Below are 72,089 nucleotides of genomic sequence, written 5' to 3'. Positions count from 1 at the left end.
ATTGTGATCCACATTGGCTTCTTTCATTCATAATTGGTTTCACAACCCGACCTGCATAAAAGTAACATTAACACACACATATTAATGTAAAAACCTGAGAAAAGCAATGCTCAACATAAGGAAAGAATGCTTCGCATTCATATCACACAAACACTTATCACAAGTGCATAGGTTCGTCAAGTAATAAAATCCCAAGTGAGTGGGTATCGTATCCACAGGGAGTAGAGAATAAAAATACTTAACTTGTTTATTAACCGAGTGAAAATAAATAGTGATTTTGTTGACAAGAAGTAATGTAAACAAGAACAAAAGAGATAAGAAAGAGAAGCACAAGTAAAGGAGAGATAAGGCAATCGATATAAATAAGGTACTCGGATATTGTTCCGCGCAGGACAATCATTTCAAGTGCATAACCCTCTATTATGCTTTCTAACTAATGCATTAATTAGTTGTGGAGATCCTTCAATACATGGCCCCAAATCTAGGGTCAACCATGCCTAACTCTATACGATGTCCCGGAGGAGAAATTGAATAATCTTAACACCTCGCACTTGTATAAAATTGCAATGAGTTCAAGGGATTCCAAGTGATAAATCCTTTTCCTAGATGTAGACCTAACCCTTCGGTCCAGGTGGAAGGTCCATAGTCATAATTAAGCCCTAAGTGCTAAAATCACTTCAACACTTCATTCCATTACCTGTGCAACTAAGCCGCAGCGGAAAGTCATCCCTTAGCCCGTTTACTCTACTATAATCGCTAAGAACTCGAGGAAATAAAGGTAGGATAAATCACACAGGAGGGGAAAGGGGACGCTCCGCTATCTCTCGACTCAAACTCTCAACCCTCTCAAATCTAGCTTTATCTAACTCTCGTGGTGTGTCACTCACTCACAAGAGTTACCAATAAGAACTCTCAACCCTAGTATCACTCTAAGGGAGTATTCATCCAATCAGGTATTCAAGATTGGAACTCAATTAAAACATCAATTAATGAAAGCATAATAAAAGGTTTAATGAAACAAATACATCCAAGGGTTCACAAATCCAAGTACCCACTAGGGTGTTTAGATCTCCATGGAGCTAGTAACAAGCAACAATGAAATCGAATGTAAAAACAAGTAATCCATAGAAAACCCCCTCAGTGTTCTTGTCGATGGTCTTGTGGAGTGGCCTCGTCCTCTCCAAAGGTCTCTTTCTCAAGCCAAGGGCACACCTCGCCGGATCAATGCCGATGAAAGCTTCCCCAATAACTATCTTCCAAAAGAAACACGGTGTCGAAGCCGGAGAACCAGTCCAAAAGCCTTTCCAAAACCTCTCAAAACCCTAGCCGCAGTCCTCTCTCAAAGTGTGGAAAAGATGGAGACAAGAATGCTGAAATCAGGCTGAATCGCGGCTTAAATAGGGCTGGAATTAGGCATCCACACGCCCTGTGGATTCTCCACATGGGTCTGTGGAAATTCCGCACGGGCGTGGATAATTTCCACACGCACGTGTGGATTCTCTGGAATTCACTTTTTTCGGCCGGCTGTGAATAGTACATGCTATAGTAAATTGCTACGTCATTTTGCTACAATACCCTGCTACAGTATTAGCCTGAAACACTTCTGAATCCATGTTTTCATCGAGGTAACATAAATGGGTACACGTTTACGTCATAGATCACTTTGCTCCTTCAATAACGGCTTCATTGGTGAAGATCTTGCCAACAATGCACAAGACGGGATACTCGAATGTGACTACCTTTATGCCTCTCTAAATCATTGTGCTAGCTTGAATACACGGAGGTTGGTACACATTCTCGCATCTTGAACTCGACTTATATCTTTGTGTTTCATCCTTCTCAAGATTTCCTCCAAATAATGTGTTCACGATCTACATTGGCTTCTTTCTTTAACATTCGGCTTCACCACCCTATATGCATGAAAGTAACACAAATGCACAAGTATTAGCACTAAAACTTGATAAAAAGTAATGCTCATCATAAAGAAAGAATACTTCGCATTCTTATCACACAAGCACTTATCAAACTCCCCAACACTTAAGCTTTTTCTTATCCTCAAGCAAACATTAAAACATTGAAGCATAGACAAAGGAAATTTTGTAAGTGTTTGGCCTTAGGTTCACCAAAGTATGCAAAGAGAGCATTCTACGAGGGAAGTTTCAACACTAAATACAAAAAATCAATGTTCTAGCTAAAAACTTGAATAAAAAAAGACAACAAACCCGAAATTGTGTAAGTGTATGTAAACTCACTCAAGTCAACCCAAGTTATACTCCTCAAAGTTCTAAGTAAAAGGGACTTATTTATCTACACAAAGTAACAAAAATTTGAAAGTAGCTTCACACATCCTCTAAGGTAGCCCTTTCCAAAGTGGCCGCTAAGGTGGCTTTCACACTTTCGAGGTGGTAGCTTTCACTCATCCCATGAGATAGCTCTTTCTCTCATTAGGGCATAACTAGTATCCGACTTATGAGAGTAGCTTCATGCTTCATAGGTGGTAGCTCTTTCCACCCAACATGCACAACAAAACAATAAAACTATTTTGTTCTTCCTTTTCCTTTTTCCAATTTTTTCACAATTAACAAAAGAAACAACTATAACTAGTCCCTTTGACATCAAAATTGAGTTTCCAAAAGAGATTAATGAACGAGTAGTGCAACAAGTGTCAATCGGGCAAAAATTCTTAGAAATTCAACCAAGAACTAGAGCATGAGAACATTCAGTGTTAAAAATTCTCCTAAACTAAAAAATACAATCATTGCAACTAAGGTGAACCGCGATTGGCTATGTGAGCATGTATAATAATCAAAATTAATATAAAAGACACGTGCACTATGAAACTTCCCCCACACTTAAGTTGTACATTATCCCCAATGTACACATGCAAGCTCTCTCATAATATATCAAACAAGAATATATATGGGAGAAGCTAATCAAAACAATACTCCCGACTCCCTAGTGTTGCATTTGATGGAGCTAAATCCTTGGGAGTGATGTTCCAACGGGTTAGGAAAGCAAACACGCTAAGCGTCGAAAACACCTTGGCCGTGTACATGACTAGTTCTCAATTCCCATAGTGACAAGACCATCTGCACGCATACATGAGGGGGTTCAGTGAAGCTCAATAAAATAAAAACAACTCGAGTAAATAAAAGACAAAGTAATGAATACAACTCGAGACAACAAAATGAAAATAAACTCAGAAGGAAAGTCCTTTCTCAGTATAGAAGTCCAAAATGAAATGCATAAGTAAAGAGATGAAAAGTGTAATCATGTCGAGATTATCACCGCTATGGCTCGTCATTAGGGTCATCGAATGGTGCAGGTGGATCAGGTGATGGTGATGTTAGAGGAGCCGAAGGAGTCCGCGGTTGCAAAACAAATGATGAGGCAGTGTCTCACTCAAGAATCTGCTGTAGTGTGTCAAAACGTGCCATAAACTCTGTGTACTGCATGGCCTGTGTAGCCCAGACCTCACCAATCTCTGTTTCTAACACCCCTACTGCACTATCGAGCCTCTCAAAGTGATCACAGGCTCGAGATGCTGAAAACATGCATACTGGGGGTGGCTACTCTGCCACCGAAGGTGCGTCATCTCCATTTGTGTCGGGGAGGCTCAAGAATAGGCTAAGATGCCTCAGCAATGTCATCATCTCCATCTGCTACCTCCGGGGCGGGAGTAACCAGAGTGTATACTCCTGACTAGACTCTGCATACCATCCCCATCAGCCTTAATATCTCCATGCCCAGGGGAGCAGGTATAGTTGCCTTCTCGGTCCCTCTGATCGCGTTGAGTAAACCCATACTGACAACTAACCTCGTGATGTAGGGGCCCGGGAAAATCACTCCTAATCTGGCATACTACCCCTGATGTCATATATGCTCTGCCATGACATGCCCCAGATGTATCTGTGTGTGTTGTACCATAGAGGAAAAATATAATAGCTCCTGTCGGCTGAGCACACCAGTACTATTGCCACGACCATTCATTGGCCTGCTCAGAACGGCGTGAATGGATCTATAGCTCGGACGGGAGAGGCAGGTGGCCTTAGAGACCCCGGGTTCATACTGTTCCTGTCCACACAATACACTATATGCACGCTGCCTAGTCAAACTCCCGGAATAATCTTTGGGTAGCTACTCATAATCCTATGTCCTTGTGTAGGTCGTATCATATAACTCCATCCAGGTCACAAACTGAGTCACGTTCAGGCTATGATACTGTCTGAGGGCTCGAATTTGTATAGTACCGACACTATCAAAACTGGAGTATGAGCGATCAAACTCGAACAATGCTAGCACCTCGAGAGTTAGTGTGCGGATGGCAAGATCCCTGATTGACAGTAAACGCCCCCAATTGCTAACTTCAAGCATATTCTCAACCTCATTGCCCATGCCCTCTACTAACTGAATTTCCCTGAGTGTGCTCACGTCAAGTAATCAGGTCTGACCAAATCTGAACCTCGACAGCCGCTCAAACCACTCCTGATGCTCGGGAATGGTGAATGGCACGTGATCCGAATTCGGTGAAGGCTCACGTGGGCGTTGTGATCTTGTTTCTTTGAGCGGGGAGCCATATCTGCAAAATTAAAGCAGAAAATTCATCAAAACCATGAGAAAATTAATTCTGCAGAATTCCACACGGTCGTGCGGAATATCCGCACACCCGTGTGGATCCACGGGGCGTGAAAACCGCATGGCTACATGCTAAAAACTCACAAATACATCGTTTTATGGTTTCTAACTTCGTTCTAAGCATGCATAATCCATCTAATTGTAGAAACGAAGCAACATAAACAAGTTTCATCTATTAAAATCATGAATTGACGAAGAAAAGAAGGAAATAGTGCTTACCGACTAGTTGAACTACCAAACATGGAATTAACCAGAAAAACCAGTCAAAATCCTTCCAAAATGGTGGTATGAGGTCAAGAAAGAGTGCGAATATTCTCTTAGATAAATTAGGAGTGTGAAAATGAAGAGGGATGACAATACTTTAAAAGAAACTCGCACCTCTTGACGTTCTGTATATCCGCACGGGCGTGCGGAAATTACCAACGCCCGTGCGCCTCCACAGGCGTATGCACCCCTATGTACTCAGAAAAACAAATGCTGTCTCTCGAATGCATCCACACTGCCTCCCGAATGCATCCACAATGTCAGGTACCCATGCTCAGGCTCCGCACTCCACAGAGCGCATACAGTGCCCGTGTGGCTTTTCTGTATAACCGAGAATAATCACTAAGGGTTTCGCACGCCGTACGGAAATTCATTATGAGTGTGGACTTTCACAGGCCCAACTCACAGGGGCGAGTCCACGCCCCTGTGTATTCTTTGGATGAAGGAGAGCTCTTTTGTAGAGATCCACACGGGCGTGCGGAAAATACCCACTCCCGTGTGTTTGTCACAGGATCGACCACAGGGGTGAGTCCACGCCCCTGTGTATTCTCTGGAAAAATTTCTAAGTCTCTGTAGGAAAATACACGCCTATGGATTCTCTGGACGAGCTCATGGTGCAAATCCACAGGCGTGTGGAAATTCCACAAGCCCGTGCATTTTCTCTAGATGCCTTAAAACTCTACAAGCTCTACAGAAAATTTCTGAACATGTATACACACTCAGAGCCTGCCCTATTATGCAAAATATACCAGCGAAACATAAACTAGCTCACACGACCAAAAACTTCGCCAAATCCACATGAAAGCACAGGATGACATCAAAAATCCACAAGAAAACACACAGTAATCCATCAAAACATATAGACACCAACACTCAACGCTTTATTCATGCAAACACTAAACTAGTAACTAAGAAAACAGTAATATTCCCTTTGTTGAGGCATTATCCCAAAAGCCTAGGTCTGAGAAGTTCTTGAAAGACTTGTTGACCAACAAAAGGAAATTGGAGGAGGGTGCCTCCGTGATTCTAGATGCCTCTTTCTCGGTGGTCATGCAAAAGAATATGCCGAACAAGAAGAAAGACCTACAAAGCTTCATTATTCCATGCAACATTGGCAACTTGGGTCAAGAGATAGCATTGACAGACTTAGGGGCCAGTATCGACGTCATGCCATATTTTTTCTTTCAGAAGCTAGGCTTGGGAGAGCCTAGGCCCACTCGGATGACATTGCAATTGGCGGACAGAACGGTGAGACATCCGAGGGGCATCATTAAAGACGTGCTTGTAATGGTTGACAAGTACATATTTCCTGTAGACTTCGTAGTGTTGGATGTCGATGAGGATGCGGATGTTCCATTGATACTTGGGAGGCCATTCTTGCCCACTTCCAAGGCATTGATCAACATGGACGGCGGGGAGTTGACACTGAAGATTGGAGATGATAAGCTCATATACCGTCTTGTCGAAGTCATGCGGCATTCTCTTAACTTCGATGATACTCTATATTTTCTTAACACTACTAATGAGATAATTTATGAATATGTCCATGAGATGTTCAACTCGGACCCGTACGAAGGGTTACTAGGCCAAGAGGTGAATAATGAAGAAATAATGATACTTGGTCTAGAAGAAAAAGTATCATCTACATCGGGGATCATGAAGAAGGTACTCTGGAAGATAAAGCGGACAAGGAGATGCCACAAGAAATGCCCCAAGGCTGTTGGGGATGCGCAAGAACCGAGTAAGGTTGATGAACCTTTATAAAGTGGTACCAAGCCCCATAACTCCCCCTCTACCTTCAAGAGACTTTGCTCATCGTGCTTTCAAGTCATGGGTAAGAGGGAAACTTTCATCTATGAGCCCCTGTGAGGTAGGACAAGGTACGTCAAGCTTAGTAACTTTGAACAAGCGCTTCTTAGGAGGTAAACCAAGCATTTACTGTTTTCTTAGATGTTAGGTTAGTGTTTGCATGAACAAGACTTTGAGTGTTGGTGTCTATATGTTTGATGCATTGCTGTGATTTTTCTTGTGGATTTTTGGTGTCATCGTGTGCTTTGATGAGTTTGGCAACATTTTTTGTCATGCGAGGTAGTTTCTCATGTTTTCACTGGGGTATTTTCATGAGTGTATTTGCATGTTCAAGAAGTTTTTGCAGAGCCTGGAGAGTCTTTATGGCATCTAGAGAAAATGCACGACCGTGTGGAATTTCCACATGCTTGTGGGTCTCTACTGTGAGCTTGTCTAGAGAAGACATAGCGGCGTGGACTCGCACCTGTGAACAACCTTGTGAATGACCTTGTGACATCCACACGCCCGTGGGTAATTTCCACACGGGCGTGTGTCTTCCTGCAGAGACTTAGAGATTTTTCCTGAGAGCGCACAGGGGTGTGGACTCGCCCCTGTGGATGATCCTGTAACAAACACACGGGCGTGGGTATTTTCCGCATGCTCATGTGGATCTTTGTAGAAGAGATCTCCTCCTTCCTGAGGAGACACAGGGGTGTGCATTTCGCCCGGTGAGTTGGGCCTGTAAACATCCACGCTCATGTGGAATTTCGGCACGGGCATGTGTCATACTTAGCGAATTTTCTCTGATGGACAAAGAGTCCACAAGGGTGTGCGTTTGCCCCTGTGGATCGGGCACACGGGCGTGGGTATTTTCCGCACGCCCATGTTGTTGCATCCAAAGGGCATTGAGTGTTTTCCCAAGAGCACAGAGGGGCGTGCGTTCGCCCCTGTGAGTCTCTCCTGTGGATTCACATTGGCGTGGGTAATTTCCACACGCCCATGTGGATGCACAGAATTTCAAGAGAAGCAAGTTTTCTTTAAAATCTCTTTGAGGTTTTTCTCCATTGCACATTCAATCACTCGAAGAGCATTTGTGATCAGTTGCCCGACCTCGCATCGCTAGTTTAGAGGGTTTTTGTTAAATTTCCAAGCCGATTTTGAATTTTTCACACTCATTTCATCGGTAAACATTTTTTACCCTCTTTTATTCACCATTTCATGTTTTTATTGAATTAAAAGTGATGGTGCACTGTGATTTTCACTCTAGAATGACTTATGTATATTTAGAAAGATTTAGACGGTGTTTTAAGTTGTACTTTGGGGGTATTGACATGCGACCGTGCGATTTTCACGCCTCGCAAATCTATACGGGCGTTGGTAATTTCCACACGACCATGTGGATTTCTGCAGTTTTGTTTGCTGAGCTTCTTTGATTATTTCTTCATCAATTATTATAGGTATGGCACTGTGTTCCAAGAAGTAAGAGGGTAAGCATCCGAGGGAGACTCCACTTGAGTTAACACACATTGAATTCTCAAATCCCGAGTATCAGATGCAATTTGAGAGGTTATCGGGACTCAGTTTTGGACAGTCTGGCTTTGTGGACTTAAGTTTACTAAGAGATATTCAGATAGATGATTAGTTAGCCGATGAGGTTGATGAGATGTTAGCAGTGGGAAGCTGGAGGAGATTGTTGTCTACCCGAGAGCCAGCTATCTGCGCATTGACACTGGAGATGTTGGCATCCTTTGAGTTTGATCAGCCGTATGGGAGATTCGACACCATTAATGCTATACAGTTCCGAGCATTCGAACATCAGTTTTTTATGAGTGTCAATAATGATTTCTCAGTTTGTGTGGGCTTGTATGACGAGACATACACATATATAAAGGAGCATGGACGCTTGCCGACGGATTTCCCTGCCACCCTGACCCCACAACAAGCATACCGAGCATTATGCGGACAGAGGCAGTACGAACCGGGAGTGTCCAAGGCCTCAAGGTGACACGACCGAATATGTGTGTAAACCGCAAGTGCACGGGTGTCGAAGTAATAATCCCAGATGAGTGGGTATCGTATCCAAAGAGTGTAGGGAATAAAGACACTTGAGTTGTTTCTTAACTAATGTGGAAGATGAATAATGATAAGTGTGACAAAATATGCAATAATGAAAATAAAAACAACAAGATAGAAGGCACAAGTAAAGGAGAAGGTAAGACAATCGATAAAGATGAGGTACCGGATATTGATCCGCCTAGGGTAATCATTTCAAGTGCAAGAACCCTCTATTATACTTCCTAATTGATGCAACAATGAGTCATGGAAATCCTTAATTACATGATCCCAAATCTAAGGTCAACCATGCCTAACTCTATACATGTCCCGGAGGAAAGATTGAATAACCTCTCAACCTTGCACTCGCATAGAATTGCAATGAACTCTAGGGATTCCAAGTGATAAAACCTATTCCTATGTATAGACCTAACCCTTTAGTCCAGGTGAAATATCCATAGCCACAATTAAGCCCTAGATGCTAAAATCACTTCAACACTTCACTCCGTTGCACTTGCAACTAAGCCCTAGCGGAAGGTCATCCCTTAGCCAATTCACTCTACTATGGCCGCAAAGAATTCTTGGAATGTGGAGGTAGGATAGATCACACCGGAGGGGAAAGGGAACGCTCCGCTACCTCTCGACTCACCCTCTCAACCCTTTCCAATCTAGCTTTGTCTAACTCTCATGGTGTGTCACTCACTCACAAGAGTTGCCAAGAAGAACTCTCCACCTAAGTGTCACTCTTGGGGAGCATTCATACAATCAAGTCTCCAAGATTGGAACTCAAAATAAACATCAATTAATTGAAAGTATAATAAAGAGATTCAATGAAATGACTACATCCTAGGGTTCACAAATACCCAAGTACCAAATAGAGGTTTAGCTCTCTATGGAGCTAGATACAATCAATGAAATCGAATGTAAAAACAAAGCATCCATAGAAAACTCCCTCATTAGTCATGGCGATGGTCTTGTGGAGGTCCTCTACTCATCACAAGGGTCCCTTTGTTCGGCCTAGGATACACCTCGCCGGATCGGTGCCCACGAAAGCTCTCGCACTAACCTTCTTCGAAATAGCGCATGATGTCGGACCCGTAGAACCTCTCCAAAGCCTAGCTAATACCTCTCAAACCCCTAGCCATCGCCCTCTCTCAAGTTGGGGAAAAAATGGAGAAAAGAATGCTGAAATCGTGGTTGAAATTGGCTTTTAAAGGGTTAGAATCGGGAATCCACACGCCCATGTGAGCGCCCTAGTGAATTTTTCACACGGGCCTGTGGAATTTCCACACGCCCATGTGGATTCTCTGTTTTCCTGTTTTCTCGGCTGGCTGTGAACAGTGCTTCTACAGTATTCTTGCTAAAGTTTACATCATGGATCACTTTGCTTCTTCAATAACAGACATGTTGGTGGAGATCTTCTTCTATATGCACAAGTCGAAATGCTTAAATGTGACTGCCCTTGTGCCACTCCAAATAGTTGTGCTAACTCGGATACGAGGAGGTTGGCACACATTCCCGCATCTCAAACCCGACCTATGTCTTCGTGTTTGAACCTTAACAAGATTTCTTCCAAATTAGTGCATTACGACCCACATTGGCTTCTTTCTCTCATATTCGGTCTCACAACCCTACCTGCATGAAAGTAACATAAATACACACATATTAGCGTCAAAACCCAAGAAAAGTAATGCTCAACATATGGAAAGAACACTTCGTATTCTTATCGCACAAGCACTTATCACAGGGTTATCCTGGCTGAGCTACAGATATTTACACTCATTCCCCAGTAGATATATGACAGGCTGGGCCGACAACACAACTGTTTTGAGCTGGCAGGACATACTTTATTTATATTCCATGGTCCAGAATATGCCGATTCACTTGGGGCACGTACTGGCAGACTTCTTGAGGCACCAGGGCCAGTTTGCAAGAGTGGGAGTATTATTCACTAGCCCTTACATCACTAGACTCATCCTGGGGATGGACTTTCTGGACGCTATCCGAGGTGCCAAAAAGGCGGTCGTTCCGTCCCCTCTGGGACTTGATACTGTAAGGATGGTGGGATTAGTGCGTAGATTTGGACTTGGAGCATACATTCTGGCTACGACTTTGATAAGTGCTTATGCGATACGAATGCGAAGCGTTCATTCCTTATGTTGATCATTACTTTTCTCGGGTTTTTACACTAATATGTGTGTTTTTATGTTACTTTTATGCGTAGGGTTGTGAGGCCGAGTATGAAGGAAATAGGCCAATGTGGATCATAATGCACCAATTTTTGGAGGAAATCTTGCTAAGATTCAAACGCGAAGACATAGGTCGGTGTGAGATGCTAGAGTGTGTGCCAACCTCCTCGTATTTCGAAAGGCACATCCATTTGAGGGCACAAAGGCAGTCACATTCGAGCATTCCGACTTATGCACATAGAACAAGAGCTCCACCAACGTGTACACCATTGAAGAAGCAAGTGATCCACGACGTGAACGTGTGCCCGTTGCGTTACCCCGATGAAAGTATGGAATTGGGAAGCTATTCAGGTTGATAGAAGAGCACTGTAGCAACATTGTAGCATATATTGTAGCAGCACTGCTCACAGCCGGTCGAGAAACCACAGAAACAGAGAATCCACACGGGCGTGTGGAAATTATCCACGGTCGTGTGGAAATTTCGCATGGGCGTGTGGAAATTATCCACGGCCATCTGGAAATTCCGCACGGGCGCGTGGAGCATCCACGACCGTCTAGTCGCCTGATTCCAGCCCTATTTAAAGCCGATTTAGCCCCGATTTTGGTATTCTTTTCTCCATCTTTTCCCCAACCTGAGAGAGGGCTTCGGCTAGGGTTTCGAGGGGTATTGGGCAAGGTTTTGGATAGGTTCTATGGCTCTGACATCGTCATTCCTTAGGAGGAAGGTTGGTAGTGGAGCTTCCATCGAGGCGTATCTTATACCGGAAGAGGGAATCCTTGGACGACGAGTAGAGGACTTTCGACAAGACCATCGACACGACTATCGAGGGGGTTTATTTATGGATTCATTGCTTTTACATTCTATTTCTTTGATTGTACTTAGCTCCATGGAGAGCTAAACCCCTAGTGGGTACTCGGGTATTGTGAACCCTAGGATGTATTTGTTTCTTTGAACCTCTTTATTATGCTTTCAATAAATTGATGTTTATTGTGAGTTCCAACCTTGAATGCTTGATTGTATGAACATTTCCCCTAGAGTGACACTAGGGTTGAGAGTTCTTGTTGGTAACCTTGTGAGTGAGTGACACACCACGAGCGTTAGACAAAGCTAGGTTGGAGAGGGTTGAGAGGGTGAGTCGAGAGGTACAGGAGCGTCCCCTTTCCCCCCCGGCGTGATAGATTCTACCTCCGTTCCTCGAGTTCTTTGCGGCCATAATAGAGTGAATGGTCTAAGGGATGAACTTCCGTTGGGGCTTAGTTGCGCGTGCGACGGAGTGAAGCGTTGAGGTGATCTTAGTATCTAGGGCTCAATTGTGGTTAGGGACCATCCACCTGGACCAAAGGGTTAGGTCTATAATTAGAAAGAGATTTATCACTTAGAATCCCTAGAGCTCATTGTAACTCTATGCGAGTGCGAGATGTTGAGATTGTTCGATTTCTCCTCCGGGACATGTATAGAGTTAGGCATAGTTGACCTTAGAATTGGGACTATGTAATTAAAGATTTCCACGACTCATCATTGCATTGATTAGGAAGCATAATAGAGGGTTCTTGCACTTGAAACAATTATCCTAGGTGGAGCATTATCCGGGTACCCCATCTTTATCGATTGCTTTACCCCCTTCTTTACTTTTGCTCTCTTACTTGTTGCGTTTACTGTTGAGAATTGAATCATTGTCACACTCATTATCATTGATCTTTTACATAGATAAGAATCGAATTAAGTATTTTTATTCCCTACTCCGTATGTATTCGATACCCGCTCACCCGGGATTATTACTTCGACAAACCCGTGCACTTGCGGGATATACGCAAGGGGACCTTGTCAAATTTTTGGCGCCGTTGCCGGGGAATAGGCATTTAGAGATACTTTGCACTTTGTTTTCTTAGCTATTTCACCACACATTCTATTTCACGTCTTCTTATTCTATCATTATTCTGATTTTCTTTTTCTTTCTTTTTGGTGCAGCTCCAGGTTATGACCCGAGGGAATCCATTAATATTGATTGAAGGAGACCCTGACCTTGAACGTACACTTAGAAGAAAAGGGAAAGAACCTGTGCAAGAACAGCATAATTCAACTGATTTGGAAGGAGTGGAATCTGAAAACATGGCAGAACATAATGAGCAACAGCGAACACTATCCGACTATGCCAGACCTTCAGTGTTGGTGACACAATCTAGTATTGCGCGTCCCCCGATTACAGCTCAGAATTTCGAGCTAAAGCCGGCATTCATCCATATGCTGCAGCAGTCCGCACAATTCAACGGTTTGGCCGATGAGGATCCAAACAGTCACGTAGAGAGCTTTCTCGAGGTGTGCGATATGCTAAAGATAAACGGGGTGATGGATGATGGCATCAAATTGAGAGCCTTCCCATTTTCCTTGAAGGGGAGAGCGAAGCAGTAGCTACACTCATTACCTAGAGCATCAATCACTAAATGGGAGGAGGTGGTAGAAGTTTTTCTAGCCCGTTATTTTCCTCCCGAAAAATCAACAAAGCTTAGGAATGAGATCTCGTCCTTTGTTCAGTTTGAATTAGAGTCTCTATTCGAGACATGGGAAAGGTTCAAGGAACTCCTGAGAAAGTGTCCGCAACACGGATTCCCGAAGTGGATGATTGTTCAAACCTTTTACAATGGTTTGAACCCGAGTACAAGGCAACTCTTGGATGCAGCAGCAGGAGGTATCTTAGGTAACAAAACACCCGATGAGGCTCGTCAATTAATTGAGGAAATGGGGTTAAATAGCTACCAATGGAATGCTAGGGAGAAGAAAAAGGTGGCCGGTCTCCATGAAATTGATGCGGTAACCTCATTGGCGGCGCAAGTAGAGAGTCTTAGTAAGAAGCTAGATCTCATAGCTTCGAATAGAGTTGCGGCCGTTACCAATTGCACCGGTTATGATGGAGGACATGCTCCCTCCGATTGCCCGATCGTTATTGGTGATGTTTCTTCAGTAGAAAACGTTGACTTTGTAGGTAATGGCATGAGACCTCAAGGGAACCCATATAGCAATACTTACAATTCAGGTTGGAAGAATCATCCCAACTTTTCATGGAGTAATCAAGGACCACAAAAGGCCATGGGGCCACCGGGTTTCCAACAACAACAACAAGCCCCTCAAGTGGAAAACAGAATTTCAGGATTGGAAACCCGAATGATGGATTTAGAGAAGCACTTGGCTAGATTTGTTCAATCTACAAATACATGGTTTGAATCAGTCAGGCTACACTTTGCAACCACATTGCCTCTTTGCCCCATGGAAGTTTACCAAGCAATACGGAAACCAACCCTAGAGAACATGTGAAGGCGATCACTTTGAGAAGTGGTCGTGAGGTTGAAGGGAGGCTTCCGAGTGAGAAGCCGAAAGAACATGCACCCGAGGTTGTCGAGGTTGAGGAGGGAGCAAAGAAAGAGAAAGAGGTGGCATCCCTACCTTTCAAGCCAAGAATCCCTTATCCCTCTAGATTGAAGAATGACCAAGGGGATGAACAGTATAAGAAGTTCCTGAGTTTATTCAAGTAACTCCACATCAACATTCCTTTTGTAGAGGCATTAGCTCAAATGCCTAAGTATGCAAAGTTCCTGAAAGACTTGTTGACTAACAAAAGGAAGTTGGAGGAGAGTGCTTCAGTGGTGCTGGATGCTTCATGCTCGGTGGTGCTGGATGCTTCATGCTCGGTGGTGCTGCAAAAGAACATGCTTAACAAGAAGAAAGACCAGGGAAACTTCATCATTCCGTGTAACATCGGGAACATAGGTGAGGAAATGGCACTAGCGGATTCAGGGGCAAGTATCAACGTTATGCCATACACTTTCTTCCAAAAGCTAGGCTTGGGAGAGCCTAGGCCTACTCGGATGACTTTACAATTGGCGGACCGAACGGTGCGACATCCGAGAGGTATCATTGAAGACGTGCTTGTCAAGGTGGACAAGTACATTTTTCCTGTTGACTTTGTAGTGCTAGATGTCAATGAGGATGCGGATGTACCCTTGATACTTGGGAGACCGTTCTTGCGGACTTCCAAAGCATTGATTGACATGGACGGCGGAGAGCTCACATTGAGAGTTGGAGATGAAAAACTCACTTACCGCCTTGCTGAAGCCATGCGGCATTCTCTCAATTTTGATGACACTTTGTTGATGAATACATGCAGGAAATGTTCAACCCGGATCCATATGAAGGTTTGTTCGACCAAGAGGAGAACAATGAAGAAGTAATGATGCTTGGGTCGACTGAAGAAGTAACATCTACCCCGGGGATATTGAAGAAGGTGCTCCGGAAAATGAAGAGGGCTAGGAGACGCCATCGAAAACGCTCTAAGACTGTTGGAGATGTACATGAACCAAGAAAGTTGGATGAACCATTGCTAGGTGATCCAAAGCCCGATAATACACACTCTACCCTCAAGAGACTTTGCACATCATGTTTCCAAGCCATGGGTAAGAGGGCGACTTTCATTCATGAACCCCCGTGAGGTAAGATAAGATACGTCAAGCTAAGTGACGTTAAACAAGCGCTTCTTGGAAGGCAACCCAAGTGTTTACTATTTTCTTATCTTTTAGTTTAGATTGTTTTCATGAATAAATTGTTAAGTGTTGGTGTCGTAATTTTTAGATGCTTTTGCTGCGATTTTGTTGTGGGTTTTTTAAATTCATCGTGTGTTTTATGAGGAATTAGCGAAAGTTTGGTCGTTTGAGCTCTATTTCATATTTTTCACAGGTAAAATTTGCATAATAGGGCAGGCTCTCAGTGTGTAAACATGTTCAGAAATTTTCTGCAGAGCTTGCAGATTTTTCTAAGTCATCCAGAGAAAACACACGGGCGTGTGGAATTTCCACACGCTTGTGGGGGTTGCACTATGAGCTCATCCAGAGAAGGCACAGGGGCGTGCGGCTACCCCTGTGAACGACCATCGACTGCATCACATGCCGTGGGTAATTTCCGCGCAGGCGTGTGAATTCCCTCCGAGTTGGGCGGTTTTTCCGAGGCACACGGGGCGTGGACTCGCCCATGAGAGACTCTGTGAACCCGCGGACGGGCGTGGGTAATTTCCGCACGGCTGTGTGAAACTCTGCAGATGAGTTCTCTCCATCCCGAGAAGACACAGGGGCGTGCGGCTGCCCTTGTGGGTTTGGCATGTGAATGTCCACGCCCGTGGGGAATTTCCGCACGGGCGTATGAAACACTTAGTATTTTTCTCGGATGTCCAGGAAAGCCACATGGGGCGTGCGGCTGCACGTGTGGGTCGGGGCCATGGGCGTGGATATTTTCCGCACGCCCGTGCGAGAGAAGACAGAGTCAAAGGAGCTTTTTCCAGAAAGAGCACAGGGGCGTGTGACAAGGTCCCCTTGCGTATATCCCGCAAGTGCACGGGTTTGTCGAAGTAATAATCCCGGGTGAGCGGGTATCGAATCCACAGGGAGTAGGGAATAAAAATACTTAATTCGATTCTTAGCTATGTAAAAGATCAATGATAATGAGTGTGACAATGATTCAATTCTCAACAGTAAAAGCAACAAGTAAGAGAGCAAAAGTAAAGAAGGGGGTAAGGCAATCGATAAAGATGGGGTACCCGGATAATGCTCCACCTAGGATAATTGTTTCAAGTGCAAGAACCCTCTATTATGCTTCCTAATCAATGCAATGGTGAGTCGTGGAAATCCTTAATTACATAGTCCCAAATCTAAGGTCAACTATGCCTAACTCTATACATGTCCCGGAGAAGAAATCGAACAATCTCAACAGCTCGCACTCATATAGAGTTGCAATGAGCTCTATGGATTCCAAGTGATAAATCTCTTCCTAATTATAGACCTAACCCTTTGGTCCAGGTGGAAGGTCCCTAACCACAATTGAGCCCTAGATACTAAGATCACCTCAACGCTTCACTCCCTTGCACGCGCAACTAAGCCCCAGCGAAAGTTCATCCCTTAGACCATTCACTCTATTATGGCCGTAAAGAACTCGAGCGGAGGTAGAATCTATCACGCCCGGGAGGAGGGGGACGATCTGTACCTCTCGACTCACCCTCTCGACCCTCTCAACCCTAGCTTTGTCTAACGCGGTGGTGTGTCACTTACTCACAAGGTTACCAACAAGAACTCTCAACCCTAGTGTCACTCTAGGGGAAATGTTCATACAATCAAGCATTCAAGGTTGGAACTCACAGTAAACATAAATTTATTGAAAGCATAATAAAAAGGTTCAAAAAAACAAATACATCCCAGGGTTCATAATACCCGAGTACCCACTAGGGGTTTAGCTCTCCATGGAGCTAAGTACAATCAAAGAAATAGAATGTAAAAGCAATGAATCCATAAAGAAACCCCCTCGATAGTCGTGTCGATGGTCTAGTGGAAAGTCTTCAACTCGTCGTCCAAGGATTCCCTCTTCCGGTATAGGATACGCCTCGATGGAAGCAGCACTCCTCACAGCGTGCCGAGAAACCAGAGAAACAGAGAATCCACACGGGCGTGTGGAAATATTTGTTTCTTTGAACCTCTTTATTATGCTTTCAATAAATTGATGTTTATTGTGAGTTCCAACCTTGACTGCTTGATTGTATGAACATTTCTCCTAGAGTGACACTAGGGTTGAGAGTTCTTGTTGGTAACCTTGTGAGTGAGTGACACAACACGAGCTTTAGACAAAGCTAGGTTGGAGAGGGTTAAGAGGGTGAGTCGAGAATTACAGGAGCGTCGCCTTTGTCCTCCGGCGTGATAGATTCTACCTCCGTTCCTCGAGTTCTTTGCGGCCATAATAGAGTGAATGGTCTAAGGGATGAACTTTCGCTGGGGCTTAGTTGCGCGTGCAACGGAGTGAAGCGTTGAGGTGATCTTAGTATCTAGGGCTCAATTGTGGTTAGGGACATTCCACCTGGACCAAAGGGTTAGGTCTATAATTAGAAAGAGATTTATCACTTGGAATCCATAGAGCTCATTGCAACTCTATGTGAGTGCGAGGTGTTGAGATTGTTCGATTTCTCCTCCGGGACATGTATAGAGTTAGGCATAGTTGACCTTAGATTTGGGACTATGTAATTAAGGATTTCCACAACTCATCATTACATTGATTAGGAAGCATAATAGAGGGTTCTTGCACTTGAAACAATTATCCTAGGTGGAGCATTATCCGGGTACCCCATCTTTATCGATTGCCTTACCCCCTTCGTTACTTTTGCTCTCTTACTTGTTGCTTTTACTGTTGAGAATTGAATCATTGTCACACTCATTATCATTGATCTTTTACATGGCTAAGAATCGAATTAAGTATTTATATTCCCTACTCCCTGTGGATTCGATACCCGCTCACCCGGGATTAATACTTCGATAAACCCGTGCACTTGCAGGATATAGACAAGGGTTTTGGAGAGGTTCTACGGCTCCGATATCCCGTGTCGTTTGGAAGAAGGTTATTGGGAGAGCTTTCGTCGGCATCGATCCGGCGAGGTGTATCCTAGGCCGAACAAAGGATCCCTTGTGACGAGTAGAGGACTCTCCACAAGACCATCGACACGACCATCGAGGGGGTTTATTTATGGATTCATTGCTTTTACATTCGATTTCTTTGATTGTACTTAGCTCCATGGAGAGCTAAATCCCTAGTGGGTACTTGGGTGATTGTAAACCCTAGGATGTATTCGTTTCATTGAACTTCTTTATTATGCTTTCAACAAATTGATGTTTATTGTGAGTTCCAACCTTGAATGCTAGATTGTATGAACATTTCCCATAGAGTGACACTAGGGTTGAGAGTTCTTGTTGGTAACCTTGTGAGTGAGTGACACACCACGAGCGTTAGACAAAGCTAGGTTGGAGAGGATTGAGAGGGTGAGTCGAGAGGTACAGGAGTTTCCCTTTTCCCTTCCGACGTGATAGATTCTACCTCCGTTCCTCGAGTTCTTTGCGACCATAATAGAGTGAATGGTCTAAGGGATGAATCTCCGCTAGGGCTTAATTGCGCGTGCAACGGAGTGAAGCGTTGAGGGGATCTTAGTATCTAGGGCTTAATTGTGGTTAGGGACCTTCTGCCTCGACCAAAGGGTTAGCTCTATAATCAGGAAGAGATTTATCACCTGGAAATCAGAGAAACAGAGAATCCACACGGGCGTGTGGAAATTATCCACGCCCGTGTAGTCGCCCGATTCCAGCCCTTTTTAAAGTCGATTTCAGCCCCAATTTCAGTATTCTTTTCTCCATCTTTTCCCCAACTGGTGAGAGGGTTTCGGCTAGGGTTTCGAGGGGTATTGGCCATGGTTTTGGAGAGGTTCTACGGCTCCGACATCGTGATTCCATTAGGAAGAAGGTTGGTAGGGGAGCTTCGATCGAGGGCATATCCCTATACGGACGAAGGAATCCTTGGACGACAGTGCAGAGGACTTTCCACAAGACCATCGACTACGACCATCGAGGGAGTTTCTTTATGGATTCATTGCTTTTACATTCAATTTCTTTGATTGTACTTAGCTCCATGGAGAGCTAAAACCCTAGTGGGTACTTGGTTGATTGTGAACCCTAGGATGTACTCGTTTCATTGAACTTCTTTATTATGCTTTCAATAAATTGATGTTTATTGTGAGTTCCAACCTTGAATGCTTGATTGTATGAACATTTCCCCTAGAGTGACACTAGGGTTGAGTGTTCTTGTTGGTAACCTTATGAGTGAGTGACACACCACGAGCGTTAGACAAAGCTAGGTTGGAGAGGGTTGAGAGGGTGAGTCGAGAGGTACAGGAGCGTCCCCTTTCCCCATCGACGTGATAGATTCTACCTCCGTTCCTTGAGTCCTTTGTGGCCATAATAGAGTGAATGGTCTAAGGGATGAACCTCCGCTGGGGCCTAGTTGCGCGTGCAATAGAGTGAAGCATTGAGGGGATCTTAGTATCTAGGGCTTAATTGTGGCTAGGGACCTTCCGGCTGGACCAAAGTGTTAGGTCTTTAATTAGGAAGCGATTTATCACTTGGAATCCCTAGAGCCCATTGCAACTTTATTCGAGTGCGAGGTTGAGAGGTTATTTAATCTCTCCTCCGGGACATGAGTAGAGTTAAGCATAGTTGACCTTAGATTTGGGACTATGTATGTAAGGATTTCCATGACTCACCATTGCATTGATTAGGAAGCATAATAGAGAGAGTTCTTGCACTTGAAACGATTTTTCTAGGTGAAGCATCATCCGAGTACCCCATCTTTATCGATTGCCTTACCCTCTTCTTTATTCTTGCTCTCTCAATTGTTTCTTTTATTATTGAGAATTGAATCAATTTCACACCAATCACTATTGATCTTCCACATAGATAAGAACCAAATTAAGTATTTTCATTCCCTACTCCCTGTGGATTCGACCCCGCTTACCCGGGATTATTACTTTGACAAACCCGTGCACTTGCGGGATATAAGCAAGGGGTACTTGTCAAGTTTTTGGCGCCGTTACGGGGGAGCTAGGCGTTTAGAGATACTTTGCACTTTGTTTTCTTAGCTATTTCACTACACATTCTATTTCATATCTTCTTATTCTATCATCGTTCTAATTTTCTTTTTCTTTACTTTTGCTGCAGCTCTAGGTTATGACCTGAGGGAATCCATCAATATTGATTGAAGGAGACCCTGAGCTTGAATGTACACTTCAAAGGAAAGGGAAAGAACCTGTACAAGAACAGCCTAATCCAGTTGATTTGGAAGTAGAAGGATCTGATAACATGGCAGAACAAAATGAGCAACAACGGACACTATCCGATTATGCCAGACCTTCAGTATTGGGGACACAATCGAGTATTGTGCGTCCCCCAATCACAGCTTAGAATTTCGAGCTAAAGCCGGCATTCATCCATATGCTGCAGCAGTCCGTACAATTCAATGGTTTGGCCGATGAGGATCCAAACAGTCACATAGAGAGCTTCCTCGATGTGTGTGACATCTCGAAGATAAATGGTGTGACGGATGATGCCATCAAATTGAGAGCCTTCCCATTTTCCTTAAAGGGGAAAGCAAAAGCGTTGGCTACACTCATTAACTAGGGCATCAATCACTACATGGGAGGAGATGGTAGAAGCTTTTTCTAGCCCGTTATTTTCCTCCCGAAAAATCGACAAAAGCTTAGGAATGAGATCTCATCCTTTATGCGGTTGGAATTGGAGTCTCTATTTGAGACATGGGAAAGGTTCAAGGAACTCCTCGCATGAGTGTCCGCAACACGGATTCCCAGAGTGGATGATTGTTCAAACCTTCTACAATGATTTGAACCCGAGTACAAGGCAACTCTTTGATGCGGTGGCAGGAGGTACCTTAGGTAGCAAGACCCCCGACGAGGCTCGTCAATTGATTGAGGAAATGGGGTTAAATAGCTACCGGTGGAACGCTAGGAAAAGAAAAAGGTGGCCGGGTCTCCATGAAATTGATGCAGATAACTTCATTGGCGGCCCAAGTGGAGAGTTTGAGTAAGAAGCTAGATCTTATAGCTTCGAATAGAGTTGCAGCCGTGACAAATTGTACCGGTTGTGGTGGAGGACATGCTCCTTCCGATTGCCCAATCGTCATAGGTGATGTTTCTTCGACTTGAGAATGTTGACTTTGTAGGTAATGGAATGAGACCTCAAGGGAATCCATACGACACATGACTACAATTCAGGTTGGAAGAATCATCCCAACTTTTTCATGGAGTAATTATGACCACTGTAGACCATGGGGCCATCAGCGGTTCCAACAACAACAACAAGCCCCTCAAGTGGAAAAAGCGAATTTTCAGGCTTGGAAACCCGAATGACGGATTTCGAGAAGCACTTGGCTAGATTTGTTCAATCGGCAAATACAAGGTTTGAATCAGTCGAGGCTACACTTCGCAATCACACCACCTCCTTGCATAACCTTGAAAATCAAGTGGGGCAAATTGTGAAATCTCTTTCCGAAAGGCCACATGGAAGTTTACCAAGCAACACGGAAACCAACCCGAGAGAGCATGTGAAGGCGATCGCTTTGAGAAGCAATTGTGAGGTTGAAGGGTGGCTTTCGAGTGAGAAGCCAAAAGAACACGCACCCGAGGTCGTAGAGGTTGACAAGGGAGCAAACAAAGAGAAAGAGATGGCACCCCCATCTTTCAAGGCAAGAATCCCTTATCCCTCTACATTAAAGAATGACCAAGGGGATGACCAGTATAAGAAGTTCATGAGTTTGTTCAAGCAACTCCACATCTACATTCCTTTTGTTGAGGCTTTGGCTCAAATGCCTAAGTATGCGAAGTTCCTGAAAGACCTATTGACCAACAAGAGGAAATTGGAGGAGAGTGCTTCAGTGGTGCTTGATGCTTCATGCTCGTCGGTGTTGCAAAAGAACATGCCGAACAAGAACAAAGACCCGGGAAGCTTCATTATTCCGTGTAACATCGGCAACTTATGTGAGGAAATGGCATTGGCAAATCCAGGGGCAAGTATCAACTTCATGCCATATACTTTCTTCCAAAAGCTAGGCTTGGGTGAGCCTAGGCCTCCTCGGATGACTTTACAATTGGCGGACCGAACGGTAAGACATCCGACAGGCATCATTGAAGACGTGTTTGTCAAGGTGGACAAGTATATTTTTCCGGTTGACTTTGTAGTGCTAGATGTTGATGAGGATGCAGATGTACCCTTGATACTTGGGAGACCATTCTTGCGGTCTTCCAAAGCATTGATTGACATGGATGGCGGAGAGCTCACGTTGAGAGTTGGAGACGATAAGCTCACTTACCGCCTTGCTGAAGCCATGCGGCATTCTATCGATTTTGATGACACTTTTTATTTTCTAGACACTACTGATGAGATTGTTGATGAATATATACAGGAAATGTTCAACCCGGATCCGTATGAAGGTTTGTTCGACCAAGAGGAGAGCAATGAAGAAGTAATGATGCTTGGTTCGACTAGAGAGGAAACATCTACCCCGGGAATCTTGAAGAAGGTGCTCCGGAAAATGAAGAGGGCTCGAAGACGCCACCGAAAACGCCGAAAGACTGTTGGAGATGTACATGAGCCAAGAAAGTTGGACAAACCATTGTTAGGTGGTCCGAAGCCCGATAGTGCACCCTCTACCCTCAAGAGACTTTGCTTATCATGCTTTCAAGTTATGGGTAAGAGGGCAACCTTCATTCATGAACCACCGCGAGGTAAGAAAGATACGTCAAGCTTAGTGACGTTAAACAAGCGCTTCTTTGGAGGCAACCCAAGTGTTTACTGTTTTTTTTGTACTTTTAGTTTAGTTTGTTTGCATGAATAAATTGTTAAGTGTTGGTGTTTCAATTTTTGAGTGCTTGTGCTACGATTTTATTGTGGGTTTTTAAAAGAATTCATTGTATGTTTTGTTGAGAATTGGCGAAGTTTGGTCGTTTGAGTTCTATTTTGTGTTTTTATCTGGTATATCTTGCACAATAGGGCGGGTGCTCGAGTGTGTAAACATGTTCGGACTAGTTCTCGCAGAGCTCCGTAGGGTTTTTTTCTAAGTCATCCGGAGAAAAACACACGAGGCGTGTGGAAATTCTACACGCCCGTGGGTGTAATCTGTGAACTCTTCGAGAGAGGGCACAGGGCGTGTGTCGCCTCGTGAGCGACCATGCGACTGGCGCACGCCCGTGGGTAATTTCCACATGGGCATGTGCCTTCCTGCAAAGTTGGGCAGATTTTCCCGAGAACACACAGGGGCGTGGACTCGTCCCTGTTGGTGACCTTGTGAACCACGGACGGGCGTGGGTAATTTCCAGACGTGACCGTACTGTAAACTCTACAGGTTGCTCCCTCCATCCCGAGAAAACACAGCGTGCGGCCGCCACTGCCGGGTCTGAGGTATGTGAATGCCCACGCCCGTGGGGAATTTCCGCACGGGCGTGTGGGCAACTTGATATTTTTCTCAGATGACCGGGCAGCCACGTGGGCGCGCGCCCCGTCAGAGTCGAAGCGCACGGGCGTGGATAATTTTCGCACGCCCGTGGGAGATCGCTCTAAGTCAGTGAGAGTTTTTCCCAAGAGTGCACAGGGGCGTGCATACGCCCCTGTGGAGCTATTGAAGTGAGGCACACGGGCGTGGGGAATTTCCACACGCCCGTGTGGATGCACAGAACGTTAAAAGTCGCGAGTTCTGTTTAAAAAGGGGATGATTTCTCTCCTTCTTCATGACTCCTTTTCCCTTGAAAACAATCTCACAACATTCTCTGAGTCCATTGCGCCAGTTTGGTGCGATTTTAGCATGTTTTCCGGTCGGCTCTCTATTTTCTCATTTCTCCTCGTCAGTAAATTCATTTTCTTCATCTTCTTCGTCAATTCATGATTTCTATTGATTAATCTAGTTAACAATGCTTCGTCTCTTCAATTGGAACAATGATGTACATTTAGAACGAAGTTAGAGATATTTTTTATGTGTATTTTTGGTTTGTTGATACCGTCGATGCGTTTCTCACGCCCGTGAATCCATTACTAAAGGGCAGTGGAAATTCCACACGACCGTGTGGATTTCTGCAGTATTGTTTTATCAATTTGTTTGACTAATTTCATTTAAATTTGGCAGATCATGGCACCTAGGACAAAGAAGCAAACTGATAAGAGGCCACGTGAGTCATCCTCTGAGCCCGAGGGCATGCGATTTGCGATTCCCGAACATCAGGACCGTTATGAGCGATTATCGAGACTCCGCTTCGGATAGACTCGATTCCTGGACACGACTATATTATGAGATCTTTAGCAGGGAGATGTGTTCACTAATGAGGTTGAGGACCTTGTTTCGGAGGGTGGTTGGCTGCAGTTGTTGACGATTAGAGAGCCAGCTATCCGAGAGTTTGCACTAGAGGTGCTCTCTTCGTTTGAGTTTGATAGAGCGTATGCGATCTTCAACAGTTTGGGCACCATTCAGTTCAGAGTGTTTGGACGCCACCATAGTTTGAGCATTATGCGCTTTTCCATACTACTTGGCTTATACGAGGAGGCATTCACTGATTCCGAGGAGTACGCATAGTTGCCCTCACCGATTATCCTAGAACCTTGACCTCAGCAGAGCTTACAGAGTGCTATGTGGTCGTGGTCGAGACTGAGCCGGGGTCTCCAAGGCCACATGCCTTTCCCGGCCCCGCCTACAGATATTTGCACGCAATCATGAGTAGGTCGGGTGAATGGCCAGTGGTGATAGTACTCGTGTCTTGAGCCGCCGAGGGAGTTGCTGCATTTGTACTCAATGGTAAAGCGCTGCATCGATACACTTAGGGCACATCTTGGGCCGATTACATCGGACATCGTGACAATACACTAGACCGGGAGCGATCTTCTCGTGTCCTTACATTACGAGATTAGTGCCGGGCATGGGTCTCTTGGATTCGATCCTCGGGGTCGAGAAGACGAGTGTACCCGCTCCCTCGGGTCTAGAGACGATCACGGTTGATGGGCATGGTCCGTAGGGTTCGGACACTGGTTTTTGTGTTAGTTCTACCAGCCCCAGAGATAGCTGAGGATGAGGGTGATGACGCCGGAGCATCTCAGCCAATGATTGCTTTGAGAGGCTCAAGAATACTATAGGAGTGGTCCGAGCCGAGGTTGCTGAGATTAGGGCTACGCGAGCCACTCATGACCACAGAGTTCATGGCGCGCTTTCGACATATTACGCGAGATCCTAAAGCGAGACGTCGCCTCATCATTCGTCCCCGGCAGCCGAGGACTCTTGTGCACCCGACAAGCACCTCCAAAGCACCTCCATCCTCGACCCCAGCACCAGAGGACCCACTATATGCTTCCACTTCAGTAGCAGCAGCAGCGGAGCCCGAGAGCGACTTTGACACTTGACCTTTCTTTTACTTTCATGCATTTTACTTTATCTTATTTTCTTGTTTTTAGACTTGTTCACTCAGAAAGGATTTTCCTTCTGAGTTTATGTTATTTTGCATTATCGAGTTGTATTCATTGCTTCATCTTTTATACACTCGAGTTATTTTTTTATTTTTTTCTTGAGCTTCACTCGTATGCGTCAGCGAGCATGGTCTTGTCTTCTTGGGAACCGAGACTTAGTCATGGGCACGGCCAAGGTTCTTTGGCACTTGGTCGCGTGAAGCTTCACAACTCCCGTTGGAACACAACTCCCTAATGAATTAGCTTCATCAAACGCAACATTAGGGAGTCGGGAGTATTGTTTTTGATTGCTTCTCCCACATCTATTTTTTTGAATGATATATTTTTGAGTGAGCTTGCATGTGTACATTGAGGGACAATGTACAACTTAAGTGTGGGGGGGAGTTTCATAATGCGCACATCTTTTCTATTGTTCTTGATTGATATATGCTCAAATAGCCAATGGCGGTTCACCTTAGTTGCAATGTTTGTATTCTTAAGTCTAGGAGAATTGTTAACATTGAATGTTTTTCATGCTCTAGTTCTTGCTTGAATTTTTTAGGAATTTTTGCCCGATTTACACTTAGTGCACTACTCATTCTTTGAACTCTATTGGAAACTCATGTTTGTGGTTAAAGGGACTAGTAAGGTTTACTTCATTTTAAAAAAATAAAAAAAATGGAAAAATGAAAAGAAGGAACAAAATAGTTTTTTTGTTTATTTGTATTTGTTGGGTGGAAAGAGCTACCACCTATGAAGTATGAAGCTACTCTCACAAGTCGGATACTAGTTATGCCCTAATGAGAGAAAGAGCTATCTCATAGGATGAGTGAAAGCTACCACCCGGGTAGAAAGAGCTACCACCTCGAAAGTGTGAAAGCCACCTTAGCGGCCGCTTTGGAAAGGGCTACCTTAGAGGATGTGTGAAGCTACTACCATCTTTTAAAATTTTTATCACTTGTGTAGATAAATAAGTCCATTACACTTAGAACTTTGAGGAGTATAACTTGGGGTGTTTTGAGTGAGTTCACACACTTACACGAATTTGGGGTTTGTTATCCTTTTTGATTCAAGTTTTTAGCTAGAGCATTGATTTTTCGTATTTAGTGTTGAAATTTTCCTTACTTGTAGAATGCTATCTTTGTATACTTTGGTGAACCTAAGGCCAAGCACTTTCAACATTTTCTTCATTGATGCACAGAATGTTTTAATGTTTGCTTGAGGACAAGAAAAAGCTTAAGTGTGGGGGAGTTTGATAAGTGCTTGTGCGATATGAATGCGAAGCGTTCATTCCTTATGTTGAGCATTACTTTTCTCAGGTTTTTACATTAATATGTGTGTTTTTATGTTACTTTTATGCAGGTAGGGTTGTGAGGCCGAGTATGAAGGAAATAGGCCAATGTGGATCATAATGCACCTATTTTGGAGGAGATCTTGCTAAGGTTCAAACGCGAAGACATAGGTCAGGTGTGAGATGCTAGAGTGTGTGCCAACCTCCTCGTATTCGAGTGAGCACATTCATTTGGAGGGGCACAAAGGCAGTCACACTCGAGCATTCCGACTTATGCATATAAGAACAAGAGATCCACCAACATGTACATCATTGAAGAAGCAAGTGATTCACGACGTAAACGTGTGCCCGTTTGCGTTACCCCAATGAAAGTATGGAATTCGGGAGTATTTCCGGCTGAGTACTGTTGTAGGTACTGTAGTAAAACACTGTAGCGAGTATTGTAGCAGCACTATTCACAGCCAGCCGAGAAATCAGAGAAACAGAGAATCCACACGGACGTGTGGAAATTCCACAGGGGCGTGTGACATTATACACGCCCGTGTAGTCGCCCGATTCCAGCCCTATTTAAAGCCGATTTCAGCCCCGATTTCAGTATTCTTTTCTCCATCTTTTCCTCAACTGGTGAGAAGGTTTCGGCTAGGGTTTCGAAGGGTATTAGTCAAGGTTTTGGAGAGGTTCTACGGCTCCGACATCGTGATTCCATTAGGAAGAAGGTTGGTAGGGGAGCTTCGATCGAGGCGTATCTTATACCGGATGAAGGAATCCTTGGACGATGAGTAGAGGACTTTCCACAAGACCATCAACACGACCATCGAGGGAGTTTCTTTATAGATTCATTGCTTTTATATTCAATTTTTTTATTGTACTTAGCTCCATGGAGAGCTAAACCCCTAGTGGGTACTCGGGTATTGTGAACCCTAGGATGTATTTGTTTCTTTGAACCTCTTTATTATGCTTTCAATAAATTGATGTTTATTGTGAGTTCCAACCTTGAATGCTTGATTGTATGAACATTTCCCCTAGAGTGACACTAGGGTTGAGAGTTCTTGTTGGTAACCTTGTGAGTGAGTGACACACCACGAGCGTTAGACAAAGCTAGGTTGGAGAGGGTTAAGAGGGTGAGTTGAGAGGTACAGGAGCGTCCCTGATAAACGCCTAAATATACATATTTCATACGTATTGATCTTGTATTATTTGTGTATATCTTGATGAATTGATGCCTGTTTGAGTATAAATTTGTTCTTTTGGTGTTGCAGATCATAAATGTGCCGAATGTAGCTCAAAAATGCAAATTGGATGAATTCGACATCGAAAACGGCATTTTTGGGGTCCAGCACTGTAGCGTACTGTAGCTGATCACTATTCATGCTGCGGGCATTTGGCTGTGAGCTTCACGGGCTCCATGCGCCCGCATGGGTGCCCGTGAGGTTTGCTGGAATTTCACAACCCTCGGTGCTGTAGCATAAACACTGTAGCTGAGTACTGTAGCACCGGCATGTTTTCTGGGCATTTGGCTGTGAGCTTCACGGGCTCCATGCGCCCGCATGGACTGATGGGATATAAATAAAACCGATTTTTCTAGGGCAAGGGGAGGAGTTTTTGGGAGAGTTCTTGGAGCCGATTTTCACCAGTCTTTAGGAGGCAAGATGACACGTTTTGGAGAAGGAAAATCAAAGGGAGAAGCTCGGGTTTGGCTAGATCTTCATCGATCTCTTCTTTGGGAGTTTGTAGACGACGAGGGAAGTCGCCCCCATCGCGGCGTCCGTGGAAGCATTTCCACCTAGCTTGGCTTGTCTTCCTACTTCTATTATTTGAGGGAGTTTTCTTATGCCATTTGTAGTTGTTTTCATGGACTTGTTGCTTGTATTTGTTTGCATGGACTTGTAGACCCCAAGGTCACTGGGATGCCTGGGTGAACCTTAGGGGTGAACTTGTGTATTTGGATGATTTAATTTTGTCTATTGCAATTGTTGTGTTTTTTTGTGATTCATTCTTGGTGCATTTGATGTGTTGCTTACATGAGAACTCTGTAAAACCAACTGCTAGGTTGTACTTGGTAGCGTGACCATCGCCCTTGTACTAGACACACCAAGTTTGGAAGGGATTCATGTACGAATCACGCCGTGACCATCGGGTATTCTGCACCCTCTCACCATTAGGGCTAGACCAAGTTGTGTTCCGGGACTAATTAGGGATTTCCCCACTTGTTAATGCAATCGTATGAGGATTTGATCAGAAGAAATTCTGTGTCAATACTTATACCGGATTAGGGGTTAATTGCCGTGACCATCGGGTTGATCTAATTTAGGAAATCTCTAGGTCCAAACCTTCAATTGCATGACATTCTTAGCATCCTTTGCACTTTAGTAGCCCCTAGGGAATCCGCATCCGTGACCATTTCTTTCCCCTGATTTTATACCCCTACCTTATCATAGACTCCATTTGTAGTTCTTTTATTTCAAGTAATAGATTAGAGAAACCCTTTGAATCATTCGGCTAGACAATACGCAAAGAGGAAGTAAGAGTAGATTCTTGGGCCCAGGGAATACGACCCTCTCGTGCTCGCACGAGGGGTATTACTTGACGACTCCGTGCACTTGCGGATCGCTCATCAAGTTTTTGGCACCGTTGCCGGGGACCCACAAGGAATACTCGGAAAACTTAGAGTTTATTGATTTAGCCATTGTTTCTTTTATTTTGTTCATCTGCTTCTTTTTGTACATATATTTCCATTTCACTTGTTCTTATTTTATTTTATTATCTCATACTTATATCCTGATTATTGGCTTTTAATTTTGTGCATGGTACCATCTTATGACACATGCAAATCAAACAAATCTAGTAGAACCTGTCGACGAAATTGAGAGAACCTTGCATCAAAGATTGAGAGAGGTGGCTGAGAGTTCAGAACATCAAGGAACACAGGTTGAGATTAGTGAACCTTCAGTCATGGCAGAACCAAGGCGTACCTTGTCTGATTATGAAAGGCCTCAGTTTACTGGTGAGGAATTCAGTGTGCATGCTCCAACCGTGCCGGCTAATAACTTTGAAATCAAAGCAAGCACAATTGGGATGGTCCAAAATTCCGTACAATTTGACGGGCTAGCCGATGAAGACCCGCATGCGCATTTGTCTCGCTTCCTCCAAATTTGTTCCACCTTCAAGATTAACTCAGTGTCCGATGATGCGATAAGATTGAGATTATTCCCTTTCAGTCTAAGGGGAGCAGCATATAGATGGCTCACGTCATTGGCACCGGGGTCGATCACCACTTGGAAGGAAATGGTGGACAAATTTCTTGCGAGGTATTTCCCACCAAGAAAAGCCGCTAGATTGAGACAAGAGATTTCTGCATTCTGACAAGGGGACTCCAAGACACTCTTTGAGGCACATGAGAGATTCAAGAATCTCCTACGCAAGTGTCCCCATCATGGCTTTTCCTCGTGGATGAGGATCCAGATGCTTTGCAATGGCCTGAATTATGCAACCAGACAGCTCATCGATGCTGCAGCAGGGGGGTCATTGAGTAGTAAAACCACTGAGGATGCTGAAATCTTGATTGAAAACATGGCAAGTAATGAGTGTCATTGGTCTACTAGGCAATAACCCCCTAAGGCAGCTGGAATTTATGAGATAAATGACAACACTGCACTAGCCGCCAAGGTTGAGGCCCTAACAAAGAGATTCGATCAGTTTGTGTTGGTTACGAGCTCAAATTCAGGTGCAGTTTTGTCTTGTGAGACTTGTGGGGCCGGGCATGCTACTGTTCAGTGCCCAATTTCAATAGCCTCAGATGTCCCAGTTGAGACAGTTGATTTTGTTGGGGGAGCTCCCAGAGGCCCGGGGAATCCTTATGGAAACACATATAATCCGGGGTGGAGGAATCACCCAAATTTTTTTCTTGGGGTCAACAACGACAACTATCGGCCCCCCTGCACCACAATGACTTCCACTTCAATCTCTTCAGCAGCCCGAGAAGAAGTTCACTACTGAAGATGTGTTAGCGAGATTTATGATCAGATCGAGGGCAAAAATTTGTGAACATCAACAATCAATTCATCTGAAGTGAACACTTGCTTTTGAGGAATGTTCGAGCCTCCATTCAATCATTGTAAAACCAGGGTTGGGCAACTTGCTAGGGGCAAAATTTGGAGCGCCCACCGGGTAGCTTACCTAGTAACACTGAAAATAATCCGAGGGAGCATTTGAAAGCCGTCACTCTCGGGGAGCGGGAAAGCAGGTGGGAAGCATGAGCCGAGGAGGGCTCAAGCACTAAAGAGAATGGGGTAGCCATCACGGGGAGGACCCTAAGCCATCCGAGAGTGAAGTTGAAGGAAGAAAGGAAAAAGCAGATGAGGAAACCCTTCAACTACCAACACCAAGGGTGCTGAGTACAAAGCCGGTCATTCCCTATCCGGCTAGGTTGAAGCAAGATAAAGAAGAGGCTTAATTCAAGAAATTCCTTAATGTATTCAAGCAGTTGCACATAAACATCCCTCTTGTTGAAGCGTTAACTCAAATGCCCAAAGTACGCAAAGTTTATGAAAGACCCAGCGACTAACAAGAGAAAAATTGGAGGAATTAGAAACAGTTGCATTACCACGGAACCTGCCTCGAGGTGATTCGGAGGAAGCTCCCTAAGAAATTAACTGATCCCGGGAGTTTCATTATTCCATGTGTGATTGGGGAAGGCATGCAAGAAAAGGCCTTGGCAGATTCTGGGGCCAGCATCAATGTAATGCCCTACAAGTTGTTTTTGAAACTAGGATTGGAAGACATGAGGCCGACAAGGATGACAATACAACTTGCAGACCGGTCCATAAAGAAGCCCCGTGGTGTCGTTGAGGATGTGCTAGTTAGAGTTGACAAGCTTATTATCCCGGTGGATTTTGTTATTCTTGATGTGGATGATGATGTTGAAGTCCCATTGATCCTCGGGTGACCATTTCTTAACACCGCCGGTACCCTCATTGATGTAAAGGAGGGAAGAATGACATTGAGAGTGGCGGATGAGGAAGTCATTCTTACACTCCCCGCTACTATGAAACACACCTTGGACCATGATGATCCCCTCTATTTTACTGACGAAACTGATATGATTATTACTGATTGTGTGCAGGTCTTGGCGATTAACCCCTTGGATGAATTCTTGGAAGGAATGGATGGCAATGAGTGCAAGGGGAACAATCCATCTCCCACACAAGTAAAGCAGGTAGGCTATGTGGGGGCATTTCCATGGCCGAATAATAAGAAGAAATCAACCACTAGAAAAATTTGGTGCAAGAGGGACAAGAAACAGAAATTGGGGATGAATTGCACACTATCACCACCACGGGAGATCGATCGACTATTCTTCGAGGGGAAGGGTAAATTCCGTGTCTTTTCATGCCTCTCGATGAGTTTCCCATCTTGGAGCACTTCTCTTGGACTTGGAGGTAAGTCCCCACCATTTGATCCACCTTGAGGTAAGAAAAAGGTACGTCGAGCTAATGACGTAAAACAAGCGCTTCTTGGGAGGCAACCCAAGTTTCAAATTATTCATGTTTCATTTTTCGTATTTTACATGTTTGTTGAGTTTATTCATATAGTTTGTGTTTGTGCTGTGTTTGTATTTTTGTTTGTTTAAATGATCCATGCTTGTCTTATATTTGTGAATCTTATCTAGTGCTTTGTCGTTGTTTGATTGTGTTTCAATGCATATTTTGGTGTTATAGATGTTGTAAACTAGTTTTGTTCTAAGTTACATGGGAGCCATGCCAAAATTTTATTTTTCCAGGTCCATACGGGCTGTATACGGCCCGTATGGACCATTTTTCCGCTCCCCAGGGGCCTCACGGGTGCCATGCGCCCGTGAGGCAGCCCGTGAGGCTTACAGCCTCATTGGCTACAGAAGGACAGAAATCCTCACGGGCTCCATGCGCCCGCATGGAGCCCGTATGGCTTGCGGGCTGAAATTTCCAGCCTTAAGTAGCCACCTTTCTCTCCCTTGTTCTCACTCGTTTTTCATCCGTTTTCTTTCATTCTTTCACCATTTTTCTTCCTTTTTCTTCCTCTTCACTCCTCTCCTACCCCTTCCAACTTAGATCTTGTGGATTAATTGAAGTTTTACCATCTATTTCACCGATCTTCATCGATTCAAGCTTTGAAGCCCTAGTTTTTGTTGTGGAGCAACCTTGCCTCTTCTTCTTGATTGTGCATGCATATCTTACTTTAAACCATGAGGAATGTTGTATGGTTGTGTGATCCTTAATTTATTTAAATTTTTATCCATGGTTTGTAAATTTTTGGGCTTCAAAATCTGGGGAAATTCTTGCCAATTTTCAGTCTGTGCTACAGTAACTTTTGAATGTTGCTTACCTTGAATTTGTTTGACACTTGTAGCATCCTTGAAACCCCCAGAAACACTTGCACTAGAGAGATTTAAGCATCATGACATTGATTGAACAAATGACTTGCATGGACTTTGTTTTCATAGTTTTTTTAGAGTTTTTTTGTTTGTGTGTTCTCCCTACATATTCATTGGTGAGATGAACTATACTTTTTGACATTTGCGGGGATTATCGGGACATGAGCTTCATTCTCACCATCCCCTTAAGAATTGAATTGAACCTACCCCTTTGTTCATGCATGTATTGAACAATCTTCATCAACAAAAATGGGGCGTCTCTTTACCCTTCCCTTTCATGCTTGATTTAATTATTATGAATTCTACACCATGTTCTGCTTATTAGTGTACATTGAGGGCAATGTACAATTCTAGGTGTGGGGATGGGCTATTTGCATGCTTACTTCACCGGTGATAGCTATGATTTATTGTTAAGAACCTCCTGGCTTGAATGAATGATAGTAATGAGTTGTAGTGTTATTTGTGCTATAAGGAAGTCATGTTTTCTTTCTAGTGTTTTCTTCACAGCTTTGACACAGTACTTCTACCTTGTTTGCCCCAGCAAACCCACTACTTTGATTTAAAGTGTTAGAGTGGTAAATTCATCCCTCAATGGTCTTTTAAGAGCTTTTGGTCCTTTTGTTCATTTTACTTTATCCCTAAGTGAAGTTTTGCATGAAAGTGCTCCGGAGACATGTAAAAAAAATGAGAAAAAAAAATGAGTCTATGTCAGTATTCCTCTGCTAATTTAGCATGAATGCGTCTATGTAGACTGTAATCAAGTAGGTTGGGTGGCTCTTGTGCCTAATCAGCATGTGCATCCTTCTGAAAGATTATAAGTTATTTTGTGCAGTCTACGTTAGCCGGACTAGGAAAGAAAAAGAAAAAAAAAAAAGAGAGTCTGTGTTCTCTTGAACTCTTTCATGCATTCACTTAGAAATTGAAGTGTTGACTGTGGACCGAAGGACTCTTAACTCATTATTGAGGGCGTCTTTAACATTTTTAACACCGGTAGTCATTGAATGTGGCGTGAAGAGGGAGAGCGAGGGGTGAAGTATTTACACACACTCACGAGGAAAGCACTCTAGAGGACTCATGACTATCTCTATTGAGTTGGTTATTGTGCAACTCATTTTCTTGATTTCATTTCATCTGTGCCCGTGGGGTTCTTCACTACTTGAGCTTGAGGTTGTATATTTAGCCGTTTATCTTCTTGCCCCTATTCTTTCATGTGTGTTTGCTTGGGGACAAGCAAACGCTTAGGTGTGGGGATGTTTGATAAACGCCTAAATGTACATATTTTATATGTATTGATCTTGTATAATTTGTGTATATCTTGATGAATTGATGCCCGTTTGAGTATAAATTTGTTCTTTTGGTGTTGCAGATCATAAATGTGCCGAATCTAGCTCAAAAAAATGCAAATTGGATGAATTCGACATCGAAAAACGGCATTTTTAGGGGTCCCAGCATCGTAGCGCATCGTAGTCGATCACTATTTATCGCTGCGGACATTTGGTCGTGAGCTTCACGGGCTCCATCGCGCCCGCATGGGTGCCCGTGAGGTTTGCTCGGAATTTCACAACCCTCGATCTGTAGCCAAAACACCGTAGCTGAGTCATCGTAGCACCGGCATGTTTTTTCGGGCATTTGGCTGTGAGCTTCACGGGCTCCATGCGCCCGCATGGATGCCCGCATGGACTGACGGGATATAAGTAAAACCGATTTTTCTAGGGCAAAGGGAGGAGTTTTTGGGAGAGTTCTTGGAGCCGATTTTCACCAGTCTTTAGGAGGCAAGATCACACGTTTTGGAGAAGGAAAATCAAAGGGAGAAGCTCGGTTTTGGCTAGATCTTCATTGATCTCTTCTTTGGGAGTTTGTAGATGACGAGGGAAGCCGCCCCCATCGCGGCGTCCGTGGAAGCATTTCCACCTAGCTTGGCTTGTCTTCCTACTTCCATTGTTTGAGGGAGTTTTCCTATGCCATTTGTAGTTGTTTTCATGGACTTGTTGCTTGTATTTGTTTGCATGGACGAGTAGACCCCAAGGTCACCGGATGACGGTGAACCTTGGGGTGAACTTGTGTATTTGGATGATTTAATTTTGTCTATTGCAATTGTTGTGTTTTTGTGATTCATTCTTGGTGCATTTGATGTGTTGCTTACATGAGAACTCTGTAAACCAACTACTAGGTTGTACTTGGTAGCGTGACCATCGCCCTTGTACTAGACACACCAAGTTTGGAAGGGATTCATGTACGAATACGCCGTGACCATCGGGTATTCATGCACCCTCCACCATTAGGGCTAGACCAAGTTGTGTTCCGGCCCCTAATTAGGGATTTCCCCACTTGTTAATGCAATCGTATGAGGATTTGATCGAAGGAATTCCGTGTTAATACTTATACCGGATTAGGGGTTAATTGCCGTGACCATCGGGTTGATCTAATTTAGGAAATCTCTAGGTCCAAACCTTCAATTGCATGACATTCTTAGCATCCTTTGCGCTTTAGTAGCCCCTAGGGAATCCGCATCCGTGACCATTTCTTTCCCCTGATTTTATACCCCTACATTTTCATAGACTCCATTTGTAGTTCTTTTATTTCAAGTAATAGATTAGAGAAACCCTTCGAATCATTTGGCTAGACAATACGCAAAGAGGAAGTAAGAGTAGATTCTTGGGCCCAGGGAATACGACCTTCTCGTGCTCACACGAGGGGTATTACTTGACGACTCCGTGCACTTGCGGATCGTTCATCATGTGGCAATGATTCAATTCTCAAAAGTAAAAACAACAAGTAAGAGAGCACGAGTAAAGAAGGAGGTAAGGCAATCGATAAAGATGGGATACTCGGATGATGCTTCACCTAGGATAATCGTTTCAACTGCAAGAACTCTCTATTATACTTCCTAATCAATGCCATGGTGAGTCGTGGAAATCCTTACATACATAGTACCAAATCTAAGGTCAACTATGCCTAACTCTATACATGTCCAGGAGGAGAAATCGAATAATCTCAACACCTCGCACTCGCATAGAGTTGCTATGAGCTCTAGGGATTCCAAGTGATAAATCTCTTCCTAATTATAGACCTAACCCTTTGGTCCAGGTGGAAGGTCCCTAACCATGATTAAGCCCTAGATACTAAGATCACCTCAATGCTTCACTCCGTTGCACTCGCAACTAAGCCCCAGCGGAGGGTCATCCCTTAGACCATTCACTCTATTTTGGCCGCAAAGAACTCAAGGAACGGAGGTAGAATCTATCACGTCGAAGGGGAAAGGGGACGCTCCTGTACCTCTCGACTCACCCTCTCAACCCTCTCCAACCTAGCTTTGTCTAACGCTCGTGGTGTGTCACTCACTCACAAGGTTACCAACAAGAACTCTCAACCCTAGTGTCACTCTAGGGGAAATGTTCATACAGTCAAGTATTCAAGGTTGGAACTCACAATAAACATCAATCAATTGAAAGCATAATAAAGAGATTCAATGAAACGAATACATCCTAGGGTTCACAAATACCCAAGTACCCACTAGGGGTTTAGCTCTCCATGGAGCTAAATACAATCAAAGAAATAGAATGTAAAAGCAATGAATCCATAGAAAACCCCCTCGATGGTCGTTTCGTTGGTCTTGTGGAGAGTCATCTACTCATCGCAAGGGATCCTTTGTCCGGCCTATGATAAACCTTGCCGGATCGGTGCCGACGAAAGCTCTCCCAATAACCTTCTTCCAAACGACGCACGATGTCGGAGCCGTAGAACCTCTCCAAAACCCTAGCCAATACCCCTCAAAACCCTAGCCAAAAGCCCTTTCTCAAGTTGGGGAAAAAGATGAAGAAAAAGAATACTAAAAATTAGGGGCTGAATCGGCTTTAAATAGGGGTCGAATCGAGGCGACCACACGGGCCTGTGGATTTTTCACACGCCCATGTGGAATTTCCACACGGGCGTGGATAATTTCCACACGCCCGTGTGGATTCTCTGAATTCCTGTTTTTGGCCGGCTATGAACAGTAACTGCTACAGTGCTTATCTACAGTGATTTGCTATAGTACTCTGCCAAAAATACTCCCGAATCCATACTTTCATCGGGGTAACGCAAACGGGCACACGTTCACGTCGTGTATCACTTGCTTCTTCAATGATAGACAAGTTGGTGGAGCTCTTGTTCTATGTGCATAAGTCGGAATGCTCGACTGTGACTGCCTTTTTGCCCCTCCAAATGAATGTGCCAACTCGAATACGAGGAGGTTGGCACACACTCTAGCTTCTCATACCCGACCTATGTCTTCGTGTTTGAACCTTAGCAAGATTTCCTCCAAAATCGGTGCATTGTGATCCACATTGGCTTCTTTCCTTCATAATCGGCCTCACAACCCCACCTGCACGAAAGTAACATAGAAACAGACATATTAGTGTAAAACCCCGAGAAAAGTAATGGTCAACATAAGGAATGAACGCTTCGCTTCATATCGTACAAGCACTTATCAAACTCCCCCACACTTAAGCTTTTGCTTATCCTCAAGCAAAAAGTAAAATGTTATGCGCATGGATGAAGGAAATATTGGAAGTGCTTGGCCTTAGGTTCACCAAAGCATACAAAGAGAGCATTCTACAAGCAAGGGAAATTTCAACACTAAATACTAAAAATCAATGCTCTAGATAAAAACTTGAATCAAAAAGGACAACCAACCCAAAATCATGTACGTGTGTGAACTCACTCAAAACAACCCAAGATATACTCCTCAAAGTTCTAAGTACAAGGAACTTATTTATCTACAAAAGTGACAACAATTTCAAAGATGGTAGTAGCTTCACACATCCTCTAAGGTAGCCCTTTCCAAAGCAGCCGCTAAGGTGGCTTTCACACTTTCGAGGTGGTAGCTCTCTCTACCGGAGTGGTAGCTTTCACTCATCCTATTAGATAGCTCTTTCTCTCATTAGGGCATAGCTAGTATCCGACTTATGAGAGTAGCATCATACTTTATAGGTGGTAGCTCTTTCCACCCAACATGCAAAATAAACAAAAAAACTATTTTGTTCCTTCTTTTCATTTTTTTTTTTTTAGAATTTAACACAAGAAACAACTATAACTAGTCCCTTTAACATCAAACTTGAGTTTCCAAAAGAGTTTAATAAGTGAGTAGTGTAACAAGTATAAATCGGGCAAAAATTCCTAGACATTCAAGCAAAACTAGAGCATGAAAATAGTCAATGTTAAAAATTCTCCTAAACTCAAGAATACAATCATTACAACTAAGGTGAACCGCCATTAGCTATGTGAGCATATATCAATCAAGAACAATAGAAAAGATGTGTGCACTATGAAACTCTCCCCCACATGCAAGCTCACTCCATGGGATAAGCAATCAAAACAATACTCCCCTGACTCCTAGTGTTGCGTTTGATGAAGCTAATTCCATGGGAGTAGTGTTCTGACGGGTTGTGAAGCTCAAACGGCCAAGTGCCTAAGCACCTTGGCCATGCCCATGACTAAGTCTCAATTCCCAAGATGACAAGACCATCTACACGCATACACGAGGGGGTTCAGTGAAGCTCAATAAAAATAAAATATCTCGAGTATATATATAAGATAGATAATGAATACAACTCGAGATGGAAAATGAAAATAACCTCAAAAGGAAAATCCTTTCTGAGTGAACAAGTCTAAAATAAAAATGCAAAACAAAGAAAATGCAGAAAAATAAAGTCAAATGTCAGTGTCGCGCTAGGGCTCCGGTGCTGCTGCTGGTGAAGATGCACATGGTGGGTCCACCGGTGTCAGGGTAGGGGATGGAGATGCTGGAGGAACTGAGGGAGCCTGAGGAGTCCTCGGCCGCAGGACAAATGATGAGGCAACATCTCGCTCTAAGATCTGCTGTAATACGTCAAAACGTGCCATGAACTCTGTGTATTGAGTGGCCTGCGTAGCCCTAATCTCTACAATCTCGGCTCGAGCCTCAGCTACCTCAGTACGTATCACCGCCAAAGCGCTCTCGTGCCTCTCAAAGTGATCATAAGCTCGAGATGGTGAAAACATACGCACGGGGGGTGGTTCCTCTGCTACTAGAGGTGCCCCGGTCTCCATCGGTGCTGGCTGAGGCTCGGGCGCAGGCTGAGATGCCCCGGCTTCATCACCCTTATCCTCGGCTATCTCTGGAGCTGGTAGCACTAAAGCAAAAACCCCTGTCTGAACCCTGCGGAAAATGCCCATCAACCTCATCGTCTCTAGACTCAGGGGAGCAGGTATACTCGTCTTCTCGGCCCCGTGAATCGAATCCAAGAGACCCATGCCCAGCACTAATCTCGTAATGTAGGGGCCCGAGAATATCGCTCCCAGTCTAGCATAGTGCCCCTGATGTCTGATGTACTCTGCCATGATGTGCCCTAAGTGAATCGGTATGCGCTGCACCATCGAATACAAGTACAGTAGTTCCTGTCGGCTCAAAATACCAGCGCTATCACCACAGCCATTCACCGACCTACTCATGATGGTATGTAAATATCTGTATGTAGGTCGGGAAAGGCACGTGGCCTTGGATACCCCCGGCTCGTACTGACCCTGACCACATAGCACTCTGTAAGCTCTCTGCGGGGTCAAGGTTCCAGGATAATCAGTCGGTAACTGAGCGTACTCCTCAGTATCTGTGAATGCCTCCTCATACAAGCCAAGTAGAATTGAAAACTGAGTAACTCTCAAGCTATGGTGGTGTTCAAATACTCTGAACTGAATGGTGTCCACATTGTCGAAGCTTGCGTACGATCTATCAAACTCGAATGATGATAGCACCTCCAGTGCAAACTCTCGGATGGCTGGCTCTCTAATCATCAATAACTGCCGCCAACCACCTACTGAAACGAGATCCTCGACCTCATCAGCAAACTCATCTCCCTGCTGTAGATCTCTCAGTATACTCATGTCCAGGAATCGAGTCTATCCGAATCGGAGCCTCGACAAGCGCTCATAGCGAACCTGATGCTCTGGAATCTTGAAACTCATGCCCTCAGGTTCAGGGGATGACTCACGCGGCCTCTTATCATCTTGCTTCTTCGACCGAGGTGCCATAATCTGCAAAATTTGAAACGAAATTGATCAAACAAGTTGATAAAATAACGCTGCAAAAATCCACACGGTCGTGTAGAATTTCCGCACGCCCGTGTGGATCTACGGGGCATGAACACCACACGGCCGCGCTTCAAAAATCCAAAAATACAACTTAAAAATACTTCTAATTTTGTTCTAAACATAAATCATCTTTCTAATTGAAGAAACGAAGCATTATTAACCAAATTAATCGATGGAAACCATGAATTGGCAAAGAAAATGATAAATATGGCTTACCGACGAGATGGGATGAGAAAATGAAAAACCGGCTAGAAAACCTCGCAAAAATCCTACCAAATTGGCGCTATGAAATCGGAGAATGATGTGCGAGTGTTTTCAGACGAATAGAGGTCGTGAAGAAGGAGAGAAACTATTCTTCTTTAAAAAGAACTCCCGACCCTTGGCGTTCTGTGCATCCACACGGGTGTGCGGTAATTACCCACGCCCGTGCTCCCCAAAGGAGAGCTTCACAGCGGCAGGTGCACGCGCCTGGGCGCTCTCGGGAAAAATTCTCACTGACTCTTAACGATCTCACACGGGCGTGCGGAAAATACCCACGCCCGTGCGCCCGACCCACAGGGGCAGCCGCACGCCCCTGTGGCTTCTCTGGATGGGGAGAACTCCTCTTCATAGTTTCGCACGGGCGTGTGGAAATTACCCACGCCCGTGTGTGGTTCACAAGGTCTCCCACAGGGGCGAGTCCACGCCCCTGTGTGCTCTCGGGCTAATCCGCCCAACTCTGCAGGAATTCACACGCCCATGCAGAAATTACCCACGGGCGTGTGACAGTCGCATGGTCGTTCACAAGGGCAGCCGCACGCCCCTGTGCCTTCTCAGGATGAGCTCGCAGTGCAAATCCACGGGCGTGCGGAAATTCCACACGCCCGTGTGTTTTCTCTGGATGCCTTAGAAAAATCTATAGGCTCTGCAGAAAATCTCTGAACATGTTTATACACTCAGAGCCTTCCCTATTATGCAAATTTTACCAGTGAAAAACATGAAATAGAGCTCAAACGACCAAACTTCGCCAATTCCACATGAAAACACACGATGAATACTCAAAGCCCACAAGAAAATCTCAGCACAAGCATCTAAAAATCAAGACACCAACACTTAACAGATTATTCATGCAAACAAACTAACTAGAAGATAAGAAAATAGTAAACACTTGGGTTGCCTCCCAAGAAGCGCTTGTTTAACGTCACTAAGCTTGACGTACCTTGTCTTACCTTATGGGGGTTCATAGATGAAGTTTGCCCTCTTACCCATGACTTGAAAGCATGATGAGCACAATCTCTTGAAAGTAGAGTGTGTATTATCGGGCTCGGGACCACCTAGCAATGGTTCGTCCAACTCCTTCTGTTCACGGACGTCTCTAACAGCCTTGGAGTGTTTCCGGTGGCGTCTCCTAGCCCTCTTCATTTTCCGGAGCACCTTCTTCAAGATCCCCGGGGTAGATGGTACTTCTTCCGTCAATCCAAGCATCATTACTTCTTCATTGCCCTCCTCTTGGTCGAACAAACCTTCATACGGATCCGGATTGAACATTTCCTGCATGTATTCATCAACAATCTCATCAGTAGTGTCTAGAAAGTATAAAGTATCATCGAAATCAAGAGAATGCCGCATGGCTTCAGCAAGGCGGTATGTGAGCTTGTAATCTCCAACTCTCAATGTGAGCTCTCCGCCGTCCATTTCAATCAGTGCTTTGGAAGTCTGCAAGAATGGTCTCCCAAGTATCAAAGGTACATCCGCATCCTCATCGATATCTAGCACTACAAAGTCAACCAGAAAAATGTACTTGTCCACCTTGCAAGCACGTCTTCAATGATGCCTCTCGAATGTCACACTCTTCGGTCCGCTAGTTGCAAAGTCATCCGAGTGGGCCTAGGCTCGCCCAAACCTAGCTTTTGAAAGAAAGTGTATGGCATGACATTGATACTGGCCCCTGAGTGCGCCAATGCCATTTCCTCACCTAGATTGCCAATATTACATGGAATGATGAAGCTTCCTGGGTCTTTCTTCTTGTTCGGCATGTTCTTTTGCAACACCGCCGAACATGAAGCATCTAAAATCACTGAAACACTTTCCTCTAACTTCCTCTTGTTAGTCAACAAGTCTTTCAAGAACTTCGCATACTTAGGCATTTAGGCCAATGCCTCAACAAAAGGAATATTGATGTGGAGTTGCTTGAACAAACTCATGAACTTCTTGTACTGTTCATCCCCTTGGTCATTTTTCAATCTAGAGGGATAAGGGATTCTTGGCTTGAAAGGTGGGGGTGCCACCTCTTTCTCTTTGCTTGTTCCTTCTTCTACCTCTATAACCTCGGGTGCGTGTTCTTTTGGCTTCTCACTCAGAAGCCTACCTTCAACCTCACGACCACTTCTCAAAGTGATCGCTTTCACGTGCTCTCTAGGGTTGGTCTCTGTATTGCTCGGCAAGCTTCCATGTGGCCTTTCAGAGAGAGATTTCACAATTTTCCCCACCTGATTTTCAAGGTTATGCAAATAGGCGGTGTGGTTGCGAAGTGTAGCCTCGACTGATTCAAACCTTGTATTTGCAGCTTGTACAAATCTAGTCAAGTGCTTCTCTAAGTCACTCATTCGGGTTTCCAAACCTGAGACTCTGTTTTCCACCATAGGGGCTTGTTGTTGTTGTTGGAAACCCGGTGGCCCCATGGCCTTTTGTGGATCCTGATTACTCCATGAGAAATTAGGATGATTCTTCCAACCCAAATTCTAGGTATTGCTATATGGGTTTCCTTGAGGTCTCATGCCATTACCTACAAAATCAAAGTTCTCCACTGAAGAACCATCACCGATAGAGATCGGGCAATCAGAGGGAGCATGTCCTCCACCACACCCGTTACAATTAGTCACGGCCGCCATTCTATTTGAAGTTAGAAGATCTAACTTCTTACTCAAATTCTCCACTTAAGCTGCCAATGAAGTTACCGCATCTATTTCATGGAGACCGGCCACTTTCTTCTTCTCCCTAGCATTCCATTGGTAGTTGTTTAACCCCATTTCTTCAATCAACTGACGGGCCTCATCGGGGGTCTTGCTACCTAAGGTACCTCCTGCTGCCGCATCCAAGAGTTGCCTTATACTCGGGTTCAAACCATTATAAAAGGTCTGAACAATCATCCACTCCGGGAATCCATGTTGTGGGCATTTTCTCATGAGCTCCTTGAACCTTTCCCATGTCTCGAATAGAGACTCCAATTCCAACTGAACAAAGGATGAGATCTCATTCCTAAGCTTTGTTGAATTTTCAGGAGGGAAATAACGGGCCAGAAAAGCTTCTACCATCTCCTCCCACGTGGTAATTGACGCTCTAGGTAACGAGTGTAGCCACTACTTCGCTCTCCCCTTTAAGGAAAATGGCAAGGCTCGCAACTTGATTGCATCATCCGTCACCACGTTTATCTTCAGCATATCACACACCTCAAGAAAGCTCTCTATATGACTGTTTGGATCTTCATCGGCCAAACCATTGAATTGTGCAGATTACTGCAACATGTGGATGAATGCAGGCTTTAATTTGAAGTTCTGAGCTGTAATCGGGGGACGCACGATAATCGATTGTGTCCCCAACACTGAAGGTCTGGCATAATCGGATAATGTTCGCTGTTGCTCATTCTATTCTGCCATGTTTTCAGATTCTTCCACTTCCAAATCAGCTAAATTGGACTGTTCTTGTACAGGCTCTTTCCCTTTTCTTCTAAGTGTACGTTCAAGCTATCGATCCCCTTCAATCAATATTGAGGGATTCCCTCAGGTCATTACCTGGAGCTGCACCCAAAAAGAAAGAAAACGAAATCAGAATGATGATAGGATAAGAAGTTATGAAATAGAATGTATGGTGAAATAGCTAAGAAAACAAAGTGCAAAGTATCTCTAAACGCCTACTCCCCGACAACGGCGCCAAAACTTGACAAGATCCCCTTGCGTATATCCCGCAAATGCACGGGTTTGTCGAAGTAATAATCCCGGATGAGCGGGTATCGAATCCACAGGGAGTACGAAATAAAAACACTTAATTCGCTTCTTAGCTATGTGAAAGACCAATAGTGATAAGTGTGGCAATGATTCAATTCTCAAAAGTAAAAACAACAAGTAAGAGAACACGAGTAAAGAAGGAGGTAAGGCAATCGATAAAGATGGGGTACCCGGATAATGGTCCGCCTATAACAATCGTTTCAAGTGCAAGAACCATCTATTATGCTTCCTAATTAATGCAATAATGAGTCGTGGCAATCCTCCATTACATAGTCCCAAATCTAAGGTCAACCATACCTAACTCTATACATGTCCAGGAGGAGAAATCTAACAATCTCAACACCTCGCACTCGCATAGAGTTGCTATGAGCTCTAGGGATTCCAACTGATAAATCTTTTCCTAATTATAACCTAACCCTTTGGTCCAGGTGGAAGGTCCCTAACCATAATTAAGCCCTAGATACTAAGATCACCTCAACGCTTCACTCCGTTGCACTCGCAACTAAGCCCCAGCGGAGGGTCATCCCTTAGACCATTCACTCTATTTTGGACGCAAATAACTCAAGGAACGGAGGTAGAATCTATAACGTCAGAGGAGAAAGGGGATGCTCTTATACCTCTCAACTCACCCTCTCAACCCTCTCCAACCTAGCTTTGTCTAACGCTCGTGGTGTGTCACTCACTCACAAGGTTACCAACAAGAACTCTCAACCCTAGTGTCACTCTAGGGGAAATGTTCATACAATCAAGTATTCAAGGTTGGAACTCACAATAAACATCAATCAATTGAAAGCATAATAAAGAGATTCAATGAAATGAATACATCCTAGAGTTCACAAATACCCAAGTACCCACTAGGGGTTTAGCTCTCCATGGAGCTAAATACAATCAAAGAAATAGAATGTAAAGGCAATGAATCCATAGAAACCCCCCTCGATTGTCGTGTCGATGGTCTTGTGGAGAGTCCTCTACTCGTCGCAAGGGATCCATTGTCCGGCCTAGGATACACCTCATCGGATCGGTGCCGATGAAAGCTCTCCCAATAACCTTCTTCCAAACGACGCACGATGTCGGAGCCGTAGAACCTCTCCAAAACCCTAGCCAATACCCCTCAAAACCCTAGCCAAAGCCCTTTCTCAAGTTGGGGAAAAGATGAAGAAAAGAATACTAAAATTAGGGCTGAATCGGCTTTAAATAGGGCTGGAATCGGGCGACCACACGGGCCTGTGGATTTTTCACACGCCCATGTGGAATTTCCACATGGGCGTGGATAATTTCCACACGCCCCTGTGGATTCTCTGAATTCCCATTTTCGGCCGGCTGTGAACAGTAACTGCTACAGTGCTTGACTACATTGATTTGTTACAGTACTCTGCCAAAAATACTCCTGAATCCATACTTTCATCGGGGTAACACAAACGGGCACATGTTCACGTCGTGTATCACTTGCTTCTTCAATGATAGACAAGTTGGTGGAGCTCTTGTTCTATGTGCATAAGTCGGAATGCTCGACTGTGACTGCCTTTGTGCCCCTCCAAATGGATGTGCCAACTCGAATACGAGGAGGTTGGCACACACTCTAGCATCTCATACCCGACCTATGTCTTCGCGTTTGAACCTTAGCAAGATTTCCTCCAAAATTGGTGCATTGTGATCCACATTGGCTTCTTTCCTTCATAATCGGCCTCACAACCCCACCTGCACGAAAGTAACATAGAAACAGACATATTAGTGTAAAACCCCGAGAAAAGTAATGCTCAACATAAGGAATGAACGCTTCGCTTCATATCGCACAAGCAGTTATCAGACACCTAACCTCGCTTGTGGTTCAACACATAAAAAATTGTTGGAAAGTTGGATTCCTTGTTGGGAATGCCCTATCAATAATGTTGTAAAGTTCTCTTATTTAAAAAGATGGTGGGAAGCGCTATCACCTTAGTTGAGTGAAAGCCGCTCTTGAGTAGTCAAATTTTGGGCATCACAAATGTACATTTGATGACCTACCGTGGAAAAAGGCTACCTCTAGGGTGTATGAAGATACCACCCTTGCATGTAATGTTTTTTTAAATATGGATGGCGGTGGGGAACACAAGTTGGGGTCTATATACACATGCACTAGGTTTTGGGAATGGGAGTATTATCGTTCTCATTCATTCTTGTCTTTACTAGCACATATGTCACCCCTTCTGCTTGAAATCTATCACCTCTATCCTGATATCAGAAACATTGCACCCATTGCCCTTGTAACTGAATGTGTGATGCTTGCTTGAGGACGAGAAATAACTCAAGTGTGGGGGTGTTTGATGAGTGCACTTTGCATACATGTTTTCATACCCAAATCTCATTATTTTGCTTGTATCAAGTGTATTTTCATTCATGAGCAGTGCTATTATTAGTATTTCTTGTCACATGTGCAGAATTAGGGGCTCAATGCGACTTGGAACAAATTCGGCAAAGGAGTCAAGTGTTTAAGCTTGACACGGGGGGGACACACTCGTGTTATAAACCCCTCCCCCCCCCCCAAAGTTCTCAGCCGTTGGTGATTCAGTGAGATTTTAGTGTTGAAGGATATTTGCAAGATTGACACGATTAAGACACAGTCATGCCAATGCCTCTGAAATACTCAGGCCATCGGTGAAAGTATGGGAAAACTATTAACACGTGCTAGGTGCCCATGACATGACTGTGCCACAGTATTGCATAGTCACCACATGATCGTGTCCTTGGCCCCGAACTTATCAGGCGGAGACACTCCTTGTCACTCATCTCGCCCATGACACGATATCTTGAGACACGATCATGCGATGACCGTGTCAGGCCTAAAATGTAACTTTTTTACTCCATTTTTTAAGGGTTCCTTTTGATCTTTGTTCAGGGATTTTCTTCTCCACTAGGAAGACTTAGATGAGGATAAAGATAAAGCTGATCCACACCTTCTAGGGCGTAAGGGAGCAAGTTGGAGGCATATGAGAAGTGGTGTTAGTATAAGGAGCTCGACATAAGAGGTAATCTATGAGTGAAGGGAGTCATGTCTTCTTTCTCTAGATCAAGTCTTTTCTCCTCCATCTTGTACCCATCCATGAGGCGCTAACCAGCCATGGTGCCCTGGGGTGGGAACCTTGTACTTGGAATATTTAAAAACCACTTTTACTCTTTTGATCTACGGAGTTCTTTGGGCTCTTTTGTTTAATCTTGTGTTGGCATAACTTGATGCATTTGATTTGCACAGTTGCTTGGGTAAAACTTGATGTGTACTGTCGTAGTTGTAGTTGCCTTGTGTAATTGCAAAACTCGACGTACATGAAGCCATAGTCACCTTGGCAAAACTTGATGTATAGGATAACCATAGATGCCACATTGCTTGTGAGCACATACTAGAACCCTAGAATATACCTAATAGAGCTTGAGAGTGAGTTTACATTCTTTAGTGTAGGGGGAAGACCTCAGGGAATTTCTCTCCTTGCTGACACTTAATCCTATCACATTTATCTCCATCTTTTCTCTTCTTTATTTATCTTTTGATTGTTCTTTCATTTATTTCAAATTAATCATCAAATTATTTGTCACTAGAGATCAGTGTTAAGTTAGTATTTTGAGTCTAGTGCTTGAGGTTCAACAACCCTATCCCTTACAGGGTACCACTATATTACTTGTGTGCGACCCGTATACTTGCAGAGAACACATCACATTCTTTTGATCTTTTTTTTTCCAATCTATTGGTAGAATAATTGCATGAGAGATTTAGTTTAGGTTGAACTTATATCTTAAGTTTCCACCAAGAAAATGTGTAAATTGAATAACACGGTTGAAGAGGGAGATATACGAATGTGTTTTGGCTCTTATACCTCCTCATCTAGAAAGGAAGTTTTACACGGCTGTAGATAGAGGTACATGGGCATGTTCTCACTCATGTTTATCTCTATATGGAGGATTTGTGGACTAGATTTAGGTTTCATGACCCTAGTTGGAGATATATGGGTATGTTTTCGCTCATGTATATCCCTGGCCTGGGGTTTTAGAAAAGAGGTTTTAGGTATACGAGCATGTTCTTACCCATGTAACTCCCAGGTTGAAGGCCTTTGATAAGTGCTTGTGTGATAAGAATACGAAGTGTTCTTTCCTTATGTTGAGTATTATTTTATCAGGTTTTAACGCTAATATGTGTGCATTTATGTTACTTTCATGCATATAGGGTTGTGAAGCCGAAAGTGAAAGAAAAAAGCCAATGTAGATTGTGAGCTTACTATTTGGAGGAAATCTTGAGAAGGATCAAACGTGAAGACATAAGTCGGGTTCAAGATGCGAGAATGTATGCTAACCTCCTTGTATTAAAGTTAGCACGATGATTTGGAGGGGCACAAAGGCATTCACATTCAAGTATTCCAGTTTGTGCATTGATAGCAAGATCTTCACCAATGAGTCCGTTTATTGAAGAAGCAAAGCGATCTACGACGTAAACGTGTGCCCATTTACATTACCTTGATGAAAACATGGATTGGGAGTGTTTCGGGCGATACTGTAGCATGTTACTGTAGCAAAACATTGTAGCAACTACTTTCGTTCGCGGTGGTCGAAAAATCGAAATCCAGAGAATCCACATGGGCGTGTGAAAATTCCCCACGCCTGTGTGTAAATTCTACAAGCCCGTGTGGAAAATCCACAGTGGTGTGTGGATTCCCGATTCCTGGCCTATTTAAAGTCGATTTCAACCCCGATTTCCGCATTCTTTTTCTTCATCTTTTCCCCAACTTGAAAAAGGGCTGCACTAGGGTTTTGAGAGGTATTGGCTTGGGATTCAGAGAGCTTCTATGGCTGTGACATCGTGCTCCATTTTTAAGAAGGTTAGTGGGAGGGCTTTGGTAGACACCGATCCGGCGAAGTGTATCCTAGGCCGGACAAAAGGACCTTTGGACGAGTAAAGGCTTCTCGACAAGACCATCATCACGACTATTGAGGGAGTTTTCTATGGATTACTTGTTTTTGCATTCAATTTTATTGTTGATTGTAACTAGCTCCATGGAGAGCTAAACCCCCTAGTGTGTACTTGGATTTGTGAACCCTAGGATTTATTTGTTTCTTTAAACCTTGTTATTACACTTTCATTAATTGATGTTTTAATTGAGTTCCAATCTTGTGTGCTTGATTAAATGAGCAGGTACTGTTCACAGCCAGCCGAAGAAGAGATTATGATAACCGTTTAAAACTAATGAGGCTGGTTGAGGATGAGGTTCAGATCATGGAAGAGCGTGTAACCAGTAGTAGCTCATCAGAAAGGGAAGATAGTAACGCTAAATAGTTTAATCTGGGGAATTATGGGAGACAGATAAGTGTGTAAATGTACGTATTTTAGTATATGTAATTTATATGGTTAGCATGTATTTTTACAAGGATTGATGCCAGTTTTGTGCTTAATCGTGTATTATTTGCTTCTTAGGGCACAGAAACGCCATGGAGGACACAAAGATACAATTTGGGCGAAAAAGAGAAGAAAACCAGGTCGCGGTACTGTAACAAAATCACTGTAGCTGCCATTGTAGCATCTAGAGTGTTTTTGAGTCAGGAATTGATCCAAGGCATATGGCCTCAATGCTGCCCTGGATTTACCCTGGGATGAATAATGTAGCCAAAGAAGAGAGTAGTTTTCTTGAAGGCATACTGGCTCAATGAGGTGCTCATTAAGCCAATATGGATACTATTATGAGTGCAAGAGTGTACTTTTGCCTAACCCAAATGGCCTCAATGAGGTCCTCATTGAGCCAGTATACCACCTCAATGAGGTCCTCATTAAGCTGGTATACCACCTGTATGGAGGCCATTTTGGGGGGTATAAATGCTCATTTCTTGGGCAAATGAGAAAAACTTCTTCTTGGCTTCTTGGGCCGCCGCCACCACACATTCTTGAGGCCTTCCGGCCATCTTCCGGAGATGGTCCTTGTGGGAAACGACCACACATCATCACCAAGAGGGAGAGTAGTATAGGAGAAGGAGTTGGAGTGAAGATCTAAACCACCATTGCATCACCATTCAAAGCTTCATATATTAAAGGAGATCATGACCTAGTGGGGGTTTTCATTACTTCTTTTATGTTTTTGTCTTCCTTGTATATTGTATAACTGTCCCTTACCATGAGGGATTAACTTATTGTTGTGTTTGGATTTGGATGAACCCTAGTGTTAATCTTGTGTATGAACTTGGGATGTTGTTCTTCATTTAATTTGATGGTTGTTTGAGATTCAATCTTTCATGCTTTGATGCTTAGAATTACATGTATGGAGAAATCCGTATTTCTATTATGAGTTGTATGCATAGATATGACCTACTCATATGTACTAGATCTAGGAGAGGTTGAAAGGGGATACTTGTGCCTATACGCCTAGAGATCTGGTATTGGTAGCCCTCCATTGCTAAGTTTAAGCCGAAGGATAGTAGGTTTACTCCTATTAGAGAACTCCTAGAATTTAATGCGATCATAGGTGTGTTGATCCGGAAGAGATTCCGATTGACATTCGTATAGGATCAGGGGTTAGTCACCGAGAGATTGGGGCTAATCTACTCACGAGGTCTCTAGGTCTCAATCATCATCAATGCATCTTTAACTCATCCCAGTGCAAGACTTAATGACAACCCTAGGTGGATTCCTTGTCCAAACACTCCCTTCTCATACTTGATACTCCCTTGTTTGTTTACATCCATGTGCTAGTTACCCGGCCATAGATTAGTTAGTTTATTTTATTTTATTTCATTTGTTCTTCATACTAATAATTGTAGGCTAGATAATAGATGAAGAGTGAGTAATAATACTTCCTTGGCCCCATGGAATACTACGACCCCTGTGTCACTCACAAGGTATTACTTGGCAATCGCGTACACATGCGGGCAAGCAATTAATAACCCAGAATTAGAGTTGAAACCTCTCCTTGAACATCTAGAATATGCCTTCTTGGAAGAGGGATCCAAACTCCTAGTCATTGTTGCATCAAACTTGATAACTGAGGAGAGGGAATGGCTCTTAAGTGTACTGAAGAAACGTAAAAGGGCAATTGCATGGAAAATTTTTGACAATAAAGGTATTAGCCCGTCTTTCTGCACACATAATATTCTCATGGATGATAATCACAGATGCAAGGTGATTCCCCAATGAATACTTAACCCCAACATGAAGAATGTATTAAAGAATGAGGTTATCAAGCTACTTGATGCAAGTATTATTTACCCCATTTCTGACAGTGCATGGGTGAGCCCAGTGCAAGTAGTACCCAAGAAGGGAGGAATGATAGTTATCACCAATGAGAAGAATGAGCTTGTTCCCACCCGAACAGTCACAGCTTGGAAGGTGTGCATAGATTATAGGAAGATCAATGATGCTACAAGGAAGGACCACTTTTGTTTACCATTTATCGACTAGATGCTTGAATCTTTAGCAGGGCATTCATACTATTGCTTCCTGGATGATCTCTTCGGTTACATCCAAATTTCTAATGCCCAAGAAGATCAAGATAAAACCACTTTCACTTGTCCGTATGGCACACGCTTACCGCCGGATGCCTTTCATTTCAGAGGTTCATGTTGGAAATTTTTGAAGATATGGTGGAAGACATCATGGAAGTATTTATGGATAACTTCTCAGTGTTTGGTGATTCATTTAAGATGTGCATCAGAAATCTGTACAGGTGCGAGGAGACAAATTTAGTACTCAGTTAGTAAAAATGGGACTTCATGGTCAGGGAAAGCATAGTGCTTAGGCATAAAATTTCACAGAAAGGAATTAAAGTGGATAGCGAGAAGGTCGCTACCATCGAGAAACTCTCCCCTCCTACATCAGTGAAAACAATCAGAAGCTTCTTGGGACATGCTGGGTTTTATAGGAGATTTGTGAAGGACTTATTAATAAGTGCTTGTGAGTTAAGAATGTGAAGTATTCTTTCCTTGCGATGAGCATTACCTTTATCAGGTTTAAGCGCTAATACATGTGTATTTGTGTTCTTTTACGCATGTAGGGTTGTGAAGCTAAGTATTGAGAAAAGAAGCCAAAAATAGATCGTGAACGTACTATTTGGTAGAATCTTGGAAGGAACAAATGCGAAGACACAAGTGGAATCTTAAGATGCATGAATGTGTGTGAAACTCCATGTATTCAAGCCATTGTAATGAATTGGAGGGGCACGAAGGCAGTCACATTCATGTACCCCGATTTGTGCATTGATAGCAAGATATTCACCAATGAGACTTTTGATTGATGAAGCATTGCGATCTACGGCATAACGTGTGCCCGTTTATGTTGTGTCAATTAAAAGTGTGGAATTGGGAGCGTTTCGGCGAAGTATTGTAGCAGGTACTATAGCAAATCATTGTAGCAAAGTATTGTAGCAGTCCCTGTTCACAACCGGCCGAAAAAGAGATTTCCAGAGAATCCACACCTGCGTGTGGAAATTCCCCACGCCCGTGTGGGATTTCCACAGGCCCGTGGGAAAAATTCACAGGGGCTTGTGGATTCCCGATTCGAGCCCTATTTAAGCCGTGATTCAGCCCGATTTTTGGAATTTTTTCCCCTCTTCTCTTCCACTTTTCTCCATCATTTGGGAGGCCATCAGCTAGTGTTTGGAGAGGCTTTTGGAAAGTCTTTGGAGTGATTCTAAGGATTTGAAACCGCGATTCGCTTGGAAGAAGGTTATTGGGTGAGCTTTCGTCGGCATAGATCCGGTGAGTTGTGCCCTAGGCGGGACAAGGGAACCTTTGGTGAAGACAAGACTACTCCATAAGACCATTGACACGACCACCGAGGGGGTTTTTCTATGGATTAATTATTTTTACATCCAATTTCATTGTTGATTTTAACTAGCTCCATGGAGATCTAAATGCCCTAGTGGGTACTTGGATTTGTGAACCCTAGGATGTATTTGTTTCATTAATCTTCTATTATGTTTTCTTAATTGATATTTTTAATTGAGTTCCAATATTGAATGTTTGTTGAATGATTTCTCCCTTAGAGTGACACTAGGGTTGAGAATCTACATTGGTAACCTTTGTGAGTGAGTGACACACCACGAGGGTCAGACATTGTAAGATTGGAGAGTGTCGAAAGGGTGAGTCAAGAGGTAGCGGAGCATCCCCTTTCCCCTCCGATGTGATTTATCCCACCTGCACATTCCAAAAGTTTTTTGCGGTTATAGTAGAGTGAATGGGCTAAGGGATGACCTTCAGCTAGGTCTTAATTGTAAAGGCAATAGTGTGAAGCATTGAAGTGATTTTAACACCTATGGCTTAATTGTGACTAGGGTTCTTTCGCCTAGACCAAAGGGTTAGATCTATACATTGGAATAGGTTTTTATCACTTGAAATCCCTAGAGTGCCTTGTAACTTTACATAGTCTTGTTTGTTGAGATTGATTGATTTCTCCATCGGGACATAGTGTAGAGATAGTCATGGTTGACCTTAGACCCGTGTGTTTAAGGATTTCCAAAACTCATTAAGCATCAATTAGGAGACTTAATATTTGGTTTTGCACTTGAAGAAATTGTCCTTGGTGGAACAATATCCGAATACCCCATTTCTATCGATTGCCTTACCTATCATTTTAGTTGCACATCTCTCTTTCTTATTTATTTTATTATTGCTTTCCTTACAATTTTATCAACACAATCATTATTCCGTCTTCGCTTAGTTAAATAGCAATCTTAGTATTTTTACTTCCTACTCTCTGTAGGTATGATACCCACTCATTTGGGATTTATTACTTTGACAAACCCGTGCAATTCGGGTCTGCGCAAGAGGGCATTGTCATGTTTTTGGCACCATTGCCGAGGAGTAGGCGTTTATAGAAACTTTGCACTTTGCTACTTTAGCTATTCATCATTCATTCTATTTCACATTTCCTTATTCTTCCATAGTTCTAACTTTTCTTTTCTTTTTGGTTGTAGCACTAGGTTTTGACCGGGAGGGAATCCTTCTAAGTGTTGAAGGAGATCCACGAGCTTGAGTGAACACTTAGAAGAAGAGGAAAAGAACATGAACAAGAACTGTCAATCCGAGCTAAAGTAGAAGGTCAAGGGTCGGACAATATATCGAGTAGAATGAGCAGCGAGAGAACACTTTTCGACTATGCGGACCTTGGGTCTTGGGCGCAAAAATCGATTATTGTGCAACCCCGATCATAGCTCAAATTTTTGAGTCGATCACAGGCATTTATTCAAATGATTCAGCTATCGACTGGTTCAATAGTTTGGCCGATGAGGACCCAAACAATCATATTGAGAACTTCTTGGTAGTTTGTGACATGTTGAAGATTAATGGAGTGTCAGATGATGCTATTAGATTGAGGGTTTTCCCATTCTCTCTCAAAGGAAATGTCAAGCAGTTGCTTCATTCATTACCAACGGCTTCTATCACGACCTAGAATGAAATGGTCGAAGCCTTTTTGCGAGATATTTACCTCTGGGAAAGTCAGTGAGGCTTCGTAATGTGATATCCTCATTCTTATAGATGGAGCTCGAATCATTGTTTGAGACATGGGAGAGTTTCAAGGACCTATTATGGAAGTGTTCGCAACAGGGATTCCCCGAATGGATGATCATTCAAACTTTTTACAACGGGTTGAATCCAAGTACACCACAGCTTCTAGATGTTGCCGCAGGAGGTATAATGGGGAACAAGACCCCTGATGAAGCCTGTCAGTTGGTAGAGAAAATGGCCATGAACAACTACCAATGGAACACGCGGGAAAGGAAAAAAGTCATCGGACTTCACGAAATAAATGCAGTCACTTTATTGATGGCCCAAGTGGAATCATTGAGCAAGAAGTTAGACCATCTAACCTCTAATAGATTGGCAGCCATCACTACTTGCACAGATTGTGGAGGAGGACATCCTCTAACCAATTGCTCTATTTCCATTGGTGATGCATCTTCAATCAAGCAAGTTGATTTTGTAGGTAATTCCATGAGGAACCAAGGTAACCCATATAGCAACACCTACAATCCGGGTTACAAGAACCACCCCAACTTTTCATGGGGTAACCACCAAGGGCAGCAAAAGGCCATAACACCACCGGATTTCCAACAACAATAAGCCCCAAATATAGAGAATCATATTTCAGGTTTGGAGACCCTGATGAATGATTTAGAGAAAGCTTTGACCAGATTTATGAAAACATTGGACAATCAGTTTCAGTCAATCAAAGCTACACTTCGCAACCACATTGCTTCATTGCACAATCTAGAGAACCAAGTGGGGAAAATTACGAAGTCTCTATTGGAGAGACCTCAAGGAAGTCTACCTAGCAACATCGAAACTAATCCAAGGGAAAAAGTGAAAGCGATCACTTTGAGAAGTGATTGTAAAGTTGAAGGTAGACCTCCTAGCGAGAAGACTAATGTTGAAGCACCTGAGGTCGTGGAGGTTGAGGAGAGAGCAAACAAAGAGAAAGAGGTGGCACCACACCTTACAAGCCGAGAATTCCTTATCCTTCAAGATTGAAGAACGCCCAAAATGATGAACAATACAAGAAGTTCGTGTGTCTATTTAAGCAATTGCACATCAACATTCCTTTTGTGGAGGCATTGTCTCAAATGCCTCGGTATGCTAAGTTCTTGAAAGATTTATTGGCCAACAAGAGGAAGTTGGAGGAAAGTGCATCAGTGATCTTAGATGCCTCTTGTTCGGCAGTGCTATAAAAGAATATGCCAAACAAGAAGAAAGACCCCGGAAGCTTCATCATACCATGCAACATTGATAATATGGGTGAAGAAATGGCATTGGAGGACTCTAGGGCTAACATAAACATCATGCCATATACTTTCTTCAAGAAGCTAGGCTTGGGAGTGCCTAGGCCCACTCGGATGACATTGCAATTGGTAGACCGAACGGTGAGACATCCAAGGTCAACAAGTATATATTTCCTATAGACTTCGTGGTGTTGGACGTCAACGAGGATGTAGATGTTGCTTTGATACTTGGAAGGCCATTCTTGCGCACTTCCAAGGCACAAATCGACATGGACGGCTGGGAGTTGATACTGAAGGTTGGAGATGATAAGCTCACATATCGTTTCGCCGAAGCCATGTGACATTCTCTTGACTTTGATGATAGTGTATATTTTCTCAACACTACTGATGAGATAATTGATGAATATGTGTAGGAAATGTCAAATCCGGACGCGTACGAAGGGTTGCTAGACCAAGAGGTAAATAATAAGGAAGTTATGATGCTTGGTCTAGAGAAGAAAGTACCATCTACTCTAGGGATCATTAAGAAAGTGCTTCAAAAGATGGAAAGCGAGCAAGGAGGCATACGGGAAATGCCCCAAGGGTGCATTGGGGATGCGTAAGAATTTAACAAGGTGGGCGAACCCTTGTTAAGTGGTACCAAGCTCGACAACTCTCCCTCTACCTCCAAAAAGATTGTGTTCATCGTGCTTTCAAGTAGCAGGGTAGAGAGAAACCTTCATCTATGAACCCCCATGAGATAAGACAAGGCACATCAAGCTAAGTAACATTAAACTAGCGGTTCTTGGGAGGCAACCCAAGTCTTTACTGTTTTCCTAGTTTCTAGTTAAGTGTTTGCATTAATAAAATCATGAGTGTTGGTGTCTTGATTTTTAGATGTTTTTCCTATGATTTTCTTGTGGATTGGTTGGTGTTATCATGTGCTTTATTGTTGTGGCAGACAATTTTGGTTGTTTGAGCATATTTTTTTGTTTTCTCTGGTTAAAGTTGCCTTGTAAGGTATTCTCTGAGTGCATAGTATGTTCAAAAATTTTCTAAGTGTCCAGAGAAAACACACGCCGGTGTGGAATTTTTGCACGGGCATGCGTTTTTGTTCAAAGCTCATCCAGAGAGGGCACAGGGGCGTGGACTCACCCTTGTGAACGACCTTGTGATGGTCCATGCCTATGACGAATTTACACACAGGCGTGTATTTCCCTGTAGAGACTCAGAAATTTTTCCCTAGAAGACACAGGGGCGTGGACTGCGCCCTTGTGGATGACTCTTTCCTAAGCGCATGGGCGTGGGTAATTTCCGCATGCCCGTGTGGATCTCTGTAGAGAGGTTCTCCTCCATCCTTAGAAGACATAGGGGCATGCATCTACCCCTGTAAATTTCCCAATAAGGATCCACGCCCAGGTGGAATTTCTGCACGGGCGTGTGGAACACAAAGAGAAATTTTCTCTATTGGACAGAGAAACTACAGGGGCGTGCGTTTGCCCCTGTGGGTCAGGTGCACGGGCATGGGTATTTTTTGTAAGCCCGTGTGGATGCATTCAGAGCAATTGAGTGTTATCCCGAGAGCACACAAGGGCATGCATCTGCCCCTGTGGAAGATCTCCTGTAGAGTCACATGGGCATGGGTAATTTCTGCACGCCCGTGTGGATGTACAGAACAACAAGAGGCGCAAGTTCCTTTAAAGTCTCGTCATATCTCTTCATTCTCACGCTCCTAATCAATCAGAGAGCGCATTCTCACTCTCTCCCGACCTCATACCGTCATTTTAGAAGGATTTTTACTAGTTTTTCCGACCGATTCCAAGTCTTACACTCTAACTCGTCGGTAAACCTTTTTTCCTTTCCTTCTTTTCTTTGCCATTCTTGATTTTCATCAATTTAAATGATGAATGTTGCTTCGTTTCTATGTTTATATGGTTTATGCATGCTTAGAATGAAGTTAGAAATAATAAAAAGGTGTATTTTTTTGGTTTTTGTGAGGCGAGGCCGTGCGGTTTTCACACCCCGTGGATCCACACGAGCATGTTGAAATTCCATACAACCATGTGGATTTCTGTAGTACTACTTTGTGAGCTTGTTTGATCAATTTTCTTTCAAATTTTGCAGTTATGGTGCCTCGGTCGAAGATGCAAGGCGATAAAGCGGCATCGTGAGTCATCCCCGAGGCGAGAAAAATATGACATTTGCTACTCCACGAGCATCAAGTGTGTTTTTGAGTGGTTGTCAAGGTTGAGATTTGGACAATCTCACTTCCTAGAACACTAGTATCTTTGTGGGACTTACAGTGAGGGAGATTAGTAGCGGATGAGGTTGAGGATCTCATTTGATTAGGTGGTTGAAAGGCGATTACTATCGAGTTAAGGAGCAAGCAATTCGTGCACTTTCTCTTGAGGTTCTGTCATCATTTGAGTTTGAAAAATCTTATGAAAGATTCAAAAAGCCTTGGCCTTGATTCGAGTTTCTGACATTTAGGCATCACCATAGCATGAGCAGCTCTCAGTTTTCGATTATACTTGGTTTGTACGATAAGGCTTTTATAGACAGCTGAGATATGCGGCTCGATTACCTGATTATCCTAGAGCATTATGTGGTCGGGGGCGATGTATGAGCTAGTGGTTTCCAAGGCCATGTGCCTTTTTCGACCTGCATATCAATACTTGTATGCCATTATGAGGGAGGGTCGGTGAGCAGTCAGTGGTGACGATGCCGGCGTCTTGAGCCGGCGAGGGTTGCTATATCTCTACTCGATGGTTTAGGGCACATCTATCCACCTTGGACACATCCTGGCAGAGTATATACAACACCAGTGGCAGTATATCAGATTAGGAGTGATATTCTCGGGCCCCTACATTACGAGACTAGTTATGAGTATGGGTCTTCTGGACAAATTCGAGGGGCTGAGAAGGTGAGTATACCTGCTTTCCTCGGCATAGAGACGATGAGGCTGGTGGGGATGGTTCAGTGGGGTTCGATCGGGGTGTATGCTCCGCTACACCGCCCGAGGCAGTAGAGGGTGAGGGGTGATGATGCCGGGTTCTCAACTTGCCCACGAGCCCGGCCTATACCGAGTGGAGATCGAGGCCGCCACTACGGCACGAGGGCCAACCCCGATGCGTATATTTTTCACCTTCTTGAGCTTATGATCATTTTGAGAGGCTTGAGAGTGCTATGAGGGTGCTGCGGATAGAGACCGTCAAGGTTTGAGAGACACAGGCCACACAGTATACAGAGTTCATGGCACGTTTTGACATTTTATAGTAGATTTTAGAGCGAGACGTCGCCTTATCATTTGTTTTGAGGTTGAGGACCCCTCCGCGATCTTCGGTACCACCATCATGTATTCGAACACCAGTTGATCCACCTTAATGCATATTTTATCTCTTTCTTGTTATTTTATTTTGTATTGTTGTTAAACTTGCACTACTCAGAAAGGATTTTCTTTCTGAGTATCTTTTATTTTCATTTTGTCGTCTCAAGTTGTATTCATTACTCTATCTTTTATATACTCGAGTTTATTTTGTGTTTATTGAGCTTTACTGAACCCCCTTGTGTATGCGTGCAGATGGTCTTGTCAGTATGGGAACTGAGAACTAGTTATGGACACGGCCAATGTGGGCCGTGCGTGCTTCACAACACGTTGGAACTTTACTCCCAGGACTTAGCTTCATCAAATGGAACACTAGGAGTCAGGCGAGTATTGTTTCAATTACCCACTCCCTTATATTTGCTTGATTGCTATACTTTCTATTGTGGTTGCATGTATGCGATTGAGGGGTAATGTACATCGATGCGTGTGGGAGAATTCACTTTTGCACATGTCTTTTTACATAAGTTTTTGATTGACATACATGCTCACGCAGCCAATGGCGGTTCACCTTAGTTACAATAATTGTATTCATGAGTTTAGGGAGAAATTTGAACATTGAATGTTCTCATGCTCTAGTTTGTACTTGAATGTTTAGGATTTTTTGCCCGAATCACATCTATTGCACTACTCGCTCATTAAACTCCTTTGGAATCTCATGTTCGATGTTTAAGGGACTAATTAGTTTTGTTTTCTTATTCTATTTTGCTAAAAATGGAAAAGAAAAAATAAATTATATTTTTTTGTTTAGTTATGCATTGGGGGGTGGAAAGAGCTACCACCTATGAGTATGAAGCTATTCTCACATGTCGGATACTAATTATGCCCTAATGAGAGAAAAAGCTATCTCATGGGATGAGTGAAAGCTACCACCCCGGTAGAAAGAGCTACCCCCTCGAAAGTGTGAAAGCCATCTTAGCTGCCACTTCAGAAAGGGCTACCTTAGAGGATGTGTGAAGCTACTACCATCTTTTTGCTTCGTTATACTTGTAGATAAATATGTCCCTTATACTTAAAACTTTTGAGGAGTATACTTTGGGTTTACTTGAGTGAGTTTACACACACTAACACAAGTTCTAGTTTGTTGTTCATTTTGATTCAAGTTTTTCGCTAGAGCAATGATTTTTCGTATTTAGTGTTGAAATTTCCCTTACTCATAGAATGTTTTCTTGTATGCTTTGGTGAACCTAAGGCCGAGCACTTTCAATCTTTCCTTTCTCTGTGCTTCAATGTTTATTTCTTTGCTTGAGGACAAACAAAAGCTTAAGTGTGGGAGACTTTGATAAGTGCTTGTGTGTTAAGAATACGAAGTATTCTTTCCTTGCGATGAGCATTAATTTTAGTAGGTCTAAGCGCTAATACATGTGTATTTGCGTTCTTTTGTGCATGTAGGGTTGTGAAGCTAAGAATTGAGAAAATAAGCTAAAAGTAGATCGTGAATGCACTATTTGGTGAAATCTTGGAAGGAACAAACGCAAAGACACAAGTGGAGTCTTAAGATGCTTGAATGTGTGCCAACCTCCATGTATTCAAGCCATTATAATGAATTGGATGGGCACGAAGATAGTCACCAATGAGACTTTTGATTGACGAAGCGTTGCAATCTACAGCATAAATGTGTGCCCATTTATGTTTCCTCGATGAAAAATGTGGAATTGGGAGTGTTTCGGCGAAGTATTGTAGTAGGGTACTATAGCAAATTAATGTAGCAATGTACTGTAGCAGTTCCTATTCACAACAGGCCAAAAAAATGAAATTTCAGGAGAATCCACAAGCCCTGTGGAAAAAAATCCACGAGGCGTGTGGTTTCCCAATCGACACTATTTAAACAGTGATTCAGCCCTATTTTTGGAAACTTTTTCCCTCTTCTCTTCCACTTTTCTCCATTATTTGGGAGGCCGTCGGCTAGGGTTTGGAAAGACTTTTGGCAAGTCTTTGGTGTGGTTCTAAGGATTTGACACCGCGATTCGCTTCGAAGAAGGTTATTGGTTGAGCTTTCGTCAGCATAGATCTGGCGAGGTATGCCCTAGGCCGGACAAGGGAACCTTTGGAGAAGACAAGAGTACTCCACAAGACCATCAACACAAGCACCGAGGGGGTTTTTCTATGGATTACTGGTTTTAACATTCGATTTCATTGTTGATTGTAACTAGCTCCATGGAGAGCTCAAACCCCAAGTAGGTACTTGAATTTGTGAACCCTAGGATGTATTTGTTTCATTAATCTTCTGTTATATTTTCCTTAATTGATGTCTTTTATTAAGTTCCAAACTTAAATAATTGTTGAATGATTTCTCTCTTAGAGTGACACAAAGGTTGAGAGTCTACATTGGTAATCTTTGTGAATGAGTGACACACCATAACGGTCAGACATTGCAAGACTGGAGAGTGTCAAGAGGATAAGTCGAGAGGTAGCGGAGTGTCCCTTTTCCCCTCCGATGTGATTTATCCTACCTCCACATTCCAAGAGTTCTTTACGGTCATAGTAGAGTGAATGGGCTAAGAGATGACCTTCCGCTGGGGCTTAGTTGTAAAGACAACAGAGTAAAGCGTTGAAGTGATTTTAATACCTAGGGCTTAATAGTGACTAAGGGTCTTTCTCCTGGACCAAAGGGTTAGATCTATACATTGGAATAGGTTTAATCACTTGGAATCCCTAGAGCATCTTGCAACTCTACACAGTGTGAGGTATTGAGATTGATCAATTTCTCCACCGGGACATAGTGTAGAGTTAGTCATGGTTGACCTTAGATTTGGGACTGTGTGGTTAAGGATTTCCACGACTCATTAAGCATCAATTAGGAGACTTAATAGTTGGTTTTGAACTTGAAGCAATTGTCCTAGGTGGAACAATATCCGAGTAGCCCATTTCTATCGATTGCCTTACCTCTCATTTTTGTTGAACCTCTCTCTTTCTTATTTCTTTTATTAGTACTTTCCTTGCCATTTTATCAACACAATCATTATTCCGTCTTCACTTAGTTAATTATCAATCTTAGTATTTTTACTCCCTACTCTTTGTGGATACGATACCCACTCATCTGGGATTTATTACTTTGACAAACCCGTACACTTGTGGGTCACATGCAAAGAATGTTGTCACTTTTCTTCAATTACCCGACCACTGACAAAACTACTTGTAAAGGATGTCCCTTTTGAGTTCATTGAAGATTGCATGAATGCTTTTCTCACCCTAAAGAAGAAACTTATGGAAGCACCAATCATGGTTTCCTTGGATTGAAATTTTCCATTAGAATTAATGTGTCATGCGAGTGACTTTACAGTGGGAGCTATCCTTAGGTAGTGACGAGACAACCACTTCCACCATATCTATTACACAAGCAAAACACTGAATAACGCTTGAGAGAATTTGATAAACACCTAAATGTATGTATTTTATAGATATTAATCTTGTATTATTTGTGTATATCTTAATGAATTGATGCCTGTTTTAGTCTAAATTGGTTATTTCGGTGTTGCAGATCTTAAATGGACCGAACAAAGCTCAAAAATGCAAATTCGATGAATTCGACACCAAAAACGGCATTTTTGGGGTATTGGCACTATAGCTGGCATTCGGCTGTGAGTTTCACGGGGTCCATGCGCCCTCATGGGTGCCCGTGAGGTTTGCTAGAATTTCACAACTCTCAGTACTGTAGCAGAATCACTGTAACTAAGTACTGTAGCACTGACGCCTTTTCTAGGCAAAATGGCAATGAGCTTCACGGGCTCCATGCGCCCGCATGGAGCCCGTATGGACCTGACGGGGTATATATTGGACTGAATTTCTAGGGCAAAGGGGGGACGTTTTTGGAGAAAGCTTTTTGGGGAGTTCTTGGAGCCAACTTCCACCAGTTCAGAGGAGGCAAGATCACACATTTTGGAGAAGGGGAATCAAAGGCAGAAGATTGGTTTGGCTAGATCTTCATCAATCTCTTCTTTAGGAGCTTGTAGATGACGAGGGAAGCTGCCCCGATCGCAGCGTCCGTGGAAGCTTTCCACGTAACTTGGCTTGTCATCTCACTTCTATTGTTTGAGGGAGTTTTCTTATGCCATTTGTAGTTGTTTTCATGGACCTATTGTTTGTATTTGTTTGCATGGACGAGTAGACCCCAAGGTCACACGATGCCGGTGAACCTTGGGGTGAACTTATGTATTTGGGTGATCTAATTTTGTCTATTGCAATTATTGTGTGTTTGTGATTCATTCTTGGTGCATTTAATGTGTTTCTTACATGATAACTCTGTAAACCAACTCCTAGGTTGTACTTGGTAGTGTGACCGTCGCCCTTGTACTAGACACATCAAGTCTAGAAGGGATTCATGTACAAATACGCCGTGACCATCGGGTATTTTGTGCCCCTCCAACATTAGTGCTTGACCAAGTTGTGTTCCGGCTCTAATTAGAGAATTCCCCCTTTGTTAATGCAATCGTATGAGGATTTGATCAGAAGAAATTCCATATCAATACTTATACCGGATTAGGGGTCAATTGCCATGACCATCGGGTTAATCTAATTTAGGAAATCTCTAGGTCCAAACCTTCAATTGCATGACATTCTTAGCATCTTTTGCACTTTAGTAGCCCCTAGGAAATCCGCATCCGTGACCATTTCATTCCCCTAATTTTCTACCCTTGCCTTGTTTTAGACTCCACTTGTAGTTCTTTTATTTTAATTAACATATTAGAGAAACCCTTCGAATCTTTCGACTAGACAATACGTGAAGAGGAAGTAAGGGTAGATCGTTGGGCCCATGGAATATGACCCTCTCGTGCTCGCACGAGAGGTATTACTTGACGAATCCGTGTGCTTGTGGATGAGTTCACATCAAGTTTTTGGCACCGTTGCCGGTGACACAAGGAATACTAGGGAAACCTGTAGTCTATTACTCTAGTCATTTATCTTTGTTGTTGTAAATATCCATCTTTGTATGTGTCTTTTACCATGTTGTGCATATTTATTTATTTTGTTTCTTTCATCTTTTCTTTGATACCTTACTATTGTTAGTTTTATTCTTTTTATTACACAAGGCCATGGATTTCGAAGAAAAATTGTTGGCCGCTAAAATGTTTGCGCTTGAAAAAGAGATGGAAGAATTAAGTGCCATGAGAGCACACCAAAGCGATCTGGCCATGGATTTTCAAGAAAGATTATTGGCCGCTAGAATGTATGCACTAGAGAAGCAAATGGAAGAATTTGATGCCAAGAGAGCATGCCAAAGTAATCAGTACACTAATGTTTATAATCCATATTGGGGAGGACACAGGCACTCTTCGGCACATCATCATACTCAACAAAGGGAGTACCCTCACCAGGGATTGCTACAAGAACCCTCCTTTCAAGAACCATCGCATTAACATCCTCCAGTCATTCATACTAAGCAACTTAATGAATGGGGATTCAATACGCAAGATGTGTTCACAAGATTCATGATGCAAACTGATGCTGAATTTAAAGCCATGAATACTAAAATTTTTAATGCCCGATCATCTTTTCAAGGTATTGAGAACAAGATAGGAGAGTCTTCCAAAGAATCGGTTAAATTGCCAGCATCTATAGAAGCATTATCTAAGAATGGCACAAGGAATGAAGAGGATAATAGTGAAATTGAGGTGGAAGCCAATATTGAGTTATTGGAGGTTGAAGAAGCAAATGATGTACAATCAATACCTCTTGAGCAAATGGTAGAAGTTTCACCTCATGATATAATTGAAGAAGAAAGAGGGGAGGATGGCATCATGGCTATGGAAGCATGTGAGGAAGTAGAAGAAACTCCATCGACCACATTTGAAGATGCTACTTGCCTCAACATAGATTTTTCAATCCATCCATCAATTTTAGTCAAGTGCAAAAACAAAATTCCAGGAATTGTATTCGAAGATGTGGGTAGGAAGCGAAGATCATCATTGAACCCACCTATGCCGGGCTTGGACAATTCCCAACCAAAGATTTTTCTTGGAGGCCAAAGCAAACTTTGTGGGCCATTGAAGTTCATCACAACATGGTTGAGAGAAAAATTATGGATAGGATGTTGAAGCCTCCAATTAATCCACCTATGCACAGCTTGACAAGTTCTCAACCAAACTTGTTCCCTTGTAGGCCCAAACAACACTTATGGGTAGTTCAAGGCAATTTGACGTTGGTCGAGGAAGAAAATTTGGGTAGAAGGTTGAAACCCTCCAAGGACCCACCCATGCTAACCTTGTATAATTTTTAACAGAACCTTTTTCCTTGGAGGTCTAAGCAACTTGGTGGCGTACTCAAAGGAATTTTAGCTGGGACCAAAGATGAAGCGGGGAGGATGCTCTACCCATCTAAGGATCCGCCCAAGTTTAAATTGCACAACTCCCAGCCCAAGCTTTTTCCTTGGAGGCCAAAAGGTAACTTATGCTTGGCCTTCAATTTGACACCATCCCGGCAGGTATGTTCCGTATTTCTTGGTAGTTCTTATGCCACATCTAGCCGAGATGAACAAACCATCTTCAAGCCTCCATGAGGTAAGAAAAAGGTACATCGAGCTAATGACGTTAAACAAGCGCTTCTTGGGAGGCAACCCAAATTTCAAATCCTTTGTTTTCCATTTTTCGTATTCTAGTTGCTTGTTGAGTTTAATTTGTTGGGTTTATTGTTGTGTTATGTTCGTATGTGTGTTTGTTTGAATGGTCCATGCTTATCTTATATTTGTGAATCTTATCTAGTGGATTGGCGTTGTTTGATTGTGTTTCAATGCATATTTCGGTGTTATAGATGTTGTAAATTAGTTTTGTTCTAAGTTACATGGGAGCCCATGCCAAAATTTTGTTTTTCCAGGTCTTCACGGGCTGCATAAGGCCGGTAAGGACCATTTTTGTGCTCCCCAGGGGCCTCAGGGGTGCTATGCGCCCGTGAGGTATCTTGTGAGGCTTATAGCCTCAGGGGCTAGAGAAGGACAGAAACTCTCACGGGCTTCATGCGCCTGCATGGACCCCGTCAGGCTTGCGGGCTGGACTTTCCAGCCTTAAGTAGCCACCTTTCTCTCCCTTGTTCTCACTCGTTTTTCACCCGTTTTCTTTCATTCTTTCACCATTTTTCTTCATTTTTCTTCCTCTTCACTCCTATCCTACCTCTTCCAACTTTGACTTGTGGTTTAATTGAGGTTTTACCATCTATTTCACCAATCTTCGTCGATTTAAGCTTTGAAGCCCTAGTTTTTGTTTTGGAGCAACCTTGCCTCTTCTTCTTGATTGTGCATTCTTATCTTACTTTAAACCATGAGGAATGTTGTATGGTTGTTTGATCTTTGATTTATTTAAATTTCAATCCATGGTTTGTAAATTTTTGCACTTTAAAAACAAGGGGAAATTCTTGCAAAATTTCAGTCCGAGCTACAGTAACTTTTGAATGTTGCTTATCTTGAATTTGTTTGACACTTGTAGTATCTTTGAAAACCCCTAGTAACACTTGCACTAGAGAGATTTTAAACATCATGATATTGATTGAGCAAAGCAATTGCATGGACTTTTGTTTTCATAATTTTTTTTAGAGTTCTTGTTTGTGTGTTCTCACTACATATTTATTGGTGAGATGAACTATGCTTTTTTTTTGACATTTGCAGGACTATCAGGAAATGAGCTTCATTCTCACCATCTCTTAAGAATTGAACCAACCCCCTGTTCATGCATGTATTGAACAATCTTCATTAACAAAATGGGGCAGTTTCTTTACCCTTCCCTTTCATACTTCATTTAATTATTCCGATTTTTACACCATGTTCTGCTGATTAGTGTCCATTGAGGGCAATGTACGACTCTAGGTGTGGGGATGGGTTATTTGCATGCTTAAGTCACCCATGATAGCTATGATTTATTGTTAAGAACCTCCTGGCTTGAATGAATGATAGTAATGAGTTATATTGTTATTTGTGCTATCAGGAAGTCATGTTTTCTCTCTAGTGCCTTCTTCACAACTTTAACATAGAACTTCTAGCTTGTTTTCCCTAGCTAACCCAGTGCTTTGATTTCAGTGTTAAAATTGTTAAATTCATCCCTCAATAGTTTTTTAAGAGCTTCTGGTTCTTTTGTTCATTTTGCTTTAGCCCTAAGTGAATTATTGCATGAAGGAGCTCAGGAGACATGTATATATTTGTTATCTTAGTAAAAAATGAAAAAACATTAATAAAAAAATTGAAAAATGAAAAATGAAAAATGAGTCTATGTCAGTAGTCCTTTGCTAATTTATCATGAATGCGTCTATGTAGACTGTAATCAAGTAGGTTGGGTGGCTCTTGTGCCTAATCAGCATGTGCATCCTTCTGAAAGATTATAAGATATTTTGTGGAGTCTACGTTAGGCGGACTCAAAAAAAAATGAAACGAAAAAAAAGGAAAAAAAAAAGAGAAAAAAAAGTGCTTATTCTCCTGGACTCTATCATGCATTCACTTAGAAGCTAAAGTATTGACTGTGAACCAAAGGACTCTTGGCTTGCCATTGAGGGCATCTTTAACATTTCTAACACCGGTAGTCATTAAATGTGGCATGAATAGGGAGAGTGAGGGGTGAAGTATACACACACTCACCAGGAAAGCACTCTAGAGGAATAATAACTATATCTACTGAGTTGGTTATTGTGCAACTCATTTTCTTGATTTCATCTCATCTGTGCCTGTGGGGTTCTTCACTGTTTGCGCTTGAGGTCGTACATTTAGCCATTTATCTTCTTGCCCCTATTCTTTCATGTGTGTTTGCTTGGGGACAAGCAAACGCTTAGGTGTGGGGATGTTTGATAAACACCTAAATGTACGTATTTTATACATATTAATCTTGTATTATTTGTGTATATATTAATGAATTGATGCTCATTTAAGTCTAAATTGGTTATTTTGGTGTTGCAGATCTTAAATGGGGCGAACAAAGCTCAAAAATGCAAATTGGACGAATTCGACAGCAAAAACGGTATTTTTGGGGTATTGGCACTATAGCTGCCATTCGGCTGTGAGCTTCACAGGGTCCATGCGCCCACATGGGTGCCCGTGAGGTTTTTGGCCCGTTTATGTTGCCTCAATGAAAAGCGGATTCGGGAGTGTTTTTGGCGCCGTTGCCAGGAAATAGGCGTTTAGAAACACTTTGCACTTTGCTATTTTAACTATTTATCATTCATTCTATTTCACACTCTCTTATTGTTCCATCATTCTCATTTATTTTCTTTTGTCATGTCTTAATTTTTCTTGCAAGGAGCTTAAATGATGATTGATTCGCTCATTGTTCTATAATTTCAAGTTGAAGCTCTGAGTAAAAAAGTTGATAGAATTGTTACTTCACAACAACAGAGCAATCCATTTTACAGCACATATCATCCAATTGAAGTGGGCTACCCAAACCCATTATGGAATAACGATAGACAATATTGGGAAGCACCTCAAGGTGAAATTCACAAGGGCGAGCTACTTGGAGAGGATGCGCTTCAGTTGCAAAAAATATTAGCTAATTTTATTGAAGCGACTGATGTCCGTGTCCAAAATATCGAGACCACATTTAGATGTCATGAAGCCTCCTTTAAAAACCTTGAGCATCAATTAGGAGGGATACTTGACAAACTCTCCAAGGAACAACAAGTATTTGAGCAAGCTATTCAAGTTCCTTATAAAAATGATGTGGTAGTGAACGACAACGAAGAAGTTGGGCAAATTGAGTACATTGGTGCAGAGAATGAAAAGGAAGAAGCTGAATACCATTTTGAGATTTTGGACTATGTGAATGAAGGTTGTGCTTGTGAGCGAGAAAATTTTCAAGGGGATTTACTAGTGTCATGTTCCTTTCAAGCTGAAAATACACAAGAAGAAGTAAATCCTATGATAATGGAACAAGCACCACTCTTTGGGATTGATCAATTCATAAATTGCAAGAAAGAGATTTTGGGTTTGGAAGACGATGTGGGTAGGAGATTGAAGCCATCTAATGACCCACCTGTGCTAAGCTTGGACAATTCCCAACCCAAATTGTTTCCTTGGAGGCCAAAGGTAAGATGGTTGGACTTTCCAACAAATATTCCACCCCGGCAAGTAGATTTTTGGTTTAAAGGAAGTAGCTATGCAATGCCTAGTCGGGAGGAATACACTCTTTTCAAGCCTTTATAAGGTAAGGAAGAGGTACGTCAAGCTAAGTGACGTAAAACAAGCGCTTCTCGGGAGGCAACCCAAGTTTTTATTGTTGTTCTAGTTTTTAATTAGTATTTGCATGAATAAGGCCTTGAGTGTTGGTGTCTTGATTCTTGTATGCTTTCGCTGTGATTTTCTTGTGGACATTGTGGTGTTATCATTTGCCTAATCGTGTGTGGCAAAGAATCTTGGTCGTTTGAGCGTGTTTTTCGTGTTTTCTCTGGTTAAAATTGCAATGTTAGGTAGGCTTTGAGTGTATATTTGTGTTCAGGAATTTTCTGTAGAGCCTACAAAGTTTTCTAAGTGTCCAGAGAAAACACACGCCCGTGTGGAATTTTTGCACAGGCGTGTGTTTTCGTTCAGAGCTCATCCAGAGATGGCACAGGGGTGTGAACTCACCCCTGTGAGCGACCTTGTGATGGTCCACGCCCGTACAGAATTTCCGCACGGGCGTGTGTTTCTCTACAGAGAATTTCTCCTCCATCCCGAGAAGACACAGGGGCATGTGTCTGCCCCTGTGAATTGCTCAGTAAGGATCCACGCCCGTGTGGAATTGTCGCACGGGCGTGTGAAACACTTAGAGAATTTTCTCTGTTGGACAGAGAAGCCATAGGGGCGTGCGTCTGCCCCTGTGGGTCTCTCTTGGGGAGTCAAACGTGTGTGGGTAATTTCCACACGCCCGTGTGGACGCACAAAAACTCAGAGCCACGGGTTTTCTTTAAAATCTTTTCAGTTTTCTTCATCTTTACACTCCTAATCACTCAGAGAACACCCTTGCACTCTACTGACCTCTCATCGTCATTTTAAAGGGTTGTTACTTGAGTTTTCCGGCCATTTTCTAGTCTCTCATTCTCATTTCGTTGGTAAGCTTCTCTTTTTCTTTTCTTCACCCAATCTTCATTTATTTTGCAGCACCAGCGTCATCTTCACCAGCAGCGGCAACAGATGCACCAGCAATTGATACCTACACTTGAGGCATCTTTACCTTCTCTGTTCTTATTTTTCGCATTTTTTTTTGCATTTTATTTTGGACTTGTGTGCTCAGAAAGAATTTTCCTTCTGAGTTTATCTTTTAGTTTTGTCTCGAGTTATTTCATTGCTCTATATTTTTTTTATATACTCGAGTTGTTTTTGTTTATTGAGCCTCACTGAACCCTTTTGTGTATGCGTGCAGATGGTCTTGTCAGTATGGAAATGGAGGATTAGTAATAGACACAGTCAATGAATTTTACACTTGGCTGTGTGTGCTTCACAACCCGTTGGAATTTAACTCCCAAGGATTTAACTCCATCAAAAGCACCACTAGGAGTCAGGGGAGTATTGTTTCAATTTCCCACTCCCACATGTGTTCTGAATTGTATTACTTTTATTGTGCTTGCATGTGTACATTGAGGGCAATGTACATCTTAAGTGTGGGGGGAGGAGTTCACATTGCACATGTCTTTTACACAAGTTTTGATTGACATAAATGCTCACGTAGACAATAGCGGTTCACCTTAGATGCAATGATTGTATTCTTTAGCTTAGGAGAATTTTTAACATTGAATGTTTTCATGCTCTAGTTCTTGCTTGAATTTTAAGGAATTTTTGCCCGATTGACACTTGTGCACAACTCACTCTTTAAACACTTTTGGAAACTCAAGTTTGATGTTAAAGGGACTAGTTTTAGTTTTGTTTCTTATGTTATTTTGCTGAAAAAAAAATAAAAAAATTAAAAAAATGGAAAAATGAAAAGAAATAACAAAATAGTTTTGTTGTTTATTTGTGCTTGTTGGGTGGAAAGAGCTACCACCTATGATGTATGAAGCTACTCTCATAAGTCGGATACTAGTTATGCCCTAATAAGAGAAAGAGCTATCTCATGGGATGTGTGAAATCTACCACCCCAGTAGAAAGAGCTACCACCTCGAAAGTGTAAAAGCCACCTTAGCGGCCGCTTTGGAAAGGGCTACCTTAGAGGATGTGTGAAGCTACTACCCTTTTTGAATTTTTGTTACCTTTTGTACATAAATAAGTCCCTTATACGTAGAGTTTTGAGGAGTATACTTTGGGTTGACTTGAGTGAGTTCACACACTTACACGATTTCGGGTTTGTTGTCCTTTTTTATTCAAGTTTTTAGCTAGAGCATTGATTTTTCGCATTTAGTGTTGAAATTTCCCTTACTTGTAGAATGCTCTCTTTGCATGCTTTGGTGAACCTAAGGCCAAGAACTTCCAATATTTCCTTCATCTATGCATACAATGTTTTAATTTTTCTTGAGGACAAACAAAAGCTTAAGTGTGGAGGAGTTTGATAAGTGCTTGTGTGTAAAGAATGTGAAGT

General features: G+C 43.0%; 5 non-coding genes across 5 annotated transcripts; 1 reads left to right on the top strand and 4 right to left on the bottom strand.

Moving 5' to 3' along the window:
• Nucleotides 1-13,428: 13,428 nt before the first annotated feature.
• Nucleotides 13,429-13,535, bottom strand: LOC120266787. The gene has a single exon (XR_005538279.1). It is a non-coding gene; the product is annotated as a small nucleolar RNA R71 (small nucleolar RNA).
• A 7,488-nt stretch (nt 13,536-21,023) lies between these two features.
• On the bottom strand, nt 21,024-21,131 carry LOC120267310. The gene has a single exon (XR_005538437.1). It is a non-coding gene; the product is annotated as a small nucleolar RNA R71 (small nucleolar RNA).
• Nucleotides 21,132-30,387: 9,256 nt separating this feature from the next.
• LOC120267549 lies at nt 30,388-30,494 on the bottom strand. Its single transcript, XR_005538490.1, has one exon. It is a non-coding gene; the product is annotated as a small nucleolar RNA R71 (small nucleolar RNA).
• A 13,214-nt stretch (nt 30,495-43,708) lies between these two features.
• Nucleotides 43,709-43,815, top strand: LOC120267525. The gene has a single exon (XR_005538486.1). It is a non-coding gene; the product is annotated as a small nucleolar RNA R71 (small nucleolar RNA).
• An 11,184-nt stretch (nt 43,816-54,999) lies between these two features.
• On the bottom strand, nt 55,000-55,106 carry LOC120268511. The gene has a single exon (XR_005538956.1). It is a non-coding gene; the product is annotated as a small nucleolar RNA R71 (small nucleolar RNA).
• Between the last annotated feature and the right edge of the window lie 16,983 nt (nt 55,107-72,089).

This window comes from Dioscorea cayenensis, chromosome 1 (genome assembly GCF_009730915.1).
Source record: "Dioscorea cayenensis subsp. rotundata cultivar TDr96_F1 chromosome 1, TDr96_F1_v2_PseudoChromosome.rev07_lg8_w22 25.fasta, whole genome shotgun sequence".
NCBI classification, from domain to species: Eukaryota; Viridiplantae; Streptophyta; class Magnoliopsida; order Dioscoreales; family Dioscoreaceae; genus Dioscorea; species Dioscorea cayenensis.
Note: the sequence above shows the minus strand (reverse complement) of the source record. Positions and strands in the feature narration are given on the sequence as shown.